General features: G+C 35.7%; 1 protein-coding gene across 2 annotated transcripts; it reads right to left on the bottom strand.

Annotated features, from left to right (window-relative positions):
- Positions 1-24,439: 24,439 nt before the first annotated feature.
- Positions 24,440-40,572, bottom strand: LOC149084894 (prohormone-1-like). 2 transcript variants are annotated; one of them, XM_089233862.1, is made up of 3 exons: positions 40,465-40,572; positions 27,862-27,985; positions 24,440-24,721 (listed from the first exon to the last, which is right to left on the bottom strand). In XM_089233862.1, the coding sequence occupies exons 2-3, from the start codon at positions 27,958-27,960 to the stop codon at positions 24,557-24,559; spliced, it is 264 nt and encodes an 87-aa protein (XP_089089988.1). In that variant the 5' UTR covers positions 27,961-27,985; positions 40,465-40,572; the 3' UTR covers positions 24,440-24,556. The 2 variants fall into 2 exon arrangements, with proteins under 2 accessions (XP_089089988.1, XP_089089989.1); XM_089233863.1 differs by lacking the exon at positions 40,465-40,572 and adding an exon at positions 28,299-28,407 and having other exon boundaries at positions 24,451-24,721.
- Positions 40,573-71,110: the final 30,538 nt, after the last annotated feature.

Here is a 71,110-nt window from a genome sequence, read left to right as displayed (position 1 = left end):
CTGGCATTTTTTCTTTGACGTTATAGCGAATGTTTCCTAATTTCCAACACTCGCTATAACCAAATATCTTTTATGTCTTCGACATTAGCTATTTGGCAATCTATTCTGAGGAAGAAGTAGAAGACTTCTATGAAGAATTAGATGAGCTGCATAGTATGAAGGAAACCATCATATCAAAATAGTAATGGGTGACTTCAATGCCAGAATTGGGGAGAGAATGAATGGGGAAAGCTCAGTTGGAAGTAATGGTTATGGTGTATGAAACAACAGAAGAAATCGACTTGTCGAATTTGCAGAGAGTGAACAGTTATGCATCATGAATTAATTTTTTAAGAAGAAACCCCAAAGAAAGTGGACCTGGAGAACCCCAACTGGAACAACTAGGGAGATCGACTACATCCTATCTAATAAGTAGCATATGATCCAAGACTCTCTGCAGTGTTCTCAATAAATTCAATACAGGAAGTGATCATCGACTGGTTAGATGTAGAATATGGCTTAACACTGGAATGGAAAGAGCGAAACTCTCTCTCTTATCAAAAATAGGAAAACTGTAATCGAGTATGGTAAAGCTTAAAGAACATTGATATAAATTCCAGTTAGAGCTGAAGAACTGATTTGATTTGTTATATAACACCACTGAGGATGAACAAGATGTCACCACGATGACAGCAAAACTCTAACCACTACCCTAAAAGAAGTAGCAAAAGAAGTCAAACCGGTGAAGAAAATAACAGAAGAAACTTGAATATGTTTATGCACAGTTGTGTGTGTGTGGTATGGACAACTGAGAATGAAAAACAAAGTTTTTTTTTATTCTTTTGGAATGAAAATTTTTTGATTAAGGGGAAATTAATTGAGGTGGTCAAAAATTATGCTTAGAGTTTCACTTAAAATGTGCAGAACTTACTCGAGGTGCTTTCACAATTGACACTGTTAATATTATTGAACTCAATAATATTAATATAGAAATATGGAAGAAAATAAATAGGGGAAAACAGTATCTCCATTAAAATTGTATTTCTAGTGATTATGATCACATAACATCTATAGTGTATAATATTGTTTTAAATTTTTTTTTCATTTTTTCCATTTTTGCCTGGTTTTTTCCACTTTGTGCCAGCAAAAATCCAACCCTGAGAGCAAGATAAGAAAAGTATATTGTGAAAATCCTATATAAAGATATCCTCTATTATGATAATCGCCTATATAATGATATTACTCCGTGGTCTCAATGCACTTTTCATAGTGTTACTATATTCTATCTATAACGATACGTTTCTCTGGTTTCTTGAGTATCGTTATGTAGGAGTTTCAATGTATGCAAGCATGTTTGGAAAATCTTTGAATATACTGAAGTGCCAGAAGAACTGGTACAGACAACTGTTTGCAAATAAATGAGAAATGCAACCAATTAACGTAACTCGATGTTGTCAGTATTGCCAATATAAGACAACAGGTAGCCAGGGAAGTTAGATCGGTATCTGCTGCTAAAATGGCAGGTTATAACGATTTAAATAACTTTGAATGTGGCTTAGTAGTCTTTTGCTCATGAGATGGGTCGCAGCATTTCCGAATTAGAGATGAAATTTGAATTTTTGCCGCACAATTTTATCACGAGAGATTACCATGAATATAAAAAAAATCCGGAAAAACAAAATCCCTGACAAAGGTGTGGGTGGAAAAAGACACTGAAGAAACAGGACCATAGACGGTTGACAAGAATCATTTCATGAGATAGACGTACACACACTGCCTCAAATCACTACAGACTTCAATGCTGAGGCATCAAAAAGTACCTGCATATGCATGTCCCTCCTCGATATGGGCTTTCGGAACCGAAGGTTCCCTGGAGTACCTTTGATCATAGGCAGTGATAGACCTGAAAGGCTGGAGGTGGCATGATCATGATTATGTCAATTGATAAACTGAAGAGCCAAAAAAACTGGTACAAGCATGCGTATGCAAATGAAGAGATATGGAACCAATCAGAGTACGGCGCTGCGGTCGGTAATGCCTATATAACACAACAAGTGTGTGGCTTAGTTGTTAGATCGGTTACTGCTGCTACAATGGCAGGTTATCGAGATTTAAGTGAGTTTGAATGTGGTGTTATAGTCGGCGCACGAGAGATGGGACATAGCATCTCCGAGGTAGCGATGAAATTTGGATTTTCACGTACGACCATTTCACGAGCGTACCGTGAATATCGGGAATCCGGTAAAAAATTAAATCTACGACATCGCTGCTGCCGGAAAAAGATCATGCAAGAACGGGACTGACGAGAATCATTAAACGTGACAGACGTCCAACCCTTCCGCAAATTGCTGCAGATTTCAATGCTGGGCCATCAACAAGTGTCAGCGTGCGAACCATTCAACGAAACATCATCGATATGGGCTTTCGGAGCCGAAGGCCCACTCGTGTACCCTTGATGACTGCACAACACAAAGCTTTACGCCCCACCTGGGCCCGACAACACCGACATTGGACTGTTGAGGACTGGAAACACGTTGCCTGGTCTGACGAGTCTCGGTTCCAATTGCTTCAAGCTGATGAACGTGTACGATATGGAGACAACCTCATGAATCTATGGACCCTACATGTCAACAGGGGACTGTTCAAGCTGGTGGAGGCTCTGTGATGGTATGGGGTATGTGCAGTTGGCGTGATATGGGACCCCTGATACGTCTAGATACGACTCTGATAGGTGACAGGTACGTAAGCATCCTGTCTGATCACCTGCACCCATTCATGTCCATTGTGCATTCCGACGGACTTGGACAATTTCAGCAGGACAATACGACACCCCACACGTCCAGAATTGCTACAAAGTGGCTCCAGCAACAGTCTTCTGACTTTAGACACTTCCGCTGGCCACCAAAATCCCCAGACATGAACATTATTGAACATATCTGGGATGCCTTGCAACGTGCTGTTCAGAAGAGATCTCCACCCCCTCTTACTCCTACGGATTTATGGACAGCCCTGCAGGATTCATGGTGTCAATTACCTCCAGCACTACTTCAGACATTAGTCGAGTCCATGCCACGTCGTGTTGCAGCGCTTCTGCGGGCTCACGGGGGCCCTACACGATATTAGGCAGATGAACCAGTTTTTTTGGCTCTTCAGTGTACATACAGGGTGTCCCATCAAGACAGCGCAAACTCTGCACAGCCAGATTCCTCGCTTGGAATACATGAAAAACTACCAAAGAACTGTACCTGTACTGTACCATAGTTTTTGAGAATAATGTGAAAGAGAAGTATGATGTCATATCCGGTTCAAGAAAGAAAAACTTTATTGAATACATTAACATTGGTATTTGCATATGTTTACATAGGAAGATGTTCAAAATGTCCACCGCTCATATTGAGGCATGCATTCATGCGCTGTGCATGTATTATATGTTTCCAATAAAGTTTAAAGAGGTACTCCCCCCGACTACCCCCATTAATACCAATGGGGAGTAGTCGGGAATCAAAGCTATAGTGAGTTGCTCCGGACTAACTTAAACTGGATTGGAGCATGAAGTTTAGCATTGACAAGTGCATGGTCGCTCATTTTGGTTCGAACAATCCAGTTCTTTTATGAGTTGAATAGTGTCACTATCCCGGATGCAACTAGGGTCACCGATTTGGGAATTCTTATTGACGAGCGGCTTAGGTTTTCTGAACATTGTTCAGCGGTCGTCAAGAAAGCGAATAGAATGCTGTGTTTCATTTTAGGAGAACAGGTCTCTTCGCGCTCTCCTAACGTCATTCTTCCACTTTTCCTAGGCTTAGTTCATTCTAGACTGGAGTATGCTGTAAGGTTTTGGAGACCATACCTACAGAGGGACATAGACTTGGTTGAAGGGATGTAGGGAAGAGCTACATGTGGCTTGAGTTATAAAAAGAGACACTTCATTTTTTGAATATGTTCACATTGTATGAACAGTGGTGCCGATGAGTTATGATTGAAGTGTTCAAAATTTTCAATTGGATGGATAGGAGGGAATTAATGATAGGACCATAAATTATTATTACCTTGTCAATCAACTGCTTTTACAAGGAGACACCAGTCTCGACTGGTAAAAAATAATTCTAGGTTATGGTGTCGCACAGGGAATTTTTCTCTTTTATGGTTAATAAATTTAATAGCTTACCCTCAGAGGTAGTAAATTATAACACAATTGACCTGTTTAAAAATAAATATAATAAACATGTTGGGGAAAATCGAGAAGCTATCCATACTGAGAATAAGACAACCATAAATATTTTTATGGGCATTGTATAATATTTTATCATATAGGGTAGGGGGCCCAATTATCGCCTACCATGGTTTCTTCTTGATTGGTGCTGGTAGCTGATGGCTACTACTGGAACTGCAAAGCTTTCCCCTTCAGTTGTTTGTGGAAACTAGATGCACCTATGTTGTTTTTCTTTTCTTTGGGAATTTTTTATTATTTTCGTGCACGATGAGTTAATAAGCACATTTCATTACTTTTAGTATAATCAATAAAGTTCAAGTGATAGCAACCGTAACAGGCTACATTTTGGTGCAGTGTGTTTCTTGGTTTGCGATTCGATTCCTAGGATGAAGGCCGCCATGTTTTAGAGTTTGGTTGTTCCCAATATCGCTCACTTGAGTGTTCCCATTATTGCCCTTGGCAAAATAGAGATGGGAATATTGAAAGCATCGGAAGCTTTTCAGATACCTGGATCTACATTAAAAGACTACATAGAAAAATCTGAAGATGAACTTCAAAAATTACTTGATGTGCCTCTAGGATGAAGGATTTTTTTTTTATCTCCTCATGTAGAAGATCAATTTGTTAAGTATTATTTAGAAATGGATAAAACTTGTCATGGACTCAGGACAAAGGATGGAATTTTAACTTGCCATTAGAAATAACTTACGCCACCCATTTTCTGAAGAAAAAAGTTCAGGTAGGAAATGCCTTTCTATTTTTTTCTAGATACCCTGACTTGTATCTGGAAAATAGAAAAAAGGAAAAGCACTATCACTTGAAAGTTCGTCAACTTCTGGCAAAAAAACATTAGGCAAAGCTGTAAAGAAACCAGCTCCAAAAAAACGCAAATCGGAAAAACGGAAGGAAGAAGGATCTCTTCAGAAGATGATGAACCTCCATATATGTCAACTGATAGCAACAGCAGTTGTGGCGAAGAAGATAATGATGCACAATGCTCAATTTGTGAAGGACTTTACTCAATTGATTGTCATGGAGAAACATGGTTAAAATGTTTGATATGTAACAAATGCCCCATGAAAAATGTGATAAGAGGAAAGTAAAGAAAACAAAGCGTTATGTTTGTGTAGAATGCTACCAAGTTTTTTTTCTCGTATTTAGGAAAAGTGTTAAAAGGGAACGTTAATTATATTTCTAAAAGTATAAAAAAACTGTCTTGTATTACTTTTGATTTTGTCATGTCTTAGTTTTCACATTTAATAAAGAAAGTATAATCATAACATAAAAATTAAATTTTATTTCAACCCATTTTAGACGTAGGCAATATTAGGAACACTTTGTTTAATAGGCAAAATTCAAAGATCACAAAAAAGTTTTTTTGGGTGTGTTAAAATTATCTGTTAAGAGTTGTAATTCAGTTTATTTTTAGATAAGTCTAGACAATAGAATACAACAATTTTTACACAAATCACACATGAATTAGTCCTGTAATTAAAATAATGGCTTAAGTGGGCAATATTTGGACCCACTACCCTATATATTTGTGTGTGTTATGGGCATATTTTTCTCAGCCACCTCATTAGGCATTTTGCCTGTTGTGACTTTGTATTTGTATCACACCTCATAAAGTTTGCTCCATGAATTTAGAATCGCCCTGCACACTACATGTGAGAAAGACATCAACAAACTAGAACCTCTTCTGCCACCTATCAAATAAAACTGTTACAATTCTTCGATTGAAATTAGGGACTGGATTTTGATCAATGCACCATATGAAAAAAAACAATATGGTATGAAAAAAAACAATATGGTATAACTAGCTATACAACCCGTGGCTTTGCCTGCGTAAATTTGGTCATCTAAAAATTGTTCTACAATGATTTCCCCCACAACATTTGTACCATGTTGGGGTTTAAATTTTCAGAAATCCTGTCGTAGAGAGTGTGATTCTCCATATTATAAAATATAATACTCACCAAATTTCATATTTATAGCTTCTGCTGTTGCTGTTTGGACTCAACGATGATTGTGACATGTAACCTTTGAACCCCCACATATGACTGTCTTAGATGTTAAATACTATATATCACTTTTTAGTGAGCCTCTACATTACAAACTAAAACTACTGACCAAATTTCATAATTATAGCTATAGTGGTTTCGACTCAGCATGATTTCACTGTATAACCTTTGATCCCCGTAGGGATCGAATTTCTAAAATCACCTTAGCTTGTTTTTAAGTCATGAAGTAAAACTACTGACCAAATTGCATAATTATAGCTCCAGTGGTTTCGGATCGGCGTGATTTCTCTATTTAACCTTTTGACTGCCTTAGAAGTCAAATTTCAAAAATCCTTTTCTTTGCTTTTTTTACATCACAAAATAACACTTCTGAACAAATTTCATGATTATAGCTTCAGTGATTTTGGCCAACGCCATCTATAGCTATGTAGTTATAGGAGGAGGTGTTTTGGCTCGGGATGATTTCAAGATGTTACTTTGAACCCCGTTTTGACCCCCTTAGTGGTCAAATTTCAGAAAACCCTTCTTAGTGAGTCTTCACGTCATGAAAAAAAACTATTGACTAAATTCAATATTTATTGCTTCAGTGGTTCCAGCTCAGTGATGATGAATCAGGATGTGTTAATATTTTATAAGCAATAATATTAGTTACGTTTATATATATATATGTTACCGGCAAAGTATGAAATCCAGGCATTCTATAGAATGCCTAGGCATTGTATAGAATGCCTGGTCGTTTCAGGCAAAGTATGAAATACCGGTTTTATTCTATACTTTGCCTAGGCATTCTATAGAATGACTAGTCATTCTATAGAATGCCTAAACACAATCCAGGCAAAGTATGAAATATCTTCTTCCAACAAATCTCTTTAGGGGCGGTATAAAATATTACATAAAATGAAATATCTTCTTCCAACAAATCTCTTTAGGGGCGGTATAAAATATTACATAAAATGAAATATCTTCTTCCAACAAATCTCTTTAGGGGCGGTATAAAATATTACATAAAATGAAATATCTTCTTCCAACAAATCTCTTTAGGGGCAGTATAAAATATTACATAAAATTAACATTTCACAGACTTTTCTTTTTTTTTCAAAAACGTTTCCCTTTCGCTCTCGTGAAAAAGGATCTGTTGAGGGGCGGTATAAAATATTACAATTTCATCGAATAAAAATTTCACAGAATTTTCGTCATTTTTTCCCGGAAACGTTTCCCTTTCGCTCTCGTGAAAAAGGATCTGTTGAGGGGCGATATAAAATATTACAATTTCATCGAATAAAAATTTCACAGAATTTTCGTCATTTTTTCCCGGAAACGTTTCCCTTTCGCTCTCGTGAAAAAGGATCTGTTGAGGGACGGTATAAAATATTACAATTTCATTGAATTAAAACTTCACAGAATTTTCGCCATTTTTTCCCGGAAACGTTTCCCTTTCGCTCGCGTGAAAAAGGATCTGTTGAGGGACGGTATAAAATATTACAATTTCATCGAATAAAAATTTCACAGAATTTTCGTCATTTTTTCCCGGAAACGTTTCCCTTTCGCTCGCGTGAAAAAGGATCTGTTGAGGGACGGTATAAAATATTACAATTTCATCGAAAAAAAATTTCACAGAATTTTCGTCATTTTTTCCCGGAAACGTTTTCCTTTCGCTCTCGTGAAAAAGGATCTGTTGAGGGGCGGTATAAAATATTACAATTTCATCGAATTAAAACTTCACAGAATTTTCGCCATTTTGTTCCCGGAAAAGTTCCCCTTTCTCTCTCGTGAAAAAGGATCTGTTGAGGGGCGGTATAAAATATTAAAATTTCACAGAATTTTCACCATTTTTTCCCGGAAGGGTTTCCCCTTTCGCTCTCGTGAAAAAGGATCTGTTGAGGTTCGTAATTTTTTCCGAAAACATGCAATGGCCAGCGACGACTTGCATTCTTATTGGTGTATAATCGCACCATTTGATCCACGATGTCGACTCCTTATTTAATTTCGTTATTGTAGGCAACTGTTTCTGGGGTCTTTTTCACGTTTTCGTTGATAGTTACATCAGTATGAAGTGAACTCTGAACTAGAACATTTTTAATATTTTTTCTCTGATAAGATGTCAGCGTGATATCAGTTCCAGTTTTGAATACTATCGACGAGTATAGATGTGTGTTCCTGTTTTTGCAGTTGGAGGTACCTCACGACGGTCTTTTTGAAGGGTCCCAACCAAGCTTGTCAATTTCAAAAATGCACATAATCTCAGTGATGTAAAATAATCATCTGTTGTTTTGTTTCGACGTTCTCTTAGATAAGGTTCGACTAATCGAATTACATATTCATAGACAAGTTGATTTCCTGCTCTGGTGTTATCTGCCCCAGTGTAATCGAAACTGATTTTCTGTCGATTCAGAATATATTTGGAATCAACGCAGGCAAGAAGCCAGAATTTTATCCCAAATTTATCTGGCTTACTTGGGATATACTGTGTAAATGGACATCTTGCTTTTGAGGGTAGAAGTTTTTTCGTCCAGTTAGATTGGGCCCTGGTTTGTAGCAAGTCGTACTGTATTCTATGAATGAAATCCATAGTGAACTTGCAAAAGCAAATTGGTCAGTTTTTAATATTTCAGACCTTTCAAATTTCAGATCGAATCGCATGAATTTCGAAATTTCTTTGAAACGATGTCTTGTCATTGTTTGGGGAAAAAATAGGGGACCCCAAATCTCGACAACCACAATGAATTCAGTAGGAAGTTTTTTTGCACCTCTTGCATACATAATGGATATCGTTGCATCCAGTTCAAGCAAAGGAATTGACCAAGAAGTTTCATTCAGACGACGATGGGCTTCAGCTTCTGTATATGTCGAATCATTTTGTCGCAGAAAATAAGGCGTCACGAACCCAGAACACTTTCATTTATGTTTTTTGAACGCATAAAATGTGGGGCCTTGATTTTTTCTCAATATATTTTGTGATCCTCGACATCCTAAAGTTGAGGAAGGTTCTGTGATTTTCTATATGCTCCCATCTGCTGCAGTTTCTTGGATCGTTTCTGTGGCTTCAACGAGTTATGAGTCACACCACGGTCATTTTCTGCACACGAGAGCTAATTAGAGTGGGACCTGCAATTAATTGCCGATTCCGAATGGCAAGCTTGTTTCTATGCAATGGGGGACTTCCTGCGGTAGCAATTTTTTTTGCGGTCAAGTCGCCGTGTTGTTGTACCCCTGTGTCAGGAAAGTTTTCTGACAAAGACGAACCGGGTATCGAACTCACGACACCTCTAAACATCCTTTGGTACTTTAGGCGAGTATCTTATCGACCTGATCTACCGCGCCCGAGAAATAGTTTTATATTGATTTAAATCTTCGTCATCAGAACCGCTACTTTTTTCACTACAGTTCGACATAGGGTAGATCTATGCTCTTCTGCATTTTCATCATAACTACTTCCAGAGTTTCTCTCATCTAATCTGTGCATCTCCTGGAGATGCAATGCTGGAAGCTATGTTCTAAACTAACTGTTTGAAAAGATCACATGCACTCAAATTTTCTACGTCCCAGAATAAACAATTTAACGGATAATATGACAAGAATGCTTGACAAAAACCAAAAAGGACACACCTGCTGACGACACTTGCAGATAAGAATGAGAGGAAAAGAAAGGTCACACACAAGGTCAAATGCAAAAAAGACTTTCAGAAAGATTAAAACCTACTTAGAAATCAATTGTGACGACGATAGTAGTATTTACCGCATAATGTGCTAGAATATAAGGAAGGGTCACTATGACCCCCTTCGGTCTTTCTACGTATATCCGTTCGTAGCTTCGTTGTTAAAAAAGATAACGAAAGGAATCTTTGGTATACAATAAGAACATGCTAATTCAGGAAGAGTCCAGAAATTCCAGGTGGTTTGGTTTATTCTTAGCAGAGATACGTAAGCTTAAACAGCGTGCAGGGTGAAAAAGACCCCCCCCCCCGTTCCGTCTTTCTACTGTTAATATTTCATCATTGATAAATGGAACTTGCAAATGCGGATTATGCGATATCATTTTGTCTAGAAGTAACCGAGATTTTTATCTACAGATTTATGAACAAAAAATATAATGTATAAAGCGCCAGTTAACTCATCTATTCGAGGGAAAGTGACCGTGGTATGTCGGTCACGGAAAACAAATTGGTATACGTTGGTTTACCCTATTTTATCGGTGGAAATACGGGAGATAGAGATCCTACGTAAAGAATTGCTTATTGTTAGGTCGACCATATTTGCTGGAGAAAAATACGTGAAATTGGGATTCGAAATACGGGAAAATGCGAGACAATGTAAATTATCGCTAAATGATGCCAAAAGTAAGCGAAGTCGTGAACTCGTGCTAAAATCACAGAAAATTCGCCAATCGCGAGAAATAAAGCGCCACTTCAAATTGCAGTGAATTAAAAAAAACACTACAAATGTGTGAGATGAATATTCTTGTTTTTAGTCTCTTAATGAGGCTTTTTGAATCACGTGATATTTCCCTTTTTCTGGAGGGACATACATGGTAACCAATATGGCGACTTCCTGCGCAACTCATGAAAGACATAAATCAAAATTAAAGAAACGTAGAAGTGAATTGGTTTTTTTTTTCTTTTTGATGGGTGCTAGATATTTCGAAAATTTTCTTGAAGCTCAAGTTATGGATTTGCCTGCTTTTGCTTCAAAAAATGCTTGATTAAAGCTGCGGAATTTCTTCAGTGGAATTTATGGGCCCATAATTAATTTCAAAACATCCTAAACTATATAGATTGATGATATTGGATATTATAAAACAATACGGAGATATTAATTCTCATTTTTCTGCTTGAGAAGATATAAATCAATGTTATTGCATGAATATTTAACTCAAAAGTAGGTCTGGCTAATTATTTTATAATTAATTTTCTGCGCTTCGTATTTTTAACCGAACTCAATTTTTCGAAAATCGAGAATTCAGTTCAATTTTTAAAATTATTGATGATGCGGAAAACTCTACAAAATTTCCACATTTCTACGGTAAATTCGGCAATTTTAATTGATTTCCATGGGGAAAACATGCTGTGCTTGTCCCTCCAAGTGATACTGATGATCATAGGCGTACGCAGAATTTTCTCGAGGGGGGTTTGAGATTTTTTTACCTTCTGAGGGGGTTTTACTTTTTTTCCTGTAAAATAACACTATAATCTTGGCTCGGGGGGGGGGGGGTGGTTAGAACCCCAAAACCCCCCCTCCTTTGAGTACGCCAATGCTGATGATGATTATGATGTCAATTCCAAAAACCTCATTATCGTGATGTAATTTCTAAGCTGGAAAAATAATTTTAATCGTTGATTTGAAGAATAAAAAGTCAAGTTGACTTCGTTGAAAATATTTGAAAACTCGGGACACCAACAAAAAAAAAAAAATACCCGGACTGTCCCGAGAAATACGGGATGTATGGTCACCCTTCTTATTGCTATTCTATCTCTCAAAAAATTGTCAAATGTTGAAAAATTGCTCATTATGGTTAAAATTGATGGGAAAGAAATGCTGATGGGTATGTACGTAGAAGGACTACAATAAATTGCAGTAAATAAAAATGTATTTCACGAAATAAATATTATGTTATTGATATTTTTTTAAAAATGTCTTGGTTTTGTTATGTAAAAAAGAAACACGTCACAAATATGCGACATGAACGTTTATGTTTACAATCATAATTAATCGTACCGTGATTTGTAAGAAATTAAAATTATCTTCCTCCACGTTTTCAGTCACGATTGAGCGAGTTTCAGTGAGTCAAGTGAGTTTAGTCGAAAATACGGGATGTTTTGAAAAACAAATTCGGGGCAGTGAAAATAAAAGATAGCAAAATATAGGCCTACTTAGCAAACGTTTTGTGGTGACCTTATGCATATGACACATATGTCACGCATTTCCCGGGACATTACCGTATTTTCACTTTATTTTGGATGCCCCGACTTTTTTGCAAGAATGCCGTGGTTTGTCGCGAATGTTCTACATTGTAGAATCTACAGAACCTACTTTTAGATGCTTATAGTTTTATACTTTATTAAAATCAACTATTGAAATTATTTTTCAACGCATAAATTATATCACTATGATTACAACTATGAATAAGAATATTCACCTCTATGAATAAGAATATACGTCATGGTTTTTTTACTTTCTTGATAAAGTGATCCTCAAATATGTATGTTCAAGAGATCCTGTATGATCTGTCCAGGGAATTTGTTAATGTTAATAAACATCCATGCACGAGAGAATCGAGTTTGGAACCAACACTTCCACAGTAAAACGCTAGCTCCCAAACTACTCCACTGCAAGACGGCAAATACTAAACGTTGATTTAATTGTTTGCCCCTTCAAACGTTTCATTTCGTTATTTTACAATGTACTTCGTGGAATCCATTTTTGTTCACTGCAATTCTCTCAGAGTAATGCTTTGCTTCCTGCCATTGGTGTTTCTTTAGTGATTTCTGCAAAAGTTGGCAACTTTGCTTACATTCGGCGTCATTTATGGCGATGATTGGCGATCTTCCGTATTTCACTCGTATTTAAAATCCTGAGTTCCGGTATTTTTCTGAAAGAAATTTGGTTAGCCTAAATGTGCAATAAAACTTAGTGACACGGTTTTTACAATCTACCAAAATTACGTGAATTCTTTGGAGAGCAATGAAATCATTTACCTCAGCTTTGGGAGCTTACGTCAGAGGTGAAATAATTGACGTTATGTGTCTCATCAGGCCCATAGCCAGAAATTTCATTCGAAGAGGGATCACTTTCATTTCGTGGGGAGGGACCAAAGTGATAAAAAACTGGTTCCAAAATTTTTAACGTTGCGGGGCACTTTTCAGAATTGTTATAATTGAGCACTAATTTTGACAACATTTACAGGTTGGTGCCATGTATAAAATACAGTAATTGTGATAAATCTGGTGATTATGCATAATCACCGGTTATTATGCACAATAATTTCATCCGTTTTGATCGGTGATTATGCGTAATTACAGATTTATCCCGTTTTGTTTACAGTAACATATAAAAGGTATTCCACGAAAAACGTCCGAAAGCGATAAAATGTTGTTGTCCGTATCCGATTTGAAATTCCAAAAAGAAATTACCCGATTAAATTCTGTTGTGATTTTGACGAATGAATTTTAATTTGACGAAAATGTGACATTTTATATCGTCCATCCACAGATCCCTTGTCAAGAAAGCCAAAGAAAAAGTTCACAGAAAAAAATTAAGAAAAATTATAATAATTGTAATCGTATAAATTGAATACTTTATACCGCCCCTCAACAGATCCCTTCTCCAGAGAGCCAGACGTTAAGGTTTCCCGGAAAAATCGAAGAAAACTGTCTGAAAATATAATTTGACGACACCGCCCCCCAAGGGATTCCTTCTCAAGAGAGCTAAAGGAAAACGTTTGAAATTGAAAACTGTGTGAAATTTTAATTTGACGACACCGCCCCTCAAGGGATCCCTTCTCAAGAGAGCGAAAGGGAAACGTTTCCGGGAAAAAATGACGAAAATTCTGTGAAATTTTTATTCGATGAAATTGTAATATTTTATACCGTCCCTCAACAGATCCTTTTTCACGCGAGCGAAAGAGAAACGTTTCCGGGAAAAAATGACGAAAATTCTGTGAAATTTTTTTTCGATGAAATTGTAATATTTTATACCGTCCCTCAACAGATCCTTTTTCACGAGAGCGAAAGGGAAACGTTTCCGGGGAAAAATGGCGAAAATTCTGTGAAATTTTTATTCGATGAAATTGTAATATTTTATACCATCCCTCAATAGATCCTTTTTCACGAGAGCGAAAGGGAAACGTTTCCGGGAAAAAATGACGAAAATTCTGTGAAATTTTTATTCGATGAAATTGTAATATTTTATACCGTCCCTCAACAGATCCTTTTTCACGCGAGCGAAAGAGAAACGTTTCCGGGAAAAAATGACGAAAATTCTGTGAAATTTTTTTTCGATGAAATTGTAATATTTTATACCGTCCCTCAACAGATCCTTTTTCACGAGAGCGAAAGGGAAACGTTTCCGGGGAAAAATGGCGAAAATTCTGTGAAATTTTTATTCGATGAAATTGTAATATTTTATACCATCCCTCAATAGATCCTTTTTCACGAGAGCGAAAGGGAAACGTTTCCGGGAAAAAATGACGAAAATTCTGTGAAATTTTTATTCGATGAAATTGTAATATTTTATATCGCCCCTCAACAGATCCTTTTTCACGCGAGCGAAAGAGAAACGTTTCCGGGAAAAAATGACGAAAATTCTGTGAAATTTTTTTTCGATGAAATTGTAATATTTTATACCGCCCCTCAACAGATCCTTTTTCACGCGAGCGAAAGGGAAACGTTTCCGGGAAAAAATGACGAAAATTCTGTGAAATTTTTATTCGATGAAATTGTAATATTTTATACCGTCCCTCAACAGATCCTTTTTCACGCGAGCGAAAGGGAAACGTTTCCGGGAAAAAATGACGAAAATTCTGTGAAATTTTTTTTCGATGAAATTGTAATATTTTATACCGTCCCTCAACAGATCCTTTTTCACGCGAGCGAAAGGGAAACGTTTCCGGGAAAAAATGACGAAAATTCTGTGAAATTTTAATTCGAGGAAATTGTAATATTTTTTACCGTCTCTCAACAGATCCTTTTTCACGAGAGCGAAAGGGAAACGTTTCCGGGAAAAAATGACGAAAATTCTGTGAAATTTTAATTCGAGGAAATTGTAATATTTTTTACCGTCCCTCAACAGATCCTTTTTCACGAGAGCGAAAGGGAAACGTTTCCGGGAAAAAATGACGAAAATTCTGTGAAATTTTAATTCGAGGAAATTGTAATATTTTTTACCGTCCCTCAACAGATCCTTTTTCACGAGAGCGAAAGGGAAACGTTTCCGGGAAAAAATGACGAAAATTCTGTGAAATTTTAATTCGAGGAAATTGTAATATTTTTTACCGTCCCTCAACAGATCCTTTTTCACGAGAGCGAAAGGGAAACGTTTCCGGGAAAAAATGACGAAAATTCTGTGAAATTTTAATTCGAGGAAATTGTAATATTTTTTACCGTCCCTCAACAGATCCTTTTTCACGAGAGCGAAAGGGAAACGTTTTTGAAAAAAAAAGAAAATTCTGTGAAATTTTAATTTTATGTAATATTTTATACCGCCCCTAAAGAGATTTGTTGGAAGAAGATATTTCATTTTATGTAATATTTTATACCGCCCCTAAAGAGATTTGTTGGAAGAAGATATTTCATTTTATGTAATATTTTATACCGCCCCTAAAGAGATTTGTTGGAAGAAGATATTTCATACTTTGCCTGGATTGTGTTTAGGCATTCTATAGAATGACTAGTCATTCTATAGAATGCCTAGGCAAAGTATAGAATAAAACCGGTATTTCATACTTTGCCTGAAACGACCAGGCATTCTATACAATGCCTAGGCATTCTATAGAATGCCTGGATTTCATACTTTGCCGGTAACATATATATATATAGAAGTTTGCCTCGAAATTTTAACATATATTTTTGTGGGGTAAAATAACAGTAAAACTCGCAATATTAATCCTAGGCTTTCTGTGAGTGTAATAAAAAAACAATATAAAAGCCAAGGGAGACAGCTACACTTTGCAAGTTTTACTAACATTATTTTACCACGCACTAATAACTTAAAATTTTGAAGCAAACTTGATAATTTAACTAATATAAGCCTATAGAATATCAACTAATATATCATTGCTTTTTTTATACGGCACATTAATTTGGTTGCTAATTTCAATCAAAGAATTTTAAAAGTTTTATTTGATAGGTGGTGGAAGGGGTTCTACTTCATTGGATGTCTTTCTCTCATGTAAATATAATACTGTACTGTATAATTGTTTTCAATATTTTCTAGAAGGCATGGTTTTGCTGATGAAATTTCATTTTTATCGGTTCATTGGTTATTTACAAAAGTGCCTAAGAAAGCCGCCATTTTTTCATGGTGAATAAGTTTACAAAATACGGACGTTTAGAGTCTGAGAATGCTTCCGTGTACAGTTTTTTTTTGCAGCGCTGAAAAATATTCCCCATATTGTGTAATGCAGCATGTTATTTTATCATTCCGCACAGATATAGAAATTCTGTGAGCAGAGGAACAGGTCTGTACGGGTGAAATAAAAGGCAATATGCCCTCCATCTGGGGGAAAAAAGTTGAAGGGCACACTTCACTTGCGCTATCCATTCGTGCTTTCCCTTAAAAATTATTCTGATGCGTAAAAATTCGCGAGAGTGAAAATAAATATAATGTATCACATATCATATGATAAATCTGTCATGAAAATTCCGCCTATGTAATTGTGCCGTACCGTGGGGCGGCTCACACCAGAGCAATAAAAAATATGAAATGTACTCTTCTCTTAAGTGAAAACAATGTAAAATTAATGTTTCTAGAATTGAAAAGTGCACGAAGAGTACACTGTATGTGAATTCAATTTCTACAAAAAAAATTAATCAAAAAAATGTACGTCAAGTTAAGGAATTTGAGTATGTGTTAAATAAGCGTAATGCTTTGGAACACCCTGTATGCAATGTACAAAAAATCATCTGCGTGTTGGTTTTTGAAATCTGTCCTATGAGTCACTAAACCATCATCAGCATTGTAACAAGCACTCGCCTCCGAAGACGATCACGTGGACAAGTGAACGGGGATTCTCAGCCAATGAGGCGCCTTGAGTCACCTGCTCCCGAGAAATTATACTGACGAAGTACTGTTTTGCAGTTGGTGAACGATGCTAAACGCATGAAGAAGAGTGAGCTTTTTCATGAACTTTGAGGTCTCGCTCGCCTGGTTGCCAGAATGGTGGTGGCAAAGATGATCTCCACAGGATCGTACAACAACAAATATGCCTTAGAGTCGATTGTTATCTCACCGGCAGTATGCTAGTCTACAGACGACCTGCAAATTTCACCTAATAACGGGGTCATCGGTGCTCTTGCGCCAGGACTTGCGCTTCATCCCAACTCTAACAACAACACACGGACAGTATGCTAATTTACCCCTCTCCCTCTGCTCGTTTACAATAGAGAAGGGGCACCATCGCCTTCCATTTCAACATCATGTGTCACGGTGCGAGTGCGGAACGCACAGCCGGAAGAAGTTTCAGCAAACCGTCACGGACCAACTGAGAAGTTTTATTTAATGTTTTCTTTCTTTTGGGGCCCCACTAAAATCAGCTAGCAAATGTAATGTTTTGTTCATTATTTATATGAAAATTTAATTAAGATGAACACTTCATAACTATTTTGATTCCCGATCGGTGAATATTGGTTGTTTAACAATGATATATTTTTTTTGATAAAACGATGCGCTAGACCTGTCATGTTAACAAGTAGCATCAATATGTGATCCTCCGATTTAAGTTAATTGTTTAGTTTTTGTAGCAACAACAGGAAATTATGACAAATTAAATTTTCCTTTTTTTAATCTTCATGGTCCATCAATGTGTTGGAGTTCTTAATTAACCCATTACTTTTCAGCACCTTTCACGGCCACATAATACGAACCTGGGTGCAGACGGACTCGCAACCTATCTCACATAATCATGCCGCCTTAGGTGGTCGTCTCGCCACCTCATGCCTGGCGCCGGCCCGTGTGCGGGCAAGCTGTTGCATAGTGCATTTTCATCCTTATCTGGCCGCACCCGTACCTGTCTGGCGGTACCACCTTGAACCTTCACAAGTTGGCGGCAAAGGGGCCATGCCCCGTAACGAACATGATGCTCTCCCTTCTCCATTGATTCATCTTGTTTCTGACCCTCGGTAGTATCCCTTGTCTTTACCACTATAGTTTGTCGACGGTATCCCATGCTTGCTGCCGCTCTTGCATCATATCTCTCCATAGGGTCACTTCGGCTGCCGAGTGGGAAAGGAGTACATTGTATAAAAAGTCGTTCCATGTTTTGTTGCGTCCACTGTGGCAGGAGTGTCCCCAGGGCATGGCCGTAACTAAGGCTGGGGACGAATGAGGGGCCTCACAAAAAATTTTGCATTTTTTTTCCTCTTGTAAGGGGCTGCAAGAAAATATCAGCCCCGAGAAGGCATGCTATGGCCCTGCCCAAGGGATTGGCAGTGTCCGCAGGTTTTCCAGATATCTCCGTAGCGCAGCCCATCGAAGGCCCCAGGTATCGCTCGAGATGATGGCTACATCTTTCAGCGCCCTTCGCTCTTCAGCTACCTCCTCCATTGATAGATAGCTAGTTCCGTGGACCGGCCTCGCCGAAACCCGTATTGGTTCGGGTGGAACCAACCAAGTATCTCTGTTTTGTGAGACATCCGCTGGTTGATGGCTCTCTCGGGGGTCTTTCCGATGGTTTACGGCAGTGACACCGGGCTGAAGGACCTCGTGTCCCGCCCTCTCTTTATAAATAGGAGGAGTTTAGCGGTCTTGAATGGTCGGGGAAAGTTCCCCAACCCCAGATACTTGTTAAATTATCTTGTCAGGAGCGTGGAAAAGTCCTTGTGCAGAGCTTTAACAATCCTACTGTCAACCCGGTCCTGCCCGAGTGGCTTCTTGACGTTAAGTCTCTCGATAATTCTCTGCAGCTTCCCTCTGGAAAATAGGCCCTCTGGGAAACGGTTGCAAGGGTGACTTTCTTTCAAACCGAACACGGCCCAGGCTCTATCGGTTTTAGCCAATTTTAGTCATTGCCCCTGTGAAGGGGTGGGACCGTCTCGGAGAAAACTTTATTATACATAATCAAATATACATAGACAGAATCTCATAAACACAAAATACTAAAGCACAAAAATGACAAAATTAAAAAAAAAAAAGAAAAAACACACAAAAACAATGAAGAATGCAAAACAGTAAAAAAATATAAAAGCAATGCAAAAATACAATATATATATATATATTTATAGATTAAATGCTTAAAACATCTAGAGCATAAATTGAGAAAACACAAACGAGGGAAAAGTACAAAAAATAATATATATGTATACATAGAAATAGAATTTGCCATCGAAAGGGAAGCAAATTTGACAAAGGACGAGACAGCGCTGCAACGACTAATTCCTAAATTGAAGCATCATTCACTTAAGAGCCTGTCGTCCTCGGACACCTCAGCATATGAAAGAACCGGTCGTCTGATTCTTGAGGATTTTCGGGGACTTATCGTGATAGTGCTTGGTTTGACTGTTATGGTCGATGGGTCTCTTCGTAACAGATTTGGATTTGCTTCCATAAATTTCACGAGGTTTGTGATTTTAATTATTAGAGTTTGCCTTTCTGGTATCTGTCTCCTCCGATTGTCAATATTTCTAATTGCTGGAGCATGTTGGAGGTATGGTGCAGTTGCTGGACATTTGGTGGCGTAATGCAACTCGTTTCTGATTTCTCCGCATCTACAGTCAGGGCTTTTGAGGATTTCGAAGCGGTGGAGGTGCTCTGGAAAAGAACTATGTCCTGTTAGGAACATTATGACCTCTCTTTTTTAGTTCAGGCTTTTGCCTTCGCCGTTTTAACTATGCGGTGAACTTCCCTACCTGACGCTTCTTCTCTCTCTCACATTATCCATTTCAAGCAAAAGGTTTTTCCAGATGGCTGCCTTAGGAGTATTGTTTCTTTATTCCCCGTTTTAGTTGCTTGTTTGGCCAGCCTGCCAGCTTGTGCTCTAACCCAAGATAGCTGTATTTGCGGATTAATGTGGAACAATTTTATTGTTTGCCTAGCCATGTTGCTTGTTGTCAAGGGGGGTTGCTTATTGCTTTTAGTCTGGACAAGCTTTCTGTCAAGATCTTAGAAGAGTTGTTAAATTTCGCTGTATCTAACGTTGCTTTATAAATTGCGATCAAGTCTGCCTGGAACACCGAGTTGCCTGGTTCTAGTTCTGTTGCCCAGCTGTCTACGATGTTGTTTTCTGTTTTCACAAAAACTGCGGCTGTCCGATCCTTAGTTTTAGAACCGTCTGTGTAATAGCAGTTGGCGTTGAAGTCAAGATTTAATTCAAGCTGTTCTAAAACCACTTGCGTTGGTGGTAGATATCTGGATGGATGTACAGTCCAATCCCTTACTTTTTGTCGTAGCTCTCGGGTCTCAGTGTTTCCTCTGGTAATTCAATCATCTTCTTTAGGCGGAGAAGTTTAGTGACTTTTGCTTCATATTCATACTTCATGCTGGGGGGGGGGGGGATTATTCGGCGTTGTACGGTAGGCCCATATCATGTTGCTAGTCCTAGGACTAGCACATACATACCATGTATCTACTTGCAGCTTCTGCATCTATTTTATATACAACATTTTTAAATTGACTGCTACTTTGCTTTTTTGTCAACTTGACAAAAAAAACCCATTTGTTTTTGCTTCTATTTTGGTTTTTGAATTCAATGGTACTCGTACTACAGCAGAACGTCGGGGGATCGAGCATCTATTTAGAAGGCCAAGAAATGCTCTCAGAAACGTTCTGTGTTAAGCCAATGTCAGGGTGTTCCCCCTTGATGAGAGCCCTAGACATTGGCTATGGCTTTTTTCATTTTTGAATTCCTATTTGAATTTTTCATTTTTGAATTCTTCGATTAATTTCTTTCAATTAATTTTAGTGTTAATATTTTTTGCTTTCTCCTTCCAGTTCACATAATTAATTTTTTTCACATTTAAAAATGGAACTTTAACAATATATATATATATATATACATAAAATCACCGCTCTCTCTGTGTGCCAGTCACACCCAAAAATTGGTTTTTGTGGGAGTAGCAACTGCATATATATATCTGACACTTGTTAAACCCCTGACACACACAAACAATTTTTATGAAAACAGTTGAAGCGTTGATTATGACACATGACGTTCGTTTGCACAGATTTCAGGACATATGGGAATTTCATTAAGGACCTGATTGCAGCCACGAGGCAAATTAGATTTTTAAAGCTATCATCATAAAAAAATAACTTTTCATCAAATTTCAATTTAGTATATTGCGTATTAATAACTGCGCGTTTTTAATTGTAATTTTTACCAAAAAATAGGCCTTTTTCCTGAACATCAGTCCCAATTAACGAATTTTTGTGTGCGTTTCTATGTAAACTTGTACTTCGACTTATGCTGTTATCGTTGGTCTCACCCATCGTCTAACTTCGGGGTATTACAATCGAGCTTATATTACTGGAGGGAGTATGACGTCAGCGGTCGTGGCTGAGAACGGTGTCCCCCAACATCCCCGTCAAAAGATCACGTGACTCGGGGAAAACAAACATGATCCCCATAGAGATTAACGTTAAAATTGCCGATTTTAGCATAGAAATGCGGAAATTTAGCGGGGTTTTCCACCACATCAATAATTTTAAAAATTGAATTGAATTTTTGATTTTCGAAATATTGAGTTCGCTTAGAAATGCGAAGCCCAGAAAATTGAATATAAAATAATGAGCCAGACTTACTTTTGAGGTGGTTATCCATGCAATAACATACACACACACACATATAAATAAAAAGCTGAATTAATATATATCTTTTCAAGCACGAAAATGAGAATTAATGTCTCCGTATTGCCTTATATTATCCAATTGCATTAATCCATATACTTTAGGATGTTTTGAAATTAATTATGGGCCCATATAAATAACATTGAAGAAATTTCGCAGCTTTAATCAAACATTTTTTGAAGCAAAAACAGGCAGATCAATAACTTAAAAAAAAAAAGAAGAAAAAATCGAAATATCTAGCTCCCATAAAAAAGAAAACAAAACCGATTCATTTCTATGTTTCTTTAATTTAGATTTGTTCCTTTCATGAGTCGCATGTGGCATTTATGAGAGTAATTAAAGATAATTCCAGAATTAATGATATATAATTTCAGAATTAATGAGATATAATTTCAGAATTAATGAGATATAATTTCAGAATTAATGAAAGGAATAATTTCAGCATTAATGAAAGTGATAATTCCAAAATTAATGAAAGTGATAATTCCAAAGTTAATGAAAGAAATAATTTCAGCATTGATGAAAGTGATAATTCCAAAATTAATGAAAAAGATAATTCCAAAATTAATGAAAGCGATAATTCCAAAATTAATGAAAGCGATAATTCCAAAATTAATGAAAGCGATAATTCCAAAATTAATGAAAGTGATAATTCCAAAATTAATGAAAGAAACAAATCCAGAATTGGTGAAAGCAATTATTCCAGAAGTAATGAAAGAAATAATAATTATTTCAGAATTAACGAAAGAAATTATTCCAGCATTAACGAAAGAAATTCCAGCATTAACGAAAGAAATTCCAGCATTAATGAAATAAATTATTCCACATTAATGAAAGAAATGATTCCAGTATTAATGAAATAAATAATTTAATCTTTTTTCATCTTTAGAATGAGGTCCCAATCCTTTTTTTTAACCTTTAAAACGCAATATTTAGAGACCGAACTGTACATTTCTATGGACAAACGAACTTTGTTTTCACCGAGTCACGTGGTTTCCTTGCATTTGATGTCTAAGCCGTCGCGGCGCGGCGGCTCGATGCTCTCTCCAGTAATATAAGCTCGATGGGTATTACTGTATTCAATGTGTGAAAGTTGGAAAGTGAAAAAAACTAACGTAAGGCCCATACTCAGTGATGCCACCTTTTTCCAACTAACTGCCCTGAGTAGCCGAGTAAAGTAGATACCGTAGGTGTTTCGTGAATAACATTTTTGCGTGTTATTTTCAGAAATTCTGGTATTTTATCGTTATAGCGCGTTGGTGAATCCCCTACGTAGCACTGCGCTAGAAGTTTCCCTCTAGCTCAGTGCTGTATAGTACCGCATTTGTTGACCTGTCCGTGGGGAGAGGGATTGTCCAACGCAAACTGATTTCAGTATTTGCCACACTTTTCCAGGATAAAATTTAACTTTCATATAACCACTGTTTTCTCGCAATACTTCCTAATGTTCAGAACTAATGCTGATCAGTTGAAATGCTCTATTTAGTTGTTACAAATTTAAGGACATGTATTAAACTATAATTTTGATAGGAATTTCTGAAAAATAGTGTTTTTTCCGACGCAAAAACTAACGTAGGTATCCCAAGCAGCTCATGTTTTTAAAAACATAAATGCCACAGCATAATGGTCAAAAAATACGATACAGTATTTTTATAATTTTACTACCATTACATGGTTACTGTGGTGGTCGAGTGGTTATAGTGACGGACTCGCGATGCGAGGATCCGGGTTCGAACCCCACAGTGGTGGTCGGCTGAAGTTGGTTTTCTGTGGTTTCCAACTTCAAGGCGCAAATGCGAACCGATCTCCCCGTTAACTAATGGGCCCTCTCGCCACAGAGGGCAACAGTCCTACAACGATAAATCATTCAATCATAACACTTCACTCATAGTTTGAAAAACTGGTGGCAGATGGCAGCACTACACATAACAAGAATTACAGGAAACACAAAAAATCTTCACGTCAGGTTTCACTACACGCACATTCCCGCATGTACCGATTCGTTGAAGGTTCCGCGGGGGGGGGGGGTGCGTGCAGCAGCAGCAATAGTAGGTAGGGCCTCAAAAAAATGGCTCGGGGATCCATGATGTTCTTAAGTCAGCCACCTCGTTGGGCAATTTGCCTGTTGTGGCGTTGTATTTGTATTACGACACTAAAGGGATCGATCCAGGGGCGTAGCCAGAAATTTCGTTCGGGGGGGGACCAAAGTGACAGAACAATGGATTTGGCCATCTTTTTCCCTTTTTTCGGTCATTTTCTCACATTTCGGGGGGGGGACCAGACCCCCAAGTCCCCCCCCCCTCGCTACGCCCTTGGATCGATCTAATATATATCTTTTTCCTTTATTGCATCTCAGAAAAACAATAACTTAACGGAAAATAACCCCATCGAACGATTCGTGAAGCTTCTAAATATGATGCAAAGACATGAAAAAAAATGCAAATAAGGTTAAGGACTTCAGAAAAAGGGACTGCTAATTATTTTTTTTTCCCAATTCCATTGCGCATTCAAAATAAAAAATATACATATTTTATGAAAAGATATTAATTTTTTAATGATTATTTCATGAGATTGGTCATTTCTGAAAAAAAGTTGGGAAAATTCTAAACTTTGTTTTTTTAATACAGTTTTTTTATCTGGCTTTAACGATCCCCATCACTAAAATAATTTTAATTTATGAATTTTCAAACAAAACAAGAAGAATAAAATGAAAATTAGCCAAAATCTTGCCGCTCAGAGAAATGATTGAACTATTTATTTATTCCTTTTTAGATACATTTTACGTGTATATCATTACATATAAGTCGTAACATGTTGCTGATGCAATTTTTGCGTCTTTATTTCATGACGTTTATTTTCTACCAAAGCAAGTGACAGCATTAAAAGCACACTGCTTGAAATAAGTACGTTTCATTTGGAAAGGAAAAGGGATCCGAAAAGGATTCATCTCATTTGACAGCTCACGAGCGTAGATATAATTTCCATCTTCCGTTGTTGAATCCTCCTCGATCAGACCCTGAAAACATATTAAAAAAATGTTATTCCTTTTATAAAGTTAAAAAAAATTAAAATCAATTTTGGAAGAACATATTGACCGCACCAAGAGGCAAATAAATGCCTATATAACGTTAAAAAAGTGCGTTTTTCCAGGATAAAAATTAAACAAACCATTAAAAAAACACAGACAATACGGAGGAAAGTTGGGGGAAAAATAGCTCTAAATGTGTGGAAAAACTGTTTTACCCGCATTTAACGATTCTTCCTCCCCCCCCCCCAAATTTTCTCCGTTTTTTTTAAAAATTCGAATATCTCAGTGAATATTGCATTTAGAAACATGGAATTTTCTTATGTTTGCCTCAGGACAGACAAAGCAACAACTTTCCAATTGGGTTTTGGGGCACACGCGGACTATATAAAAAGTTATTTTTTTATATTAATAACTATACACCTTTTCAAACATGAATGCCATATCTGAGTACTACACGTTATATGGCAACTTTTTCTGATTGGAAGTATACCTCTAAGATCAACGGTTCGCCAGTAAAATGCCATACTCCCTGTTTGCTATGCACCTTGTATAATTTCGGCGCTAAATAATAAAAATGTTTACAGAAAAACTGCTTTTCTAAAAGTAGGAATAAGATAAATTAAATGAGGTCTGATTTATTACGTCTTGAACATAAGCGAAGATAGACTTGGAAATCTGGGGGCACGATGATGATGTCAATTCATATATACATATACACATTAGATCAGTCGACTCCACCTGTGACGCTGTATCTCCGCCCATGGTCTTGAATTGCACGAGCCTTTATTACAGTCAAGAAAAAATACTAAAATATAAAAAACTACTAGAAACCACGTAGAAACTTTGTGTGAACGGTGTAAGAAACGTACAGATCTGCTATTGAACGAACTTCGATGAAAACTCATGTATTTCGTTCTTAATTTTGACAGCCTAATAACTACACGCATTCTCAGATAGGGATGTCGGAGCCAAGGGGAAATGTTTCTCGCCATTTTAATATATATTTTAGGTCAAAAGTATCATGTATACAGGGTGATTTCATAATTCCCCTCGACGCATTTTACTGGCGAACTGGTGATCTTGGAGGCCAATGAGAAAAAGTATCCAAATAACGTGTAAAACTCGGATACGTCATGCATGACGAAAGAGGTTGTATAGTTATTTAAATATAAAAACTTTTTTTTATACGAACACCCTTTTCCCAAAAACCCAATTAAAAAGTTGTTGCCTTGTCTCACCCGAGCAAAAATAAAAATAAAAGCACACACGAAGAAAGAAGTCCACGTTTCTAAGTGCAACGTTCGCTTAGATATTTGAAATAAATCGGAGAGAAGTTCGAAATGTGTGTGAACGGCATACGGAAGCATTGTCTGTTAGTTTATGCTGTTCTTTCCCAACTTTTCTCCGAGTTTTGAATTCAAATATCTTGGCGAATATTGCACTTAGAAACATGGGACTCTTTTGTTGGGCTCAGGAGATATACAGGGCATAACAACTTTCTAAATTAATTTTCTAGGACAAGGTGTCCATACAAAAACAACTTTTATTTTATAACACACTGTATTTTCACTCTCAAAACTGGTGATTTTCAACGCATTTTGAGCATTTTTTTAAACTGGAACCATTCCTTTATGATGAACGGTTAATGTGAAAGGCCGCATTTGCACTTATAGGACATCCTATATATGTTACGGTAAATGTGATAAATCCGGCTATTATGCGTGATATCCGATTATTATGCATCGGTTAACTATCGGTTTTTAAACCGATAGAAATCCGGTTATTATATACACAATAATCGATTTATCACATTTACCGTTACGTATATAAACTGAAGAGCCAAAAAGACTGGTACAGGCATGCGTATGCAAATAAAGAGATATGGCACCAATCAGAGTACGGCGCTGCGGTTGTCAACGCCTATATAACACAACAAGTGTCTGGCATAATTGTTAGATCGGTTACTGCTGCTACAATGGCAGGTTATCGGGATTTAAGTGAGTTTGAACGTGGTGTTATAGTCGGCGCACGAGAGATGGGACATAGCATCTCCGAGGTAGCGATGAAATTTGGATTTTCACGTACGACCATTTCACGAGCGTACCGTGAATATCGGGAATCCGGTAAAAAATTAAATCTACGACATCGCTGCGGCCGGAAAAAGATCATGCAAGAACGGGACTGACGAGAATCATTAAACGTGACAGACGTCCAACCCTTCCGCAAATTGCTGCAGATTTCAATTCTGGGCCATCAACAAGTGTCAGCGTGCGAACCATTCAACGAAACATCATCGATATGGGCTTTCGGAGCCGAAGGCCCACTCGTGTACCCTTGATGACTACATAACACCAAACATGGCCCCCGCTCTGATACCCTTGATGACTGCACGACACAAAGCTTTACGCCTAGCCTGGGCCCGACAACACCGACATTGGACTGTTGAGGACTGGAAACACGTTGCCTGGTCTGACGAGTCTCGGTTCCAATTGCTTCAAGCTGATGAACGTGTACGGATATGGAGACAACCTCATGAATCCATGGACCCTACATGTCAACAGGGGACTGTTCAAGCTGGTGGAGGCTCTGTGATGGTATGGGGCTTGTGCAGTTGGTGTGATATGGGACCCCTGATACGTCTAGATACGACTCTGACAGGTGACAGGTACGTAAGCATCCTGTCTGATCACCTGCAGCCATTCATGTCCATTGTGCATTCCGACGGACTTGGACAATTTCAGCAGGACAATGCGACACCCCACACGTCCGGAATTGCTACAAAGTGGCTCCAGGAACACTCTTCTGTCTGGAATGCCTTGCAACGTGCTGTTCAGAAGAGATCTCCACCCCCTCTTACTCCTACGGATTTATGGACAGCCCTGCAGGATTCATGGTGTCAATTACCTCCAGCACTACTTCAGACATTAGTCGAGTCCATGCCACGTCGTGTTGCGGCGCTTCTGCGGGCTCACGTGGGCCCTACACGATATTAGGCAGATGAACCAGTTTTTTTGGCTCTTCAGTGTATTAGAAAATTTGGCCTGAGTTCCCTCAATATTTTCAATAAATTTACACCTTTGCTCTTTTCGACTGTCGACTTATTTATACTTATAATAGCATCTACGTACCTTTTCTCTGTTTATTCTTGGAATGTTCTTTCCCAGAGATCCTACCACCAATACAATAACGATAAGATGCCAGAAAACGATGGATACTTTTGAAATCATAGCTCGGATTATTTCTGCTACGAATCTACAATATTAATAAAGATCGTAATTAAAAAAAAAACAAGCAAACAATATTTTTATACAAATACAAAGGCCACAACAAGCAAAATGCCCAACGAAGTGACTGAAAAAAGTGTACATAAAAATTATGAATGTTAAATATAACTAAAATACAACAATCCAGAATAAGAGCAATTATCACGAAAAAACTAGTTACACACTAAAATAAAACTAATAAAAACTGATGATTATGATAAAATACACTGCCCATAAAAGATTATGGCTGTCTTATCTAATTTGGATAACTTCTCAATTCATACAATTATAAGAATGCGCACCTAAGTACATGTATTTCGAAAACAATGTTTTATCAACAGACGCCTTGATTGCTGATGGTTTCGCCAAGTTTTTTTAGCGAATTTCACAGCTTCTGAGGATGATCACGATCGTTCTTCTTTGTCAAACAACAACTTTCCTGTTTCTCCTGATGTTGTAAATATTTATTATCTTTTTTTCTTATCCATTATCTATATTTTTTATCTTTCTCTTATATTTCTTATCTCCTTAAATTACATGAAATATAGTATAAAAAGATTGAAAGAAAGTAGCTCCAGGAGTATTGATGGTATACCTCCATATTTTGTCAAGACATGTACTGAGCGTTTAATGTATCCACTTTTATTAATTTTTAATATGTCTGTTAAAAATGGGATCTTTCCGGATGAATGGAAGAAAGCGAAAATCGTTCTAATTTTTTAAAAAAGGTGATAGACATAACATTGAAAATTATAGAGGTGTGGCCATTCTGTTACCTTTTGCTAAAATTTTTGAGTACATTGTATATGATAAAATCTATGCTTAAATTAATACCTGCATTCCCCAAAATCAGCATGGTTTCGTCAGCAATATGGGTTTTCGTTAACTCAATACCCATATTGTTGAAGGCATAGCTAATAAACGTCAGCTCGATGTAATTTACACAGATTTCACTAAAGAATTTGATTGTATTAGCCACTCTATATGACACTGGTTGTCTGATGACACTGGCGCAAATTTTCATCCTTCCTCTTTGAAATGAGGTCAAGATGACTTCACTATGTCTATTTTTCGTTGTGTTACTAAAGTTTCAAATTACTTCTACAAAAACTGCGCTCATTTGAGTGCGATTGCCACCCGGCATCGATTTTAAAGACGTTTTCACGTCGAAAACAGCGACTCATTATTTTAATATTGTTTAATTCAGTATTTCAACTCAACCAACGGCGACATGACCACAGAAACATATTGTAGGCTGCCGTTCGGAATCGGCAATAAATTGTAGGCCCCGGTCTAATTAGCACTCGTGCGCAGAAAATTACCGTGGTTCGACACAAAAATTATCAAATGATTCGACTCACCAGCAACGTTGATTAGCGTAACTTTGACGTTCTATATATTCGTATTATATTTTAATTAAACCTGCTTATGAAAAGGTAGCAACATCGCTACTTGAAAAATTCAAATTATATTGGACAAAAAAAATTATTGCAATATATAACAATATTTTCTGACTGCAGTACGCCTACACCATTTATATTTTCAAAATTCATAAATCATAAAACACTCCGATCTGAGAATAAGATTAAATACCCTAAAAATCAATTTACTAGCAAATAACTTCATCTTTGTTTTTCAGCATCGTTATTTCTACAGTTAAAGAAAAATTAGTTCAAAACAATCATTTTTTTTTGTGGAATCATTGTCCCTTTGTGGAAAGCACTATTTAAGAAATCACACAATTTAATTTATTAAAAATTATATTTTTACGATATCACAATCGATCGCTCATAGATTGTACAGTTCCACATAAAATGCGTTACCGCTTTTAGCCGGATCAACAACGGTCTGAGCTATCATAAAACTCGAGGTTTAAAACTCATCAAACACACGATCAGACTAAGCGAGTCAGGCGATGGAAGTATAACTTAATTCATTTTTAATTTAACATTTAACTAAGATATCACGGACCAGCCGGAACAAACTATTGATGAACAAATCAAACAGAACAATGTGAGCGATAACATTACAAAAATCAACTATTTTAAAGAACGCTGGACGCATGCGCATCACACGGCACAAATCACCAAATCATCGCACAAGCTATGATGACGGAATAATCTTCATTTGCATATCCGCCACAAGATGATTAAACAGTTAAAAAGTTTGCTGCATTAGCACATTTTATGAACACAGACTTGCACAAAGTGATAGTTTGAAACTGTATATGCCACGGTGAAGGAGATAAATCGATAATTTTGCATAGTTAAAAATCATCTCGGTAAGTTAGATAAATTTCTTTACATTTACACTTTTACAGGTGATTATACATAATTCTCAAATGATAGTAAATTTCATAAATATGAATTATGAAAATATCACCTTCATTTAACCACTAATCTTGCCCTTACTTGATTACTGCAATACACGCATTTTGCCACAAAAATTTAAAAAAGAAGCAAAGTATTTGAAGTAATTTCTCTGCAGTGAAACCGTTTACAATTTTAGTACAGGGATATTTAATTCGTTTGCAAGTTTCGCTTTCGTCAATAATTCAGAATTTTTTGCTGTTTTTTCTTCTTCAGAAATTTTTGTTTCGGACATTTTTTTTCGAGTTTCAGAAAGATGAATTCAACACAGCTAGTTTCATACAAATACAAATGCAACGCCACAGCAGGCAAAATGCCCAACGAGGTGGCTGAGAAAAAGATGCCCATAAAAATATGGATGTCATATATTTCAAAAATATAGCAACCCAATTTTTAATTGGGTTGCTATATTTTTGAAATAACAAAATGAATTAACAAAAATTGTAAACAATATATACACATGATAAAATATTATACAATGCCCATAAAGAATACTTATGGTTGTCTTATTCTAAGAATGGATAGCTTCTCGATTTACCCTAACATGTTTATCGTATTTCTTTTTAAACGTGTCAATAGTGTTACAATTTACTACTTCCAAGGGTAAGCTATTCCATTTATTAACAACCCTATTAGAGAAAAATTCCCCCTGCGACACCATAGCCTTGCATTGTCCCTTACCAATCGATACTGGTGTCCCCTTGTAAAAGCAGTCGATTGGCGGTATACTAAAAGTTCATGGTCTATCCTATCCATTCCATTGAAAATTTTGAACACTTCGATCATATCTCCTCGACACCTGCGTTCATCCAATGTAAACATATTCAAAAAATGAAGTCTCTCTTCATAACTCAAGCCCTGTGTGCCAATATTGACACGCGTAGCTCTTCTCTGCACCCCTTCAATCAAGTTTATGTCACTCTGTAGGTATGGTCTCCGAAACCTTACAGCATACTCCAGTCCAGGACGAACTAAACCTCGAAAAAGCGGAAGAATGACTTTAGGAGAACGCGAAGAGACCTTTTTGAAAATGAGACCAAGCATTCTATTCGATTTTTTGACCACCGCTGAACGATGTTCAGAAAACCTAAGCCGCTCGTCAATGAGAATTCCCAAATCGGTGACCCTAGTTGCATCCGGGATAGTGACACCATTCAACTCGTAAGAGAACCGTGGCTTGTTCGAACCAAAATGAGCGACCATGCACTTATCAACTCTAAACGTCATGCTCCATTCATTTGCCCATGCTGCAATCCTGTTTAAGTTGGTCTGGAGCAACTCCCTATCGTTTTGATTCCCGATTACCCCCATTAGCTTCACATCATCTGCGAATTTGCTAGTAATCCCATCGATACCCTGATCGAGTTTATCGATAAAAAGTGAAAAAAGTATGGGACCAAGGATACTTCCTTGAGGAACTCCACTTGTGACGTCTGTCCAACCAGAGAATTCCCCGTTCACCATAACTCGTTGCGACCTATCTCTTAACCATGATTCTATCCAATTCAGCAAGTTGCCCCCAATTCCAATCTCATGTAAACGCTTCAAGAGTTTACCATGTTGGACACGATCGAATGCCTTCTGGAAATCAAGGTAAGCAACATCTACGTTATTGCCCTTACCCAAAGCCTTAGTCACGTGATCATAGAAGCAAAGGAGGTTAGTTATACATGACTTCCCCTTTCTGAACCCATGCTGATTATCCGACAATACATTATTCTCGTCTATCCACTTCATAAACTGCCTTTTGATGATAATTTTCAAAATTTTCGAGAGGGAGCTCGTCAAACTCATTGGACGATAATTAGACACAGCTTCTCTACTACCCTTCTTAAATATCGGAACAACATTAGCAAGTTTCCAATCCCTTGGGACGATACCCTCAGCAACACTACTCTTGTATATCTGTGCGACTGGTCCCAACAATTCATTAGCACATTCCCTGAAGACCCTGGGATATATATCATAAGGTCCTGGTGCTTTGCTTGCACATACATTTCTTAGAAGATTTAGGACCTCCACGTCTTCTACTTGAATATCGTTGAGGGTTTTATTACTCCATGCAACACCCGTATATCGAATATCATTATCTCCATTAAAAACCGACGCGAAAAAGTCATTGAAAGCACTACAAATGCCTACATTGCTCTCTTTGTTTGCTACATTGCTCTCATGTTATATTATTTGAGCCTATGTGTTGACTAAGTTTTCGTGATTTTCTTATAACGCTAGGTGTCTATAATTAAAGTTGGCGTGTTCTGAGCAACCGGAAACCTTAACCATCACAAAATTCTGGAACTTTAGGAACGTCTTGATGGGGAGAATTTTCGAAACCATTTTAAAGAACGGAAATCTCTGCATATAGCTTTTGGTGCAGAATCACAATGACTGTAAAGAAATTCACCAGCAAAGCACATTCTTGTAAACTCAACACCATACTCTAATGTAGAAATGAGAGTGGAAATGGTTTCACTGGACATATGTTTAGATATTCTGCCATAGAGTTGAAGCAGTTTACTCGGTTGTTTGAGAACAATTAGTTAGACGTACGTCGAGTCTGTACTACATAACATCATAAAAACGCAGAGGTCTTATGCTAGGTATTATGTTTGTTCAATTCACGTGAAGGTCTCCCTTAGTATGACACAAAATGTTGCTGTCGCTGAGCAATTGTCAAGCAGTTTATTTAAAATGTTTGCCCAGACCCCGGGTGAGCGTTCTTCGAAAGTACATCTGAACCCTAATGGGCATCCTGAGAACCGGTGTGACTCAAGGACTGAACTTCGACCTGAGACAAGAGTGTGAGAAACAAGAGAGTGTCAGTTTCCCGGAGCTTCCCGTTTTGTCCGTCAGGAACTACTGTCAAAGTCAAAATTTCTCTTACCGGCTTCTCGCTGAGACGTCGTAGAGCCAGAGGGGAAAGATTGTAACGAATCTACTTTATTCAGTATGGACATTTTTACTAACTCTCTGTGGCCTTATACCACATAATGTATTTTGTTTGTTTATACGTTGTTCAAAGAAGATGGGAAGAGAGCGTGAGTTGGAATGTGGCTTCCGTACTGGAAGGTTGTCTATTTTGTGCTTTGAAATAGTCTTCTTCTTTAAGTTTCGTAGTTTCGTGCGTTAATTGGAAACCCCTCCAATATCAAGTGTCTAGGAAACATTCCGCCACCTCACGGAAAAGAGACGCACCTCCATTTGAAAGTTTGTTTTAATTCATGCAAACGCTATATAACATTATGAATGAAGTGCTTCTACCCGAAATCACAATTACGAAGCAGCATTTTTGAAGTGTGAGACAAAAATCAAACAATACAAAAATCAACAAGCCTAGATTGGGATTAATAGGCGAAACTTATTTAATATATTATAAATAAAAAAGCATTATCAGCAACAATACTGTAAATAAAAAAAAATAGCGAAACAGTAAAACTGTTTATTCATCACATCGCTAGTTTTTTCACTTAATTTGCACTGTCTTTTGTTCCAAGAACATAATTTTTTTTTGAAAATAATCACACACACAGTTAAAAACTTTGGAGTTATATATATACATCCAATTTTTTTTACTAGATTTCCCTTGAGAGAGAGAGAGAAAAAAAAAACGATTGCTTTCATGTGAACATATATATTACGTTTTCTGTTAGCGACATGCAGTTTTAACCAGAGGGAAAAAAATCAATATTGATATCAATCATTATAATTGAATAGTTGCTTTGACAAAAAATTAAAAAAAAAGACTAAACATGTCGGAAAATATCAACAAAAGATCAATATTTCTTTTTGCCAAACAGAGACTTAGGATATGAATTTTTTCCTGTATTTGTAGCATGGGTTGAATTTTTTTTTATCCCATGTAATGTAGTTTCACACACAAACTTATTTTTGTTATCTTATTTCCAATAAAAACTACACCTTTTTGTGAATTAACTTTCAATAAAACTTATTTATTAAGGTTTGTGATAAAAAATTGCATTGGGATAGCATTCGAAGAAAAATTTAAAGCTCATAAAACAAACTAAGCAAACTGAATTTAAGCTATTTTTCATTGACTTTTTCTATAGAGGAAAAAATTGAAACTACAATCGCCAAATTACTCTCCTGAATTATCTTCTAAAAAGTTGACAAGTCTTATGTAAGATAATAGTGTATATAATGATACAACCAAAAAGAAAATTATAATAAAACTGATACACTGTAATATTATTTTATGTAAAGTTATTTGATGACTCATAAATTTATTGAGTAAAAACTAATCAATAGTATCCTTAAACTATCAGTAATATATAAGTAACATGGGTTTTCTTTTTGTCGAAAGCAATTTTGATGATTCTTTCTCACTTATGGATTACGTTGTCGTGTAGTATCCCAAACAATTATTAGTCAAAGTCGACCACGAAAAACACGTAAAATCAAATTGATCACGTACTCTGCGGCAGAAACCGCGATTAAAGGAATATGAGGGAACAGCGAGTTTGGAGATTCCATAAAATATCTTTACTGAGAGATTCGTCCGAGTCAGTGGTGCATTATTCATGTTTAGAGCCCGGAAGTTAAGACAAAATGCCATAAATGCTTTTTTTGCCTATTTTCAAACTTTTTGGTAAAAATGCTTTTTTGAAATTTTCGTGTCATAAATGCCTATTTTAACATAGTTTTAAGTTTATTAGTGAATTCCAGAGGTCATAATCTGTAAAACTTGGATATGTCGAGCATTGAAAACTTAAAAGAATTGCTATTTTTAAAATTTTCCAACTCTCAGTATTAATTATCATCAGAAAACCCCCTTCAAGCCCCATTTAGACGCAAATGAATGATCTAAGAGATTGATATTGCCGTGCATTAACTTTGTTTTGATCGGATGGCGTTAGACGTGAAGGATTTTGTTTCAGATTAACGCAGTCCGTGTTAGAAAGGCAGAGGAAGATTAGAAATTTTTGTTTCTTCCCATGCTTCACTTAATGTCTCGTTCAGGCATCGGACTACGTTTTGTGTGTATAGCTGACCGGTGACTGTCCCAAAAAGTCATGTGAATTGACGTCATGGCTCATACAAAGTGGGGTAGCAGTAAGCAGTGCTCTGGGCACATGTTGTTTTGATTTAATTTTTTGCACCATAAATGCACTGCAAACAACCATGGTTATTTAGTATTAAACATACATGTTTAGTAGAAATGGATTACCTTTTGGGTAAAATTATTTTCAAAAATGATTTTTGAATTTGACTCTTGTCTACAACAGTGAGTAACTCCCGCTATAAGGAGTTTTTTCAATATTTTCTTTTTTCTTCGTTGCTTCTGCTACTGATGAAGGAACTTCATATAGTTCTGAAACGCGTATAGCCGTGTTCGTTTTGGAATTTTGGGTAAACCCAAACGTCGATTATTTAATCGTATTACATGTTTAGTATTCGAATAAATTGACCAAAGTCACCCTCAGGGGCGTGTGACAGATGTGGCCACACAGGGCCCCGCGCTTGAAGGAATCCCGCATTCGTGGGAATATAAAAAAGGTAATTTTTTTTTACAAAAATGGAACAAAATAGCCATGCTTCAACTATAGAAATGATAATGATTATTCCAAATAATACAACAAATAAACAATAATTACTCGCGACTCGAAGAAGCTCCACGTCTGGTAATGGTGGTCTAGGAATTGGCCTAATCTTCAGGTTCTAATAACATTTAATTTTTGGGATTGAAATCAATTTAATTTGGTTAATAATGCAGTTATTATAAAATCATAATTAAAGTAGTAGAGGGATTGAATGTAACCAATTTTTTAGCTAGTTTTTAGACCTTTAATACCTTAGTTTTTGTTATTTTTTTTCTTCTATAAATTATAAACGCCTTTTTTTAGTTCCTATTTTAGGCATTTTTAGTGCCTTTTTCAATCATCCTCCTCACGTCTTTGTCTAGAAGCACACGTACCAGCCCTCATTACCACCAGGGTAAATTTATAAATGAATAAATTTGTTTATTGTGCATTAAAAAACAGCCATCGCCCATTACAAAAACACACAAAAAATAACGCAACCACATATTAAAAAATAATGAATAAAAATTAAACACACAAATTGATATAATAAAAATAAAAACATAAAAAAAAAGAATTAAAGACAAGAAAGAATACATTTTTTTAAAAAAGATTAATTTCATCCGAAAAACTATTCAAATCAACGCTTTGCAAATTACAAAAAATTGAAGAATCTACTACTTCTTTAAAAAATTTATTTCATTTTTTATAACCCAGTAGTACTGAACCTCAGGCACATTATTCAGTTATTTCTTTTCTGACAGCCAGCCAGTCAGTAAAATCTCGGTTCAAGCATATATCCCTGCAACCTATCTCACAATCACGAATCTATGCAATTCAGCTAACTGCTACCAACCCAAATTTCATGCGAATGCTCCAAGAGTCCAGTGAAGGATAAAAGTAACCTTGCCACCCCTATCAGTCTAGTTAGCGTTTGTTTGAACCCTTACTTCACCCACCAATCTTTACGTTTTTCAATAATGTTAAGTAAGGATTCATCCTCAATAAGACGGAAGAAGCAGTTCTCATCCGCTATTCCATTGAAGTCAAGTTAGTATTAAAGATCACCAAAGAAGCAAATCAACCACTTCAATTTATCGAGGCAGTTTATTAATGAGTTCCTAATACTACTTCAGTTGGGCAAAAAAGTGCAAATTCTTTAAAAGGTAAGCCTGGTCATTCTAAGCACTCTCAACATATGGAGAAATCATTACAAAAAGACACAGGGGAATAAGAAATCACAATCACTATAAAGAATGCAACAACTAATCTGTTGCAGAAATCGCAGAATTATGCAAAAAAGTACCAACGAGTACCGGCATATAGGGTACGAACATAGTGCACGCTGGTTTCCGATTCTGGAGTCGATGGGGTTACGGATTGGTTACAAAACCTGAAATTCAGGTTTATAACCACCCAGCAACGGCACCGACTTGCAGAATCGGAAACCAGCGTGCGTTTGTACCCATAGATTCGGGAATTTAAATGAAGATGAAGTTGGAAGGAAAATAATCTGAGCCACGCAATCATTACTTACACAATAGTGGCAATATCTCTTAGGGTCATCATATATATGGAGTTGAAAGATATGGGCTAATGGGAGTCAAGTGAAACCCTCACTATACAAAGTGATCTAGAGATACAACCACGGATACATGCCAGTATTCTTATGAAAGTGCCCGTGTGGCGTGGTGGTAAGATGCTCGTCTACCACCGTGAAGGTTGCTGTCACGGTCCCAAGTTCAACCCCGAGGGAGGATATATAGATAAGATATTTTACCTAACGAGCTTGAGGCGACCACCTCTAGATAGCGCCTTCATTTCCAACCCATCTCATTAATGGTAGAAAATTACAATATAATAAATTAAAAAATAAAAATATAAATTACAATAGCAAAAAACAAAACAAAAAAACAATAGCATAAGCAAAAATAAAAATTACAATAGCGATATGGCCAAAGTTGGTGAAGTAGTATTTTTAAGAAGCTGTGCAGTCGACACAAACACAAGTAGAAGGCAGTAAGGAAGAGAGCCGTAGAAAAGTGCTTCACGGGAAGAATACCACAAACCGCTAGACGAACACTCAACATGGCAGCATCAGATTGATTGAGAAACCAATTCACCAAGGATCTGCATTCACCTTACTGCCAGTATCAGCCTTCAAACTAAGAGCAAAATTGTATCTTTCGTCTATGCTTCCAACTCTAAAAGCTGCAAACTCTCCTTCCACAAGAATGACAGGTATCAATCCCCATTTAAAGTATGAAACGTTGGATGTAGACTTACTGTTAACCCTTTGCGGTCCACAGGTTGTTTCTGGTACTTCGAGACTTTATAGTTCGTTCTTTATAGCGCCTCGTATTCATAACTTCATAACTATAGGAAGTCCCTTGAATGCTAACTTTTGGGTTTTTGAATAGCCCATGGGTTTTGTTAAGAACCCGAATTTACAGGGAGGCCTTCCTGTAATCGTGTGTGTGTGTGTATGTATATATATATATATATATATATATATATATATATATATATATATGTATGTATGTATGTATGTACACGCTTACAGGACCGCGAAGGGTTGAAATTAGAGAAGAGCACACACATTCCAGGTTAGGGTTTTCTTGGTTTGGTTATATAGCATACACACAGCCCTTATTTTGTTTTAACTATAAATGCTCTAAATCAGTGGTTCTCAACCTTTGGAAGCTTGCGGCCCGGTAAATCTCTTTTGTGTAAGTGAAAGACCCGGTCATACACACAATAACGAGAAATTAATGGGAAAAATGAAACTGCGAATCACTCACGGCCCGGTGTGACTAGTGTTAGGGCCCTTTACTGGGCCGTGGCCCGGCGGTTGAGAAATACTGCTCTAAATAGGAAGCAATCACTCAGAGAATAAAACACATCCGAATGCATTTTGAAATTGTTCATGCGTGTTATTAAATAAATAACTTAATTTATCATATCCAATGAATTTTGAAACCAATCAAACCATGAAGCAATTTTTTTGAATACCATATATGCTCTCATATCAGAACCTCCCATACCTGAAATTTTGCTTATACGAATTACACAATCTGCAATATTTAAAAAAACAACATCATTATCTTAATTGATAAAACATTTCTAGATAGAAAAAAAAAAGTTAATTAGTTGATTCATTTTTCAAAATTATACATAAAAATAAGTTTTTAGTATCATTATTTTACATTCAAGTTTCATGTTAAAGTGACGATTTCATATATTCAAATTAACATGCATATTCAGTTATAATCACTATTAAAATGGCAAAAAAAAAAGTGAGTAAATTTTATAATTATTTACATAATTAGTTTGTTTCTCAGCTACTACGATTAACAAGAACAAGGACGAGTATATCACTTTAATTCTATTTTTGTAATCATCCGACGATATCGAAGGCTGGAATCGGGAGCGAATAATTATTATTGATGTCCAATGGAGTAGAAAATACTGATATCATCATTTTTAATGAAGTATTTTTTCATGAGGAAGCATAGGAAAATATAGAAACGATTTCGATCATTATTAGAAAATTTCATTTATTTTTACTATACAATAATTAAGGGGTGTCACGACCCTTGAAGTCGAATTTTCAAAAATGATTTCAAAAAATATTTCATTCGATTGCAAATAAAACATTAAAAATTTCGTGCAAATCTGTTAATTGGTTCTTTCATAATTAAAGGAAGAAATACTTAATTATATAGTGTAAACATATATTAGAAAAAACACTTTGAACGCGATTTTTCTTAGATTGCAGTTTTTGAGCTCATCCGTGAGATTTAAAGGAAACTACTGCCAAAAAATTCTGAATTTTTGCAGGAAAGTTTAGTCGATATGTGTTAGTAAAATAGACCTCGGATTTAGCAATTGACTAATGGGAAGTATTTTTAAAAATGTTGAATTTAGATTTTTGAAATTTATATATTTTTTCAAACTTTAAAAATTCATAAAATTCTAACGAATGGTCAGATATTAAAGTCCAAGGTCTATTTTACTAACACATATCGACTAAACTTTCCTGCAAAAATTCAGAATTTTTTGGCAGTGTAGTTTCCTTCAAATCTCAAGGATGAGCTCAAAAACTGCAATCTGAGAAAAATCGCGTTCAAAGTGTTTTTTCTAATGTATGTTTACACTATATAATTCAGTATTTCTTCTTTTAATTATGAAAGAACCAATTAACAGATTGGCACGAAATTTTTTATGTTTTATTTGCAATCGAATGAAATATCTTATGAAGTCATTTTTGAAAATCCGACATCAAGCGTCGTGACACCCCTTAATTAAAAATTCGAAATAAAAGGAAGAATAGTTATCCAAGGGGATGAATTCAATTGCATGTTGTGATTATGAAATACACGCATGTAATATATAGACAGGGAGGTTTGCAAAAAAAAATATTTCATCGTGCTTTATAAGGTATAATTGAATGAATGCATAATTATGATTTCAATCGTTGTATGGTTGGTTTCCTATGCATATAAATAGAATCAACGTGATTCAAATTAATAAAATTTATAACTATTGAATCTATAACTTACCTCGGCTTACAAGAAATGAGCGATATTAAGATGCGAAAACCCTTTTGTACTGCGAAAAAAAAAATCTAAGGCACAGTATTTATAGTTTGTACTGACTATAAAGGAAAAAAAATTGAGAAAGTTGGGCGTGTGTAAAATTTTCTGCTTTCCGCAAATTTTAGAAATCAAGTAGGCGGGGTATGGGAGTCACGTGATTCGTCATATGACTAGCGGTAGCGAATGATGGGGGGAATTCTCTTTTTCTCTGGAAAGAATAGCAATTGAACGAAGATCTACTCTATATGAGAAAAATGCTAAAATTTCTTTTTATTTGCATTCCGAAATAAAAATAAAAAAAAACTTGAGAAGATATGTATTTGCTCGTACTATATTCACATACGAGCAACTTAAATATTAACTAGTACACAGTTAAATATATTGGAAAGGGTTGTATTCGGAATCACTCCGTTTATGCGAATTGGATGATTGTTTCATATAATTTAAAAGTTGATGAAAATACGCGCTTTAATTAAAAAAAAGTTATTTTCTATAAAAAAAACAACACATAAACAAAATTTATTCGATACTATAAAAGGATTGAATACTCATACTTTATTCAATACTACTGACTCTGACTCATTAATGTTATCCGACGGATCTTGAGACTGGTCAAGATCCCGAGGCGCTAGGCCTCTCGGAGCCGCGCAAAACAGGTTTATGACAGAAAAATCACGGGCGAGATAGCCCAGGTCGATAAGATACTTGCCTGAAGTACCAAAGGATGTGTAGAGGTGTCGCGAGTTCAATACCCGGTTCGTCCTTGTCAGAAAGCTTTCCTGGCACAGGGGTACAACAGAAACGGCGATATGACCACAGAAAAAATTGCTACCGTAGGGGGTCCCACACCGCGGGGTTAGCGCACCAACCTCTCGCGCACCAACCTTTCATATGAGTATATGAAAAGGCTGCCGTTCGGAATCAGCAATAAATTTTGAGTCCATGCCTAATTAGCCCTCGTATGTAGAAAATGACCGTGGTGCTGCAAAAAAAAAAAAAAAAAAAAAATCAATTGAACAGAAAAATCACCTCAGTCACACCTCAAAACCAGTTTTTGAGTGTTTCAGAGTTGGGTAATGCTGCGAGTGTGGAACTGTTTTTACTACTGGTTTCAATTAAAAAATATAAACCTCTTTGCTTTTCTGTCTCATTTTAAGCAGTGAAGTACTGTATTTTATTTGTTTTGAGACCTACTTGCTTGTCAAAATTATTATGTGGGTGTGGCTTGTAAATTTCAGACCTCAGACAAGGGATATTGTAAGTCAGCAGTTACGAACCATGCTTTCGAAGAAGAGGTCCACGGAATCTGTTTTGAGGACAATACGTTTCTTTTCAAACAAATCAGTTTTGCTCGCCCGAGCCTTGAGTCCATACAAACATCGCAATGATTTTAACAAGAAAGTGGAAGAGTCCAGACTAAACAAAATACAGCACCTGCGTGGAATGAGACGAAAAAACATTCAATTCAAACGTTGCATTGCTTTTGTAATCTGAATAACTTCCACTGATGATGATGTTTGCTATAATTGGAATTGAAAATTCTGAGAATATTTGACCACTGTATCAAAGTGTATTAGAAAGACGGACGCCTGTGTCCGTAAAATAGGGTGGAGCTCCACAAGGAAGTTATCAAGTTTTAAATATGTGATGATTTCATATGTGTCATGCCAACTATAATAATCACCCCTTAAAATAATTAATAACCATATTATCATTTATCACCTCGAACTTTGCCGAGAAACTCCATTTTTTGTGCGAGTTATTTTTAGCCTCTTGAATTTGCATTTTTCCACGTATATTTTCACTATACTACGATAGTTCTTTTGAGAAAGTATAGAGACTGTTTATTAGTTTCACCGGTAGAGAGAACTCTGTCAATGTTATATACAATTTCTAGCAGCAATATTTCCCGTCATACAAATATCGTATGTAAATAGTTCGTACGCGTATATGGAGAAAATATATTGAAATCCTGTAGCACTTTTTCTCTTACGAACGCACAAGAATTCAGTAACAAAAATTATTAGTAGAAAAACAAGTTTCTTGAATTGGCAGTTTTAGTTTTCAAATGAAGTTCCCATTTTTATAATTTTAAAGTTATGAAATAAATGTAGTCTTAAATTAATTAGCCCTCGTTTACATAAAGCTGAGTTCGATTTTTTCCACGAACTTCTCAAATTATTAGTTCTTTAATATACTTTTATTGAAGTAGGACGCTTATTTAAAAGCTTAGTCTGATAGAAATAATAAAGCAGTACTTACAGGAAGGCATTAAAGCCAAATTTATTTTAACTTTTTGATGGATGAGAGAGCTTTCATGTAGTCGTATAGAGATGTAATACATTTAACAAGTTGAAAAAAAATATAGTGAGTCGAGTTGAATTGAAAGAGAGGAAGTCAAAACGATCGATAGTTGCTCGTGACTTTCTGAACACCACTAATTATGCTCAGAAGCGTCCGGATTAGAAGAAAGATGCAAATTAGGGTTAAATGTCTGAACGAGACGTTGCTTTCAAGCGAATTCTGATCATACTAATGACCCTATGATATCATAGTTGAGCGAATAACTTTAAATAGATTTTTTCATAGGAATTTCATGGCCAACAAAGTTCTGTAACGTAATGACTTAAGACATAGAAGCTATGCATCCGGTATCTTATTTTTATTTCTGGCGGCTTTTTATACTGTATTTTGCTAGGTTGGAACTGTGCATGGACAGATGTTTTTTAGAAGAACGTTTTGTCATTTATCATTTTTTGTTGTTTTCTATACTGGTGGTCATCCAAAATGCAACACCTTGAACGCGTTGCGCTATATGTGTGTATGTGTTTAAAATTTTTACTATGAAATTAAACATGTAGATGAGTAAATGCTCACAAAATCCAAGGGAAATGTGCTTTATTTCATGTTTTATAGAGGACTCATTCCATAAAAAATTGACCAAAAACAAAGGGATTAGCTTAGTTGGTCAGTACATCAAAGAAACTGGCTCATTCATGCGTATTCTATTAGGACGGTGGTTTCTTCTTCCGGACGCGCATCGCTGCTTGGAGTAATAATCAGTACAAGCGCTCGTTCAACACCAAAGCCGCTTGAAAGTTACTCTTAATGTCACTCTTAAAGTCACTCTTAATGCAGCTTTGTTCAACACTGAACAAGCTGCTTGACCACTCAAGCCTCGCTCCATTCAAAATTGTTCTGTTACCATTTTGCTCTGTTTTAAGCCGCTATCAGCTTTTCTGCGTTGCGGTGTCACTTGGCGCAGCGGGCGTGGACCCGGGGTGCTGTAGAGTTGTTATTTTTTTCTCTTTCATTTCCTCACTTTGATTCAAATTTTTCTTTCTCGATCTTTGAATGCACGAGTGTAATAAAAAATTTTGAGTTCGTCAAACAATTCAACATAACATACTCTGAGTATGTTATGTTGAATTGTCAAAATTCATCACAACATTACGTTAACTTAACATTACAATGGTTTTAATTATAGAGAAAAGAAAAGGTTATTATATTAAATAGATTGGCTTTATGGGAAGTTGGATTTTTATTTGTACAGCGAAATCTTGCATAATTAATGATATGCTCTCTCTACCTCTTATACATATAATTAACTGTGTTTTTCATTGTATCATATAATAATAATAATAGTTGGAAAGCAAAATCTAATCTATTCTATAGAAAGTTTAGGCCTTAAGATACAGTTGTACACACGGTACTGCTGTCTTGGGGCCGCAGATGAGAGACACGAATTGAATTACAAAGGGTTCTAAGAGAAAGAAGGATATGGTCATCGAGCCATATAAGGTAATGTTTTTTTTTTAGGGGGTATGATTAGAGGTCCTTGGCGAGAGGAAAATTCTCCAAAGGTCTTGACGGTCCCCTTAAGATTTTTCCTTTTTCTGTTGTACCTCACAATCCCCCTCTCTCTCCCTTCTCCGCCAACTCTAAATTAAAACACCAAATAATTCCCTTCAGGACCGTCAAACCGAAAGATACCCAGGCCACATCGCCATATGGCAATATCGGCTCATTGTCATCACGGACTGGATACCTCTGGCAATTTATTCATAAAAAATCATACATTACAAAATATACATTACAATCATAACAACTATAAAATCATAATCTAAGTGTAAAATCATAATCTAAGTGTAAAATCATAATCTAAGTATAAAATCAATTGCGAGATCACAAATCTACGTATACAATCGGAAATCAAGCATATAATCCTATATATTCCATATTAAATCTTAATTCGAGTATAAAGTCTTAAATCACATATTGAAATCAATAATAAATCAGATAAAATTCATAATTCAGGACCAGTACAGAGTACACTTTAATATAGTTTTGTCTCGCCAAGGGGCCTTTTTAGCATACTCTCTGGGAAAATTCGCTCTGTTGATATTTTTTTTATGCTGCTGTCGAGTTGGAGGCTTTTGATTCGTTGAAGGTTTTGCGATTGGAATTTGAGTCAATTATGTAAAAGTCTCTTGAAAATAATTACGCTACCGGATATATAGTATTCACAACTCCTGTGATTTTGAGTGAATCACGTGCGCCTACCGCTATGTGAAAGGATTAACTAACTTGAATGTGTTGATTTTTTATACGATATAGGAGGAAATCGTACGGAAGGAGGGTCTGTGGAGATCAATGGCCTAATCATCAGTTATAAGCTGATAGAAGAAATGAAGGGAACGGCTTCGCCTTCAAAGAGGCCGACAGTAGCCCAGCCAGTATCGTCTTGAGGCACAGAACCACCCGGGCACGGCCCGGGGCCTCACAAAAATGAGATCTGGTTGAAATTTTCGAGTAAGGGCCTCAGAAAAATAAAATGATTTGGCCCGGGAGCCCATGATGCTTTTAAGACGGCGCTGAGATCAGCTACTGCTCCTCTAAAGTTCCCCTGCGAACATGCTCCTGCAAAGTTCCCCTGCGAACATGCTCCTGCAAAGTGCTCCTACCAACATGCAACAAAAAGGTTCCTAGCCGCCAAAGACCTTCAGTGTACGTGTAAAAACCAATTTCTTCTTCATAATGGACAAACTTGCGCATTCACCTCTTCGAGATTCAGCCGCCGTCCGCATCAATAGACACGAAATTCGTCTCCTTCTGCGGGTCGTTATCTTCGGACATTCGAACGTACAATAGACTTTGATTTTTCACCCGTTAACTATGGACTGTTGGGCAGAAACGATAATATGCAAGTCTTTCATTTCAACCTTTGCAACAGTTTTTTTTTGTTTTGGAAAATTTAAACTTCCATTCGGTAGCTACCTACATTTTGTCTCAATAATATCTTTAACTGTTAAAATTAAATATTTTTCAACTTAAAACTTTGACTCGGATTATTTTTTCACTGAAATGTTGTGTTGTTCTCTCTCGTCCTATGGAAGGTTGACCTTGTCTTTCCTATAATTTTTTTTATTCTAACCTGGGTGAGGGTATTACAAAAAATCAAAAAAATAAATTTAAAATCAAAATTAAAAAATATAAATTAAAAAGGGAAAAGGACCAAGACAATATGTCATTCATGTTTCAAGGGGTTCTATAGTTATTCAAATAACAAAAATTAACTTTTTATACAGTCCCCGTGTGCCCCAAAACCCAATTAAAAAATTTTTGCCCTGTCTTGCCTGATGCCTACAAAAAAAATTCCACGTTTCTAAGTGCAATATTCACTGAGATATTCGAATTCGAAAAACGGAGGAAATTTGGAAAAAAAAAACAGCTGTAAATGAGGGTAAAACTGTTTTTCCGCTAAACAAATTTCCTCCGTTTTTTCGAATGCGAATATCTCAGTGAAAATTGCACTTAGAAACATGGAATTTTCTTATGTTGATCTCAGGACAGACAGGGAAACAACTTTCTAATTGGGTTTTGGGGCATACGGGGAATGTATAAAAAGTTTAATTTTTTATTTTAATAACTATACAACCCCTTGAAACATGAATGGCATATCTGAGTAGTAAACGTTATTTGGAAATCTTGTCTAACTGGAAGTATACCTCTAGGATCAACGGTTCGCCAGTAAAATGTCATACCCCTGTTTGCTATGCACCCTGTATATCCCGTGCAACCGTGATGAGGGGCCTTCTAGTATGCATGCCTTTTCATTATGCCTTTTGGATCATTAAAGTATTACGCCAGCATCAATGGGGGGGGTTTCGATTTGCTGACTTTTGATGACGGGGGGTTTGGATGATGCTTACGTTATCGACCACTCTTTATAAAAATATGAAATATTCTTAATGACATCTTACTCGGCGTGCCAAAAAAGAGGAAAAACGTTCCACTAGTTTGTGCGCACCTGACCTAACATTCTCGCTATTGATAAGTCCCCTACAGAGCCACTTTCTCGATCTTTCGCGGATCCAAGTGATCTGGAAATGTGTCCGAGCCGCTGAAGTGCTCTGGAACTGTGCCACGAATCACTCAAGTGATCCGTAATTATTCCACAGATCACGTAAGTAATCTGGAAATGTGCCGCGGGTAACTTGAGTGATGTAGAATCGCACTTGGGGCCGCTGAGGTGCTCTAAAAATGTGCCACATGTCACTCAAGGGATCTCTAAATGTGTCACGGATCTCTTAAGTGAGCTGGAACTGTGTAGCGGGTCACTTAAGATATCTGTGAATGTGCCACGGGCCTATTTGAGTGATTTGGAAATGTGCCACGGGCCGCTTAAATGCTCTGGAATTGTGTCGCACGTCACTTGAGCGATCTGTGAATGTGCTGCTTAGTTCATTTTTACAAAATTAAGTTTGAGATGCAGGCCACATCAGACAACCCCCGGGGCCATATTTGGTCAGTGGGCCAAGGGTTTACCATATATGGCTTAGAGGGTGGGTCGCGATTAATTTCTTAAAAAAAGAAATTTTGAGTTCTTAGCTTTTAAATAGCATTGAAGTTAACAGAAAAATTGATTATAATAACATATAAAGGTATTTTCTTAAGAAATTTAATTTTTTTATATTTTTTACAGCAAAAAGAATTAAATTTTTGATCTTCTGGGGAGGGTAGGAGTCACCCCATGTCTCCCCCTCTCCCCCGCGTATGTCTCTGATCCCACCAACATGGGTTAGGAGGGCAGAACTGACGAAATTTTGCTGACAGGAGGGTGTTAAAAATGTCTAAAAAATTTCTTACGTAATACTTGAACAGCCCCTTTTCATTGTGATGCTTATTGTTACTTATGCGCATTCGCGGTCGGTATATATTACAGCACAGTGGTTTGTTTCTAACGTATTAGTTCACATAACTCGATTCAATGGGTTAAATCTCCGTTGTGTTCTCCTGCATATAATGGTGTCGAGTGCTTCCTTACGAGCTTTCTACTCGGTTATAGAGAGAAACGATGTCACCTTCCACTGTTCATACGAAGTACGAAAGCCTGGATAATGCGGAATGCGAGAAACGTTAAGAATGTTACGTTAAAGAATGTATCAGCTGGTTAGCCTGGATAACCAAGCGGAGATCGAGATGTAGTTTGGAAAGAAATTTCACATTCCTCTGTGGGGAATCGAACCACCAATCACAGTGAGAGATTGGTAGTTCGATTCCCCACCAGAAGAATGCGAATTTTTTTCTACTCGGTTGTTTCATTGGCGACGAGGGTGGGATATTTACCTGGCTATTTAAAAAATGCAAACTCACAAATTAATCTTTAATAAACGCTGATCAAAATAAACAGTAGAAACAAAGCCCCAAAAATGAAAAACTACGTTTGTTAAAAACCCAAAAATCAAACGCAAGGGGAAAAAATGATATAGAGAAAAATGTACAAGTTCATAACAGGCAAAATACCCGACGAGGTGGCTGAGAAAAGATGTCCATAACAAATATGGATGTTATGTTTCAAAAATGCAGCAACCCAATTAAAAATGCAATTACAAACAATATATATATATATATATATATATATACACACACAATATTATATACATGATGAATTTTTTTAGAGAGTTTTTGACGGTAATCCTCCACGCTGGCCAGTGCAGATTGGAGGAAGCCCATCCGCGGCCGTTCACCACGTGTTAAACGTGGCTACTTACAGGCTGCACCACGAGAAGGTGCGGATCGGACTTTAAGCCTCTACTACAAGAGCGTAGCGACGGGGGAGGGGGGAAGGGGACTTAAGGGTCTGGCCCCCCCCGAAATGTGAGAAAATGACCGAAAAAAGGGAAAAAGATGGCCAAATCCATTGTTCTGTCACTTTGGTTCCCCCCGAAATGAAAGTGGTCCACCTTCCGAACGAAATTTCTCTCTACGCCCCTGCTCTACTCCTAGTCGATTCGTTCAAGGCCCCATAATGAAGCAATTAAAGAGTCGTTAAAATTTAGAGGAGACCTTCATCCAGCAGTGGATTGAAAATGGTTGTTGTTGATGATGATGATACATGATGAAATATTATACAATGCCCAATAAGACCACTTAACTTCGAATCTACACACGTGCCGATACCAGATCCATATCTCCCAGACAGCGCAGCAGTGGGAAGCAGAGATCGTATTTGGTGCACAAAAAAGTGCGTCCGATCCGTACCGAAGCATCAGGGGCAGCTCGAGCTTACCTGCCACCCGAATAACTTAATCCTTGAAACAGCACTTACTTTTGTGAGCCATCATCGCTTATCGTGTATAGATGATATATATAACGAAGTTATTTTTTATTAAGAAATTTTTTTCAAAGGCGTTTATGGTACTACAGGGACCGGACAAATGAGAAACCAAATTTTTCCTTTGTTTTCATGTGACTATTCTGGAACAAATTCTGGGTGAAGGAACCAAAATGCACACTTGCTCCTTGTGATAGAATGTAGGGCGACGCTTGGGTATGTGACCCATTACGGCCGCATGGGACGCCGCACAAGAGAAGTGCTAAATCCAAGTTGAATGAGTAAAAAAAGTTTCATTGGCTGAAAAAAATGATATATATATATATATATAATTTAAAATAGAGTTTTTTTTACAAGAAATTGTTTGGATAAATTGTGAGGGAGGGGCATGACCTCCAAGGGTGGGGCTGAGAGGGCTCCAACTTGGGGGGCCCAGAACTAAATCCTTAACATTTTTCTTTTTTTCACACTATAAATCAACTGTAAAAGGGGTCCTATGAAAAATCTGGCTTAGGTCCCGTGAAAGATTCCAGGCTAGGGGCACTCACGCAGGATGTAGGGCTAGGGAGAGGGGGTAGGCAGGAGGCGCAAAAAATACGTGCCGCACGAGTACAGATTTTGTCGCGAGTCACCCCGATAGCTTGCATTCTTGTTTCCGGTATTACGGTCAGAGGCCCTGTGTCTATTTTCTCAAGTTTTCTCAATGTTGTCGATGAGTGACTCAAAAGCGTGATGGCATGTGAATTTTCACTATTTTAAATTTTTGACTAAAGTCTACGCTGCCGTCCCTTACAACCTGCCGCCCGGGTGCGCCGCACTCCTTGCACCCTCGCTTAAACCACCCCTGCGAAGCACAGATAAGAATGATCATAATTTTCCCAAAAGTTGCCATTTTTAGGGACTGCACACAAATAGAATGGACTTTCAACCATTTAATTTTTTCATTCACAATAAATAACAATTACATTTTTGACTATTATTTTGACAATTACAGAATTTTTACAACTATGAGTTTCATTAACCATTTTGCGATTTGTGAACCACACCCTCAATCATTGGCGATAAATGCTGAAAACTTTAAATTTGAATACCTCCGTTGATATTGTATTTGAAAATGGGAAATTTTTTTCTAAATGACCCTTCGCCCATCCGCATTCATATTCATGGTCCCCACAAGGGCGGGGCTGAGAGTGCTCCAGCACAATAGCCATCATTTTTTGTTTTTTCACCCTGTAAATTCACTATAGAAGGGCTCGTGAAAAGTCTGGATTAACGACCCGCCAAATTGGGAAGTTCCTTGGAAAATTCAAGACATTTTTGAGTAAACTGACGTGATTTGAAAATTTTTTGTAATTTGTATGTTTTCTGAAAGTATGTTTCTTGGAAAGTTTCATTCTGGAATTATTTCTTTCATGAATTATTTCTTTCATGAATTATTTCTTTCATGAATTCTGAATTTTCATCAGTTCTTTAATTTTGAATTTTCCTCAATTCTGGAATTCTGATTTTTCTTCAATTCTCGAATTTTAAATTTTCATTGGTGGTGGAATTAATTTTACTATTTTTAATTAATCAATTTTAAATTTTCAGTAGTTCTCAGAGACGATTTCTTTCATAATGTCCTACTCTTCTCATCATTTCTGTAATTATTTCTTTCATGAACTTAAAATTTTCTTCAATTCTGAATTTCTACCAACTAGGAAATTTTCATTAGTTTTCATCTTAATTTACATTTCGTTGCCTGTTTTTCGTGTGGATATTTCCGTAGGCCTAATACGGTATTGTCAAAGTGAATGAATTTTTTGTACGCAAAGATTGGGAATACGAAATTATGCGTTAGATGGCAGCACTTTTAAGAAACTTGGCGATTGTAATAAATAACTTGCGGATACAAAGCTCCGTATAGAAGCAAACAAAATAAAAATTTATTGAGTTACATATATCTTTGGTTTTCGCATAGATTCAATAACAAACACGATATAAAATAATCTTCATATTAGATAATAATGGCAAAATATTATTTCGAAATAATAGGAATATTTCAAGAACATACGGCACATCTATTTATTATATTTTGGTAGATTAGAATAGAATACTATTTTTTTAAAACTGATTTTGGCTCGTATTTCGAAATTTAACTTAAATTTCTAATAAAAAATAAAGGCATTTATGGATTGATTATATAACTGTTTCAATTCCGCATTTTTATCGATTTCGAAATACAGCGAGAAAACTTTTTCATTGAGTTTCTGGAAAATGTTAGTATTTTTCGTACGAGTTCAATTTGCAACAATATCGTTAAGGAATTTTAGTATTTGAATTGTAAATCGGTAGAGATTCTCTGATTATTTCTAGTCTGGTAGCCTATGTAAATTTAAATGTAAGTAAAGCTTTTCGTTTATGGGTAGCATGTGATGTTTTATATATATATAATCTCTAACAATTTTAAACTGTTTCTTAATCTTTTTATGACTAATAATATCTACATCTGCTTTGACTAGGGTTATCAACCGTTTTCCTTTTTGATGTCATTTCAAGCGTGCTCCTACGTTTTCGAAAATTCGTCCCCTTTTGTCCGGAATTTTGTCCGGTTTCCGGAATTATTTTTCTTTTTTTTCGGGGGAAAATTTTTTTCTCAACTTTAAAACATACATTTCTTCATTTATATGAGTGTCTTTATGTCCCCCCCCCCCCCGCATTCACCAATAGCTGTCGAAATTCAAATGCAATTTTTTTTTTCTGTTTGCTTTTTTTGCCGGTTCTGTTTTAGAGTTGGGAAAAATTATTGTTGTGGCCGGTTTTGTTGCTTGGAATAGTGCCGCCATCTATTGTGGAAATTGGGAAAAGTGACGCTACTAAGGATGCGCGCTGGCACTCTCCTTCCTCAGTTTACGAATCTAGTAACCCGAACTTTTACCATACATTGATCAGGTCGGAAAGATAATAAATTGTTAATGATGATTACGATGTGGTAGGTGCAGTGATCAGATGAAGAAAAAGATAGGGGGAAAAAAGAAATAGACGCGTATAGAAGTTTTTTATTTTTGTTAAAAGTATTGGTAGTATATTTGCCAATGTAATTGACGCCATCTGTCGTAAACATTGATAAATTTTGTTGCCAAAAAAGCGCACGCGCGTGCGTTCTCATTTTAGAGTTTTGGAATCTGGAACTCTAAAATGCTATATTTTAAAAATTAAAATACGAGACACGTATTTCTCGAAAAGTTTTTTAATGTGTACGACAACACCAGCTAACATACATAAGCGTGTATATTAGTCAGAAAAATTCGGTTGCTTCTGTTTTCAATAGATGGCACTGCTACAATAGCTAAACTATTACTATTTTTCCGGTTTCTTATGAGGCTATCCAGTGCTTGAAGTGTCCAAATTGGTGTTTGAAACTATGAAGATTTTTTTGTAATTTGTAATTTTTGATTTTTGTAAATTGAAGCTAAATGGCAGATTGATATGTTTTGCTGATGATACTGTGCTATACATTGAGGACACTGAATTAGAAAGTATTGTAAAAAAAGAAATTAAAAGAGGACTTGATTACGTTAATTTATAGCTAGTAAAATATAAACTAAAATTAAACATACAAAAACTAAATACATGCGTTTAAAAACCAGAAACATAAACGCTAACAAAGACATCTGCCATAAAATACACAACCACTGTCAAATAACAACACATTGTAACTGTCAAGAAATAAATAGAGTATCGGAATATGATTATATTTGGGCATACAAGACAATTTGAAATGGACTTTGAATTGAGAGAAAGTAATTAAAAAAATAAGAATTTTTACAGCTGTTTTATATAAACTTAAATATATTATTGATAAAAATTTTCTCAGAGATGTATTTTATCCATAGATTTATTCAATTGTGAATTATGGAATTTGTGCTTGGGGGGGGGGGGGAAGCATACGATAGCAACATATATCAACTGAACAACACATACAATAAAATAAGTTCCCAAATAATACATTCTTCTAATCCGAATAAAATAGAATGCCATACCACTCAGGCAAAATTATATGTACGGGATTTTAAAATTTACATTAATAAATAATAATTGGTTAATAAAAAACCAAAATAGAAATTCAGACAGACGTATTAAAATATATCATGCCCCTAAGACAAATAAAATACTTTAAAAAAATGCTACTCCCATACAGCTCCAAAAAAAAAGAAGTATTTTTATAGCGTTAGAAATGTGCAATTAACGTTACAAATTCCACAAAAGACATTTTGTCAATTATAGAAAACGTAAATTATATAGATTGTGACTACTATAGATTGTCATCTATAGTGATCAGTGAGTTGCATTAACTGTAAAAAATAACAAAAATATATATATGTATTGTGATCTCTCACTATTCACGCCTGAATTTACTCCACTAGGATTAACGAGCGCAATGTTATAAACCAACTCAACAACACCATAGTAACCAACGCATTTTAACTACAAATATGTGCCTCATCTAGAAACCTCACGAAACCACTCACGAAATCTCTAAACATCCTATGATACGTTAGGCACGTACGCCGTTAGCGGATACTTCCAGCTAAGACACTTTTGAATCCGGTAGAACAGGGCAACTCGGCTATAATGATATCTCAGCTATAACGTCAATAATTTGCAGCCCCGTCTGATTCCTATGGGAAATGATATTATGGACCTAATGTCAATGAGAACAAAACGATCTCGAACATAACGACGAATTTTGCGTCACTTTGATTCCGTCTCTGAAAAAAAATTGAAAATTTCGATAAAAAAAAATATCCAGTTTTCTTCAATGGAGGTTATTTTAATCCAAATAATAAAATTAGGGATCAAGATTTTTTGAGAATAATTTATGAATTATATTATAAGAATAAGATTATCAATATAAATATTTGCTGCAAATATACATGTAGAACTTTCTTTTCCTCGCAAAGTAACATTTAATTCCTTGCAGACGTGCTGTAGTACTTTATTTCCAACCCGGGTTGTTTATTGTCAATAATTGACAACTTTGCTGACAATTAGCAACGTTTTTGGTTAAAAATGGCGAAGCCCCTGTTTATGATCCTAATTTCCCTTATTTATATACATATGGTCACCATAAGCATAGTGACATAACTTCATTTTCGTGTTTAATGACATATGATTACATTTTTAATGCGATACTTAAAATATTTTATAAAATGTCAACTTCGGTTGCAATGACTTCTGGGTTATAATGATAAAATATCGTGGAATATTCGATGTAGTTATAACCGAGTTTAACTGTATAAGTATTCACTAAACATTAACGGACACTATACCCGTTGGCAGACAAAAATTTCCGTCCTTTGGTTGTCCGTTATTGAGGGGCTCTATGGAATATATAATAGTGTAATTTAGCGTAATTTTTTTGCTTGAACACTTTGATTATTGCCTGTTGCAGCCCGTCTCTTATAGTATGCGTTATTTACACCATATCAATTTTTTTGCTACTTCTCGGCTAAAATACTACTAAAATATCTTTTGATTTCAGTAATGTTTTTCTGAAACGAACCTTGGATTAATCTTTTCGTAGTCAGTTTCACAAGAAACTTTCAATTATTTTGGTGATTATTTGCATATTTAAATAACCAGAAAGAATTCAATAAAGTAATCAAAAGAACAAACTTTAAGAAAATTCCAAAAATTTAATTACCAAGAATTTTAACAAGTTTCCGAAGAACTGTGAGCATCGACTTGTTAAATTGTCTTTCCTGTCTCATTCCTCATTGGTAAAAGTAAAAATAATATAATAGTAAAAAAACTCACACAGGAGCAACCAGTGCAAGACATTCGTTGGAATAACGAGGTTTTTGTAGAAAAGGACGAACGATCTGCGTCCTGTAGGAGGACAAAATAATTTTCTCTTAAATCTTCCAAACAGATCTTCTCCAAGCATCTTTCCAGGCCATTCCGAATCGCCATTAGTGCCACGAAGGCGATATCGTAAAAGTAGACGGTATCGTAAATTTGACAAGACAGGTATTTCGGCAGTTTGACGCGAACCGATAACTCTGGCGATCATAGACCACGCGACATAAATGAGAGGAGATGATGTCACGAGCAAAGAAGAGATAGTAAGAGGAATATTTAGCGTCTTTTCTACTTGGGAACAGAGGCGGTGGGAAATGGCTTTTAACGACCGAAGGCTTTTTGTCGAAGCTCATTCACGGGTATATATATACACACTACACATTGGAAAGGGTTTTATAAAAAAAAAAAGAACTTAAAACAAAAACAAAACAAGTATCTGCAGCAGACGCTAATGAGAACTATCGAGTGTGAATTTATGCCATATCTTTCAGACAAGACAAATCATTGAACAAAGTTATTGTAATAATTTCTGTATTAATTCCGACAGTGAGAAGCTTTGAATGTAACGGTTGGTAAACTTAACTGTATTTCATCTTGAAAATACTTTTTGCTGAAAACCTGAAAAATGAATATATATTCTGGTCTTTTTTTGGAACAGTTTTTTTTTGACAGACAGTTTTATTTATTCAATCAAAACACAGATACAAAACATTTTTGGGCTGAGCTCTAGCTTGTTAGTTCTCAATAATAATAATTGTTTTACGTTATGTTGGCTTTTAATTACAGAAAAAAAGAACAGAAAAAAGACATTCACATTATATACTGTAATGTAAAGAAATAAGTGACAACAGGAATGGAGTTAATAGCTTATAAAAAAATCGTCATTTTTAGCGACGTATGCAAGACGAAAGGAGATTATATTAAGTATCAAACACGTCGTTTACATTTTTTTTGAGTTAATAACCATGATTTCAAGTTTATAGAAAAAGATGTGCAAGAAAATTGTTCAATTATTATTATTCAGTGCAAGTAAATTAAATATTTTAGGAGCTAAATACAGAAAATTTTATATTTGGTTTGGGTATTTGTATAGTATGACGTCAGATTAATGTAACTTCTCAGATAGAGGGCCACTTCTTTTATAAAATATTTTTAAACATTTGTACTAAACTTACAAATGTTGGAGAGGGTATATTTTTAATTGATTGAAAAGTTGAAATGTATGTGTGAGTCAATATTTGCTCAGAATGATACGAATGAAATATTTCTCTGTGACAAAACGTGTGGAAAGATTGCTGAAGTATATTCCTTCTCAACATGTAATGCTATAATTCAAACTAGATTCTACTAACGCCAAATAAAGTGGCATTAAAATGGATTGGGAACATTTATTTCTGATAGACTCAAAATTTAGGAAATTTTATTTTGAGTTCTTTAGTTTACAATTCTATTCGATTGACTATTGATGTAATTAATATTTATATGACTATAAAAAATGAAAAAGAAGTAGATTTTTTTTCTACTTCTTTATACTACGTAAAGCATTTTTCACTGTTGTAATACTTATGTTGAGGAGAAGCCAGTGCTGAGTAACCAAATATATTCAATGTGTTTAACCTTATTTAACATTACTATTAATTGGTAGTTAGTACAGTATGTTTTATCAGCACAAAAATTGAATTCCGTAATTGATACGATATTGAGAATACTTCTTTTAAAGAATTAATTATCAAGATCGTTATAAAATGCGATCATTAATATTTTTTTTAATTTTTGATAAAAGTGTCATGCTTTGATCGAAAATAAATACACAAGAGAAATTAATTAAGCGGGAGACCAGAGTCCATTTACACTTAAACAAAAAACATCCAATGTATCAGTAGTTTGTTATGAATATCGTGATTGTAAATTTATTGTTGTTAATGAAGTCAATTTTTTTCAAAAAAACATAGTTTGAGTTTGTTGATTAACAATAAAAGGCAAGTTATTTGTTAAATCGATGTAGTTACTGGTTGCATGTATTGTAAAAGTTGGAAAACAACTCTTGTAAAAAAGTATTTTTAAAACTTAAACTATATACATGACAAAAATTACACATAAGATCGCATAAATTTCAGCTCTTATGTTTTTGAAGTTGAAATTTTTTCGTTGCGCTGTTTTTGTTACTCGCGCAATCCACGAGGTGGCACCACAAATGTTGATTCGGCGATAACATAAATTACGAGAATTAAATATCCATGATTGATGGGAGAAAAAAATTCGTGCAACAATAACTTTTTTTTATTTTAAAATAATAAAATACGTTCTTATATAGAAATGCATTTCATAATTTTGAATTTTTTTAATATTATGGAACTACATTTTTATGGTAATTAATGCTTACTTATAAACATAATTGCATTAAGATATTTAATGTTATTCTTGAAAAATTGGAAACGCACAGTTCTTTCATAGCAAGAGAATAGATGCTATTATTAACCATTCTTTATATTTTTGATAAAATTAATAGTAGTAGTCATGTGACTGCAAAAATGTAAAATAAACGAAAAAATTCACCTGTAAAACAGTCTTCACTGTAGTAATACTTATCGTGAAGAGAAAATAGCATTAAATATTTAAAAATTTAATGTTTCATTTTAATTAACAATCAGAGAATTATTAATTTTTTTTGGTTATAGCTAAAAGGTTTTCACCACAAAATAAAAAAAAATCGAAAACTTTCAACATTCAGTTTAATTTTCATTTTCAATCGATTTCAATATACAGTAAACTCGCATTCCTGTAAATCCGTTTTTTTCCCATATTATATTTGATGCAAGTAAGCATGATTAGGTGTGAGAGCATCAACACATTCCCAAAAATAAATTAACATCTAGAACTTTCTAAACTTTTTTTCCACTCACACTTCTTATTTAATCATTTAATATTCATTATTCAATACCACATTCCTCATTCATCTCAACGTCACGAATCGAAGATCCACACGAGCAACATCAATCATTATGATACTTCTCTCTCTATATATAAAATACGCGTAGTCGCCGCGTCACCGACGATCCAGACAAACATTTATTTGATATTATTATTTTTTTCTGGTTAGAGAAAGTAAATGTTTACTAGATACGGTAAAATAAACGCCAGATTTCTTTTTTAATACTTTGTAGCAATTTTTTTTCCGTTGAGAGAGAAGGAAAGATGTTGCTTGTTACCAAAATGAGAAAAAAAACATCTTCATGGATCCTTTTTCTCCCTCATTGCTTATGTATGAGACATGGGGACTTACTAAACGATTTCGATGTTTTCTGTTTCTACAAAGAAGAAAAAATTCTAACAAAAAAAAAAAAAATTGTAGGATGCTTTGAAAACAAACATGGAAAAAAAATCTACGAAAATGTGTGAGAAAAAGGTATCATATATTTTTAAAGAGAAACAAGAAAAACGAACGCGGGGAACACCTTTTTCATAGTATCACCTCATAATGCTAACATGATCCTGTTTCGGTTTTTGTGGATGCGAAAAGATGCATGTACAGTTTTTCTCTTCGTCTTTTATTTTCTCTTACCTAAAATAAGTTAGGTTGCCTCTATTTTTTTAGCAAAAAATTTGAATACACTTTATTTCTCAGTTTTCATATGGTATGTATAGTTTAAGTGTCCCTATTCACGATCCCCGAGGAGCACGTTCGAATAGACATATGTCAAGCAAACTTGTAGATATGCTATTGAGACGATAAGAAAGCAATTGCCTTTGGGAATGTTCAGTGTAAAAAGGTCTAAAAAACACTTTCCCTTCATATATAACTTTTAGCGGTATCTCTGCAAAGAATCTTGAGGAGAATGGTTAACTTCTGGGTGTAAGAAGAGATAAATTGACTGCCATGATGAAATAGGTATAGGACTTCTTTTCTGTAGTATCTTTTAGAAAAAAATTTAAAAATATTTATTTAACCCTTAGATAAATAAACGTTCGTCTAATAGACTATCAACCCCTGCCAGTTTTGCGAATTCAAGATGTTCCCGTTGCGCTCGCACCACTTCACTCACAGTACCTTCATAACTAGTAAGAAGAGTTTTTTTTTAATATATGTATATATTTTATGTTTTTGTATTTATTTTTATTATTTTTAAATTGAAATATTATAATACTTTTCTTACGTTACGCTAATTTTTTAGAAATAAATAAAGGAAATATAAAAATATACTTGTGTGTGAGTGTGTTTTATTTCGTAGTCGAATGATTAGTTACTGAGTAACGCGATTTAAGTTACAAATACAAATACAACATACATATCTAGGATTAAATACAAATTTACTAGTTGAATGTTTACCTTTCATCAGGTTAATGTGAGAGTTTCACATTTTAACTAAATAATACTGCACTAAATTTTGAGTGAACTGTTGAATTGATAATGCTTGGCACAAGGCGAATTTTAGGCACTTTACTCTGCCACCAGTGAATTCTATCCTGTAGTTTATATGCTAATAAATACGGCCTGTGAGAACAGGCACTAAAATTATGCAAAAGATTCTAAAAATGCCTAGAATAAGAACTTAAAAAAATTATTTATAATGAATGGGAGAAAAGTAAAAATGACTAAACACTCACAGATATTAAGGATCCAAAAAAACTGGTTAAGAAATTAACTACACTTATACTCCATTTATGTTTCAATAATATTTTATCAAACCCGCATTATTAGCCAAGCTAAGTTGATGTTATTATGATGAAAAAAGTGTTTGTGGTCCCTCTAGGTTTGGTTGAAGGTGCTAAAATTGAAGGAAAATAATTCCATCAAAACTATAACGCTTTCATATGGATTCATTTCATAAACATATTTTAATAATAATGATATATTTCTCAGAACTTTACGTTAATCCTTTGTATTCCGTCGGTCTATATTGTACTGAAAGAAGATCTTTCCAATTCGACAGATAGTATTTTTGCGTACCTAAAAAAACTTGCCACTGCGTTTTACAGTGCATTTTTTTTGTGGCAACGGCACGGAGTCGTACGCATCCCGTTGATGCTCGTAAATTAAAACAATAACATATTAAAAATGATATATTCAAACATTTTATTTCTAGTCAATATACTATAATTAGTAAAGCTTGTTGGGGTTGCGACACTAATCATGGCGTACAATAACATTCAGATGTGTTTACCATGCAGTACATCTATTCAATCTGATGAAGACGAAATTGTTTGTTCGAATTGTAAGGCAATATTTCACTTTTACTGTGCTGGACTTGCAGAAAAAATGTCAGAAAATTAACAGTGTCGCGTAAATCGGCATGGAAATGTGGCAGGTGTATTTATGGTGCTCCTACTTCTGGTGTTTTGACGGGAAAATCGGTAGCAAGTGATGTGGCTATAAATACAGAATGAACAAGTGTCGCCGAATTGGCGCCGCGTATAAGTGAAAATCTCGCTAAAGAAATTGGTGCAATTGTAATAGACACATCACCGGATTCTACCAGTGTCATAAAAAACATTATCGCAATATTCGAAAAGCAGTTTCAATCTCTGATGGTCTATGTCACCAACCAAAAAATTTACAACGTATTTACAATCTGTACATTCATTGAAATCGTTGCTAGAACAAAATTGTGATGAACTGAGGGAATGCAAAGAAAAACAGCTTCTCTTGACAGAGGAAAACTCAATCTTAAAAAAATGAAATAAAACGATTGCACTCCGAAGTTGTTGAACTTCAACAATATTCTAAGTGGTTTAATGTTGAGGTTTTGGGTCTGCCAGAGACAGCTGATGAAAACATAGAAACGATCAAGACAGCTTTGTTTCAACACCTAAAATTAGATATAGCTGAGAGAGTTACAGCCATCCATAGAGTGCAAACTTCAAGAAAGGACAAGATTAAGCCTATTATAATCTAATTTGACTCACAAAAAAACCCCGTGATATGTGTTTAGCTGCGGCGCGTGAACTGAAATTATGTGCTTCAAAAATTGATTCTAGACTGAGACCGAATACTGTTTATTTCAATGAACATTTAGCTACTTACTTAAAACATTTATTGTATCACGCTAAACAATTCAAAACGGAGCATGATTACAAGTTTTGTTGGGCGAAAGGAGGTAAGATATTTTTACGTCACACACACACAATCGGAGGGTTCCGGGGTGTACAGAATAAGTACTATTGAGAGGATTTAAATAATATCGTTCACTGATAGAGAAACAGATTGTCATGTACTGTACTCTCTCTGGATGATCTCCGAAATGTGATTTATCTTGCCCAAAACTACAATTTAACATACTCCATTACAATATACGTAGCCTACGAACAAATTTTGACGAATTAATTATAACTTTAACACCTGTGGTGAAATATATAGATGTTTTGGTTTTAAGTGAAATATGGGTTTGTGTGAAAATGAAATTGCATTGTACAATATCCCAGATTTTTCAAAATTTTTCCAGTGTCGTAATGAAAATAGAACTGGAGGGGTTATTGGCAAAAATATTACTCAATTTCAATCAAATAACCCTTGTAACAATGCGTACCACGGAATAGGTTGTAATTTATAGTGATCTCTTAAAATTGTTGGTTTTTAGTGCATATAGAACTCATGCATTCTCCTCTGACTATTTTGTATCTGAAATTAGTCCGATTTTACAAACACTTAAATATCGGAATGTTGTCCTGATTAGTGCTATAAATATAGATTTATTGAATGATAATGAGAACGTTTTCATTGAATATCTTGATTTCCTCTGTGGTATTGGTTTCCAATGTTTCATCAATAACATAACCAGATCATATTCGAAATGGCACTATATCATGTATTGACCACGTTTTCATTAGAATGAACAGAAATATGGAATGTGTTAAATCATTTATCTTCCAATATAGTTTAACTGATCATGATTCAGTTGGCTGTAAATTAAATTTTATTAACAATACTTAAAATTCCAACAAATTAAAAATAAAATTTATCTCTGTTGATTACCAAAATATTATTGCTTACTTAAGGAATTATGAATTTGCATATATAGAAAGTGATCCCAATATTTTATATTTGACTCTTTCATAAAAACTCTATAAATTATCATTATGAATCATACTAAGTGCTTTGATAAGCCGAAAGACAGAAGAAAAAATAGTTGGGTTACAAAGGAGGTTTTGGATTTTGTAAAACTAAAACAAAGTCTCTATTTGAAATGTAAAACATTTCCATTTGATGTCTTGGCGAACATTGCCTATGAATCGGTTACTTCTCGTATTAAAATGAAAGTTACTGAAGCAAAAAATAAATTTTTTGTACATGAATTTAATAAATCCCATACATCGCAACAATGGAAATTTGTAAATAAAACATTAGGTATCGATCATTAGGATCAAAACAATCATTGCCTATGAGAAAGGGATCCAATTTTAACTTTAAATAATATTAATACCCATTTCATTACGATGTCAAGTGGAAATAACTCTTCATATCAAAATTATGTTCCTACTTATTCAATTAACAAAATAACCTTCAATCTATGATGTTTTCTGAAATAAGTTATATTGATGTCTCGACTATTATATTTGATGTATCTCGAGGTAAAAATTGTTCTAACATTATTAATTCAAAGATACTAAGAGTGCTTCCAAATGATGTGGTTAATTATACGACTGAACTTTTCAATGACTGTATTAAATACTCTATTTTTCCCGATGTTTTAAAAATTGCAAATGTTACTCCAGTTTACAAATCAGGAGATGTGAATGTTTTTAACAACTATAGAGCAATATCTGTTCTTCCAACATTTTTGAAAGTGCTTGAGACCATAAAAAACCGAGTGTCTGACTCCTTCCACAAAACAAAATTCTTTTCTGATAACCAGCATGGGTTTCTACCTAAAAAAAACTGAAACAGCATTATTAACTTTTACTCAATTTGTCTATGAAAACGTTGATAAATCCAACAAAGTAATAGAAATATTCTTGGATATAAGAAAAGCTTTTGATTCAATAAATCACGATATTCTCCTTTCGATAATGTACTCAATAGGCATCAGGGGTGGCACACACGATTTGATGAAGTCATACATGAAAAACAGAATTCAAAGAGTCAGATGTTCAAGTTTTTACAGTTCTCCTTTATTAATTAAAAGGGGAGTCCCTCAGGGCTCGGTTTTAGGTCCCTTATTGTTTCAAATATTCATAAATGACTTTTGTGACATTGATATTTTTGGTAAAATTATCTGCTTTGCTGATGATACGGTGATCATGTATGCAAGTAATGATCCACTAGAGGTATTGAACCAAAAAATAAATGAAGATTTTTTAAAAATTCGGAATTGGGTTCTTTTTAATAATCTGGAAATTAACATTGAAAAGAGCACATACATGAAATTTTTCCTACGAGATAATCTTGCTGACCCTATTCAATTGATATACCTTACTAACCAATGTAATCTCACCTCAGGTTCATGTAACTGTCTTGAAGCTGTCAAAAGTATTAAATATTTCGGTCTCTGTTTCGATAATAATTTAAAATGGAAATCACACGTAAATTTTCTGCATAATAAATTGAGGTACATGATTTTCAAGTTTTTTCATCTCAAAAGTTATGTTAACAAAGTGATTTGAAATTTGTATTTTTTCGTGGTTTCAATCACACATATATTACGGTCTTTGTATACATGGCGGAGATTACAATAGTAATATTCGTCCTATAATTAATCTACAAAAAATGTAATTCGACTAATATATAATGACTATATATTAGTCCCCCAGTCACCCAGTTTAATATTCTTTTTCGTAATGCTGACGTTTTAACTGTTCGCCAGCTGTAATTGCTTAAAGTTGCAATTACTCTGTACAAAAAAACAATAACATTTACCCATGCGCACTACAGTAAATACACGTAGACCAAATTGTTTTTTTTCTATACCACATGCACACAAAGGTATTTTGCAAAAACACTTCATTTTCATAGCGCCAAGGTTTTTCAATTCAATACCATATGAAATGCAAACAATTACTAATCTGCCTCATTTCAAAAGAAAGCTTAAGGAATATCTTCACTCAATAAATGATACTGAAATTTATTTTCACATAGTTCAGTAAGTGCAAAACTTTTATTAATCTAGATTTTAATGTCTAATTGAAGTAGCACTCCGAAAGCCAACCACAATATGTGTGTGTACATGTATATACATTTCTTCCCCTCTTTTTCTTTTTTACTTCAACATAATGGACACATTATACATATTGCTATTTAATTCCGGGATACTTACTAATTAACTTGTACTACTAATTAACTTGTTTTTGTATTTATGATTATTTGTGTGCTTGAATTTATATATATATATATATTTTCCCCTTGAAAAGTTTATATCAGTTTTTGATTTTTTTTTCATGATTATAAACCCCAGTATCGGCAGCCATTTGCCACTTGGGTAGTGTTATTTTTGAGAATGTAACTGTTATTAAATAAAATAAATTGAAATTGAAATATTGTAGTGTAGAATAATAAAATCGAAATAGCAGTGGCCCTAGGGCTAAATTGCCGTCCTTCCCTCACGCCGTAGGAGCCATGCCGTCAACTGAAAGCCTCTTGGGACATCACAGGTTGGCTATATACTTGTATCTACAATGCTTGATTGAGCAAGACATGATGCGAAGCATGTGGAGGAACCAACTTCTACTTCATCCCTAAAATTTTTACAAATTCGTTGCGTTCGTCTGAAACGAAAAAAAATGTGTAACATCATTCGACCAAAGTAAAGCTAACGCTTCAGTGAATAACTGTAACTTTAATTGCCTTAATTAGCATTCCTACGATCTCAATGAGAATTTGATGGTACGCTAATTGTTATCTGAAAATATATAACAAAGATGAAAAGTTTACCAACGATAGGTTTTTTTATCTCTCAGGTACTTATGCGTACTTACGTTTAAATGGGGCTGCAGGAGGAAGTTTAATCTCATATGAAAATTAAAACTAAGAGTTGAAGTGTTTAATAAAGGAGCAATTAGTTTGAGATTCTGAATAGTAAAGATATAAAAATATTACATATTATTATGACTTCTAAAATTCGGATAAACATTTGAAAAATTTTCAAGGCAAGCATTTACGCCAGAAAAAAAAAATTAAAAAACGGCATTAAAAAAATGAAAATAGGCAATAAAGACATTTACAAGATTCATCGAAAGACTGGTTATTTGTGGAGATGAAGATTACAAGGAAGAAAATTCATCACTGCCCCCACGGGAACTCGAACCCCGGTCTTTCGCTTGCCGGACGAGTGCTCTACCATCTAAGCTATAGAAGCAGACAGAATATTTCACCCTTGGAGCGTATATATATGTTGAAAGGCACCGTACATGGACGGCGTCAACAATCAACTAATAGCTCGTGAATGACAAAGGCCAACCAAATGGCTTTCTATATGCATATGGCCATTTGGTTGGCCTTTGCCATTCACGAGCTATTAGTTGATTGTTGACGCCGTCCATGTACGGTGCCTTTCAACATATATATACGCTCCAAGGGTGAAATATTCTGTCTGCTTCTATAGCTTAGATGGTAGAGCACTCGTCCGGCAAGCGAAAGACCGGGGTTCGAGTTCCCGTGGGGGCAGTGATGAATTTTCTTCCTTGTAATCTTCATCTCCACAAATAACCAGTCTTTCGATGAATCTTGTATTGACAAGTGGAGAGGACGTTTCTATATAAATAAAGACACTTTGCATAAACTTCTGGACTCCACTAATGAAGCTCGTGTACATACATTTCACCCACGTGGCGACCGAGATTTTCAAAAATGAGATCTTTGAGAAAATATTTATAAAAGATATTGATCAGAATACTGTTCTGATCCGAATCCTCGTTAAGCATGTAGCTTATACAGGGTGTCCTGTAAGTGCTAATGCAACCTTTATCTCGTTAACCGTCCGTCGTAGAGAAAGAGTTTCAGTTCAAAAAATTACTCTGTACCTACCAGTTTTGAGAAAGAATATTAAAAATCCAAATTTTTACACGGTCCCTCTGTCCTCTAACTTGCAATTAGAAAGTTATTTCCTCTATTTCCCGCGGTGAACAAAAACATTCCAAGTTTGTAAGTGCAATATTCGCTGAGATATTCGAATTTAAAAATTCTGAAAAAACTTGGGAAAGGGTAGCATAAAAAAGGAGCGTGTTCGTTAGTTTTTGTTCTTTCATAACTTTTTCCAGTTTTTGAATTAAAATATCGCAGTGAATATTGCAATTAACAACATAGCATTTGTTTTCGTTGGGCTCAGGAAAGACATTGCAACAACTTTTTAATAGAGTTAGAGAACAAAAAAGGTGACCGTATAAAAATTTAGATTTTTTTTATTTTGTGACACACTGTATACGCACTCTGAAAACTGGTTTATGAGATAAAGGCTGCATTAGCACTTACAGGATTTAGCATTTACATTGTTGTACGAGACGGAATTCAGACCCAACTTTGCAAATGTTCTGCGAGAATAATGAAACTTAGTATATACATTTCGGTCACATGAATTGCCTCCACCGTTTGCGTGGAAACAAAACCCCTGTTCAGTTATTTTTTTAATTAAATTTACATATGCATGTGCATGTGTTCGTCCTTTGTACGTTTTAGGCGATATTTGTGTACCTATTCTGACTTTCGTACGTAGTATGAGATATACAAGAATTTTGACCAAAATTCATCGAAGTCAACTAAATAAGTTCCGATTTGTTTTTGACTCACACATTTATTCCCTAAGGAAAGCGAGTAAAGGAAAGCGTATAGTGCCTGCTGATCTATACTTGCTTCGAAAGGTACGCATACTATGACTCTGCACTGACATGATTATTGAATAACTTAGCAAAACTATTCTCCTAAATAGACTCGCTTTGAAAATTTCTTGTATATTTTCTACTGAGGTTTAATTGAATTTAGTGATCTTGCACAAAAGTGTTCTGTACTTGTGTCCTCAAAGAACAATCAAATTGTTGATGTTTTAATTTATGTTTTTCAATGAGCAGTTTTTGCAAATCAGCAATTGAGTTCCGATGGTTTGAGTAGAGTACAGATCAAGGTTTGATGGAAAAATAACGGTTATATAGAACGCATTTTGCGCAGTTGTAAATAGAATCGCAATGTACTTAGTCATACGTGGCGTAATCAAACTCCTTTCCTTCTATAATCATGCGTCAAAGTCTTTGGGCAAATGCAAAAACGTCGACATTGCTTATCTTGATTTCCAGAAGGCACATTGATCGTTTCCCACATGGTGAACTTGGGCGTTTACATGAGATTAGGGCATTGGGGGCAACTTGTTGAACTGGATAGAATCGTGGTTGCGAGTTAGGCCAGAGCGGAATATGATCAAGGGGGAATTTCTTTTTTTGGACAGGTGTCCCAAGGAAGTGTCCCATACTTTTCTCACTTTTTATCGATAAACTCGATAAGAGTATCAATGGAATTGTTAGAAAATTCGCAGATGACGTCAAACTAATAGGAGTAGTCGGAAATCCAAGCGATAAGGAGTTACTCCAAATTTAATATGATTGCAGCATGAGCAAATAAATGGAGTATGACTTTCAGCGTTGACAAGAGTATGGTCGCTAATTTTGGTTCGAACAACCCACGTTTCACTTACGAGATGAATGGTATTACTATCCCGGATGTAGCTAGGATCACCGGTTTGTGCAATTTTCATTGACAAGCGGCTTAGGTTTTCTGAACATTGTTCAGCAGTGGCCAAAAAAAGCGTACAGAATGCTTAGTTTCATTCTTAAAAAGGTCTCTTCGTGTTCCTCTAAAGTGATCCTTCCACTTTTCCGGGGCTTAGTTCGTCCTGCACTGCAGTATGCCGTAAGGTTTTGGGGACTATACTTACAAGAGGGACATAGACTTGGTTGAGGCGATGCAGAGAAGAGCCATGAGAGCTTTTGTTGGTACACTGGGCTTGAGCTATGACGAGAGACTTAAATTTCTGAATATGTTTACATTGGAAGAATGCTAGTATTGGGGAGAGATATGCTTCTGGTTCACCCCTGGCCCACCCCCAAAGGCAGGCATCTTCAACCTGTTGCGCGCGAGCACCACGGTGCCCCTTTAAGCATCCACAGTACTCAATATCCGTATCTGATTTTGTGCTCGCAATCACTGGGTCAAAGTCCCGATTAAACACTTTGTACAAATTGCATTATAGGATTAAAATCATTTTGATTTCATGCATTCTGTATGTCAAACTTTCTGAAAAGTTACTCTTCTTTTGATGATGGGTGTAAGCAGTGCTCGCAACTAGGAAAAGGTTGAAGACCTCTGCCCTAACGGTATGAATGAACGCCAGGACATTGCCACTGGAATTATCCCGTTGCCGAAATCTCTTCCAGCCCAGCTTCGTGGCAGAGTCCTGAACACTTTATTTTGTGTGAAAAACACATTTCATTCATTCATTCATTGCCCTAAGGGTATACCGGTTAAGTTCTGTAGATCTCACGCCGCCATCCCTCTCAGTGCAGATCTGGCAGGATGAGACGGAAATAATTCCGGAATCGAGAGCCAGTGGAACCAGGTTCGAGGGGGGATGCCATCCCACTTAATGTCCGTCATGGGGTTTTATGCTAAAGATACAAATCTATAGCCTTCAACCAATAGGGCTTAGTACTGCATAACGGCAATGCTAAGCTGAAGCCCTACTCTACACGCAAGGGCAACAAATCACCCAACAGTAGGGTAAAACTAACATATCTCACGACGGTCAATGGGGAGAGATATGGTCGAAGTGTTTAAAATTTTTAACAGTGTGGATAGTATAAAGCATGTGTTATTTTAACACAGTAATTGAAGTGCTTCGACAAGGGGACACCAGTATCGACCAGTAAGGGAGCTCACAACTTCAAGTTGTTGTGTCACAGGGAATGTTTCTTTAATAGGGCTATGAATAAATTGAATAGATTAACCACGGGAGTTGCGAATTCTACCGCAATTGATAGATACGCTTAAAAAGAAATTATATTTATATTTTGATGAATCGAAAAGCTATTCGTACTTAAATAAGATAACCAATATTTTATGGGCAGAGTTTTTATTATATCATAATCATTATTTTTAGTATGAAAGTATTTGTGTATCAGTTTTCCATTTAGTATGCGTCATTAATTTTTTCGCTCTTATTTTAAGTTGCTATATTTAGTTATATTTAGCATCCATATTTTTTATGGACATTTTTTTTCTAGCTAACTCGTTGTTAATTTTGCCTGTTGTAGTTTTTTGCCTGTGTTTGTATGAAAAATTATATCTAATTTGTCGATAGATAGTAATATATCTATCATCTGATGAAAACATTTTGAAGCTTAGAAATCTCATCTGCGGTCTTTCACTTGGAAAATTCAATAAGTTTGTTATATGTATTGTTGCTTGTATTTTATCCTCAATTAAAAAGACGCGTATATCTGAAATACATAATGAAAATAAACGCGAAAGAAAGCGAGCAATCGACGGATTTTATGTCGAGAAGAACCCACCTTTACGAATCGATTTCCGATGACGGTAGAATGCCGAGAATCATTAAGCTATTATGATATACTCGATTCCAATAAGAATCAGTATTATCTCGGAATGGTGAATATTAAGAATAGGTGGTTCCTCCAGAAATATATACGTATTCGAAAAAAAAAAAAAATGAAGAAATTGTTTTTCGATTATTTCGTACAAAAACCTACCAAACAAATAAAAAAAACCGGTATCATAAAAAAAACCCCTTTATTTTCCTATGATATTCCGAAACAAATAAATAATTTTATGTAGACACTCTGGCCCTCAAAAAATAAACAATTTGTTATTGTTGATATAAAACTGTTATTATGAAAGGGAAACAGATAGAAAAAAGGAAAGTACAATAATCCGTCTGTGCTTGATTGTCAATAAAAAAGGGGTAAACATTATTTTAAGCTCAAAAATACAAAGAAGAAGGTTAGCGGAAGTTTTCAAAGACCGGTTGGAATCAGTAGGGGTGGTAAGTCAATGGGAAGAATTTAGTACGAAGCTGTCCTCTGTTTTGCACGACGTCATACCCTTTGTTCGAAAAAAGCGTGTTTGTACATCACACCCTCTATGGTTCACGGATAGCGTGCGGAACCTTTATCTTGAAAAGAAAAGAGCATTCAGAGAGTATAAAAGTGGACGAGGTGACCTATCATTGTTTACTGATAAAAGAAGACTGTTGAAGAAAGCGATAAGGGATAGTAAAAAGCAAGTTGAATCTAGGTTGGCAGATAACATTGGCTCTGACCCAAAATCATTTTTTCGATACGTCAATAATGGATGTAAGGGGACAGTTGGCCCCCTCTCGATAGGAGGCTCAAAAGTAGAGAGCAATGTAGGCATGTGTAGTGCTTTCAATGACTTTTTCGCGTCGGTTTTTAATGGAGATAATGATATTCGATATACGGGTGTTGCATGGGGTAATAAAACGCTCAACGATATTCAAGTGGAAGACGTGGAGGTCCTAAATCTTCTAAGAAATGTATGTGCAAGCAAAGCACCAGGACCAGATGATATCTATCCCAGGGTTCTCAGGGAAGGTGCTAATGAATTGTTGGGGCCAGTCGCACAGATATACAGGAGTAGTGTTGCTGAGGGTATCGTCCCGAGAGATTGGAAACTGGCTAACGTTGTTCCGATATTTAAGAAGGGTAGTAGAGAAGTGGTGTCTAATTATCGTCCAGTGAGTTTGACGAGCTCCCTCTCGAAAATTTTGGAAATTATCATCAAAAGGCAGTTTGTGAAGTGGATAGACGAGAATAATGTATTGTCGGATAATCAGCATGGGTTCAGGAAGGGGAAGTCATGTGTAACTAACCTCCTTTGCTTCTATGATTACGTGACTAAGGCTTTGGGTAAGAGCAAAAATGTCGACGTTGTTTACCTTGATTTCCAGAAGGCATTCGATCGGGTCCAACATGGCAAACTCTTGAAGCGTTTACACGAGATTGGAATAGGGGGCAACTTGCTGAATTGGATAGAATCGTGGTTAAGAGATAGGTCGCAACGAGTTATGGTGAACGGGGAATTCTCTGGTTGGACAGACGTCACAAGTGGAGTTCCTCAGGGAAGTGTCCTTGGCCCCATACTTTTTTCACTTTTTATCGACAAACTCGATCAGGGTATCGATGGAATTACTAGCAAATTCG

This window comes from Pholcus phalangioides, unplaced genomic scaffold (assembly GCF_987345545.1).
Source record: "Pholcus phalangioides strain wild (caught in Gottingen) unplaced genomic scaffold, Ppha-v1.0 ptg000007l_1, whole genome shotgun sequence".
NCBI lineage: Eukaryota > Metazoa > Arthropoda > Arachnida > Araneae > Pholcidae > Pholcus > Pholcus phalangioides.
Note: the sequence above shows the minus strand (reverse complement) of the source record. Positions and strands in the feature narration are given on the sequence as shown.

What these genes read in the sequence shown, in the direction of transcription:
- LOC149084894 (XM_089233862.1), bottom strand. Translation starts at nt 27,960, where the DNA reads ATGATTTCAAAAGTATCCATCGTTTTCTGGCATCTTATCGTTATTGTA. An exon ending in CAAGAATAAACAGAGAAAAG is followed by an intron (nt 24,722 to 27,861) that starts GTACGTAGATGC and finishes ATATGTTTTCAG; the next exon opens with GGTCTGATCGAGGAGGATTC.